Source organism: Pan troglodytes, chromosome 6, assembly GCF_028858775.2.
Source record: "Pan troglodytes isolate AG18354 chromosome 6, NHGRI_mPanTro3-v2.0_pri, whole genome shotgun sequence".
NCBI lineage: Eukaryota > Metazoa > Chordata > Mammalia > Primates > Hominidae > Pan > Pan troglodytes.
Window position 1 is genome coordinate 147,279,572 of NC_072404.2, and position 72,089 is coordinate 147,351,660.

The 72,089-nt window shown below is 44.4% G+C and overlaps 1 long non-coding RNA gene across 1 annotated transcript; it reads left to right on the forward strand.

The window, feature by feature from the left end:
• The first annotated feature begins 4,598 nt into the window (after positions 1 to 4,598).
• Positions 4,599 to 43,521, forward strand: LOC134810493 (uncharacterized). Its single transcript, XR_010158737.1, has 6 exons — positions 4,599 to 4,974; positions 20,846 to 21,002; positions 23,008 to 23,209; positions 23,993 to 24,100; positions 26,729 to 26,915; positions 43,299 to 43,521. It is a non-coding gene; the product is annotated as an uncharacterized LOC134810493 (long non-coding RNA).
• Positions 43,522 to 72,089: the final 28,568 nt, after the last annotated feature.

The following is a 72,089-nucleotide window of genomic DNA, read 5'->3' on the forward strand; positions in this document are numbered from 1 at the left end:
CTGCTGACAGCCTTCGGATGTTGAAGGCAAATTAAGCAGCCCTTGATGGGTAGTAATGCTGCTGAAATCTGGAGGCTGGTGGCGTGGGGGTGGGGTTTGCATTTCAGGAAAGTGTGCTGCAGCTGCCTCTCAGATCTTTGAGCTTGATCCATTCTGCTTTCTCTGACAGCAGCCCATCAATCACTCACCTTAGATACTTCCACAGGCTGACATAATTGAAAGCTTCAGCTGGATTCTGTAGTGGGCTTGGAGGATCCATGGTCCTAGAGGGTAATTTGGCAACAGGCAAGCCCACAGTTCTTAGAATTTCAGGGATAAAGACCACATCTTAGGCCAGGAAGACCAAAGGCTCAAAGGTCCCATGCTCCATCAGGGAACTCAAAGGCTTGCTTTGTTGGGACATCAAGCCAATCATGGGCTGCCCCTCTTTGAGCCTTAATTTACTTATCTGTAACATACAGGTGCAGACTTGAAACAAGTCTTAAAATGTGGGCACAAATGCTATTGGCAGGAAAGCAAGTTATATTACTGCTGGGGCAACTTGTTACCACCCCTTGGGAGTTATGTGACCCTGGGTGAGCTATGCACTGCTGGGAGCCCTGGCCTCAAAGAGAAGAGACTATATAAACAAGTATGTGTGACAATGTCTGTCACACAGCACACCCTCTCAGAACATCAGTTTTCTTCTTCACTGTTTGGTTGCCAAATGGAAGAGATGGGGGCCTGGACTGAATATGGGTGAGCTGCAGGATTACCACCCAAATGCTGGCTTCTGCATGCCTCTGTGGGCCTCTAGAGTGGTTTCTCTCTGGCTGGACCACTCTTCCCTGGCCTGGCCTGAAGTGGGGAAAGAGGTGGCTAAGAAGGAGACTGAAGGACGTAAAGAAAGGTCTATACCTCTGAAGGCAGAAACTGTGGGCAAGTCACTTACTTCTCAAGCTTTAGGTTTCCCACATATAAAGTGAATTGGTCCTAGCTCATGGGCTGGGTGTGGAGGATGAAATGAGATCGTGTCCATTAGACTCCTGGAGCAGAGTACGTGACTCCCAAATGTCAGGTGACCTCCCTATCTACCTCTCCAGCCTTCCCCTTGGAATAGACTGTTGGGACACCCTGAATTTTTTTTTTTTTAAGCGGTGATTCTCTGAATGTGGTTCTGGACACAGGGGCTCTGGGAAAATTCACCAAAACTCAATTCACAGAAAGTACATTCATCAATTTCATCTTGCCAAATGGTGATTTGGCTTCCAATCAATCAAACCTTGGCCAAGTTACTTTTGGCAAGTGAGCCTTCCTCCCAGAGGAATCCTCTAGGTGGACTGGGCTGATTGGAATGCAGGTTTAGTGAGATGCTCAGCTCAGGTGGCATGAAGGGCAGAAGCAGGGAGCAGCTTGCTTTCAGCATGATATTGCTGGATGCTGAGCCCTGCAGTTTGTGGCTGATGCCAGAGCTGTCTTGTCCTTTTCCCACTTCTCTTTCTGCTGCATTTGTGGCCATTAACACAAAGGAGTTCTTCACTGAGAGGAGGGAGGCTGCTGAAGTGGAAATGGAGCAAGGGTTGGGTGGAGCCGGGTGGAGGGCTGGCACACCAAGCCCAAGGAAAGAATCACTGCTTGATATTCCTGATGTTTCTTCCTCTTTGCCCAGACTTCCTGGGACTCTCTCTCTTCTTCTCCTTTAGCTTCTGTTTTCCTTGCAGAACATAAGGGGTCAGAAAGCAGGTAGAGTGAGAGGGCAAAGGGAAGGAGGCAGGAGACGGTAGGATAGAAGCCCTGGTTCATGAAGACACATGAACCCTGAACTTCCATATGGATGAAGATTCTTTGATTGCAAGCAAAGGAAACAAACTGGTTAATTCTCCTAAAGGAAGCTCCCAGTATGGAAGGGAGAAATGGGATGGGGGACAGGCAAGAACCAAGGCTGCATCCAGGGGCCCAGAAGCAGCTACCACATAGTGGTGGCCAATTAGGATGAGCCTGGTCAAGATGCAGCTGCAGCTGATTGTTTTCAGTCTCTGTGCCTATGCTCAAGATTCAAATTCCAGAAAGGGGCATCCTATGGCATCGCTTGCATTAGTCAACCTTTCATTGTCTGGAAAAGGGAGAGGTTCTAGTTACTTATCCCCCAGGCTGTACCCAATGGAGAAGACGTAGCTCCAATGGAGGAAACTGAATTGCTGAAGAGAAAATAGAGGGTAAGAAACCAGAAAATAATAAATCATGGCAAACAGGTATACAGTGTTGAGAATGTGCCAGTCTCTGAGCTAAGAGCATTACATCTATTAACTCCTTTAATCAGCCTATGTAGGCAATGAGGATATTGTTACCCCATTAGACAGATAAGGAAACTGAGATCCAGAAAAGTTAAATAATTATCCTAGGTCATCAAGCTAGTAAGTGGCGGTGCTGGGTTTTGAGTCAAAGTCTCATTCCTAATGCCTGTGCAATACTGTCCACTTCACTACTGCCCACTTGAAAAGCAAGCTTGGGAAAATCAAGGACCTTAGTGGTCCTAAAGAAGGCTAGTTTGCTCAGGGTTTCCGATAATAGAAGAAAACTAGAGAAAGCTGGTGGTTCCATTATTCAGGTCTCCCTATCTCCAAGGCCCCTCTACTGACTCCCATCTGAGTGAGGATGTCTGCGCCTGTGCTCCAGGGCAGGTGCCCCTGCTGAGGAGGCTGGGAGATGCTGGGGGAGGTAAACATGAGCTGCACTTAACAAGCAAAGGAAAGGAGAGGCGTTACACAGATTTAAGATTTAACAAAAGGGGAATTAAATTGACATTTTATTGACTTGCAGTGGGAGTTGTTAAAGACAGATTACTGCAGCAAGGGTTGAGTTTGATTGAAAGGACGGGAGAGAACTCAGCTTCCAAAAGCATCAAACTTGAAGGCCAGTAATACCCCAAGGGGCAAGGTGAGCACATAAATTTGAACTCATACAAGAATACTTTCCAGCACATGCACTCATACCACACATCACAAATAGCTCCCAGAAGCCAGGCCCAGAGACACCAGGTGAAATGAGGCGGTAAGAGCACAGCGCTCTAGATTTGACTCTTATCAACGTCCCGTCCCCACCCCAACCCGATGTCTGGCCCCACTGGGAGCTTCAGAGATGGAATTTCTCATACTTTAATGGAGAAATAGGGTCTTGAGGAAACACCCTTTTGCTTCCAGGAAGAAAATGATCCCATTTCAAAGCTGTCTCTTCAGGGACTCCCTGCATGCTTAGTGGCTCGCAGAGATGCAGCACTTGCTGGGAGGCCAGCAGCAGTCTGCAAAGGCCTTCTCGGGAGAGCCTAGCCCCGTGCGATTTGTCTTGGTGCAGGCGTGGGTGTGGGCGACACCCAGGGAACCTGGGAAAGGAAGAACAGAGACATGTGGAGAGGGGGCAAAGGGCAGGGATGAGACCAGATTACAAGGAGCAGCCTGGCTTAGATTGTCCTTGGAGATAGCACCACTCTGGTCTCTTGTTTCACACAGGTGTTCAAATGAGGGTCTGGATTCTAGGGTGGCTGATGATGATTCTTGTCTCAGGAAGCTTTTCCTCTGTGGGGGTGAGAGGTGACAAGCGTGCTAGCAGCCCTCGCTCTCGGCGCCTCCTCGGCCTCGGCGTCCACTCTGGCGGCGCTTGAGGAGCCCTTCAGCTCACCACTGCACCGTGGAAGCCTCTCGCTGGGCTGGCCAAGGCCGGAGCCGGCTCCCTCTGCTTGCGGGGAGGTGTGGAGGGAGAGGCGCGGGCGGCAACAGGGGCTGCGCGCAGCGCTCGCGGGCCAGCCTGAGTTCCGGGTAGGTGCGGGCTCGGTGGGCCCCGCACTCGGAGGGGCCGGCCGGCGCTGCCGGCCCCGGGCAGTGAGGGACTTAGCACCCAGGCCAGCAGCTGCGGAGGGTGCGCCGGGTCCCCCAGCAGTGCCGGCCGGCCGGCGCCTCGCTCGAATTCTCGCCGGGCCTCAGCTGCCTCCCGCGGGGCAGGGCTCGGGATCTGCAGCCCGCCATGTCCGAGTCTCCCCCCGCGCCTTGGGCTCCTGCGCGGCCAGAGCCTTCCCGACGAGCGCTGCCCCGTGCTCCGCGGCGCCCGGTCCCATCGACCGCCCAAGGGCTGAGGAGTGCAGGTGCACAGCTCGGGACTGGCAGGCAGCTCCGCCCCGGCCCTGGTGCGGGATCCACCAGGCGAAGCCAGCTGGGCTCCTGAGTTGGGTGGGGACTTGGAGAACTTTTATGTCTAGCTGGAGGATTGTATATGCACTAATCAGCACTATGTATCTAGCTAATCTGGTGGGGACTTGGAGAACCTTTATGTCTAGCTAAAGGATTGTAAATACACCAATCAGCACTCTGTGTCTAGCTCAAGGTTTGTAAATACACCAATCAGTGCTGTGTCTAGTTAATCTAGTGGGGACTTGGAGAACTTTTACCTCTAGCTAGAGGGTTGTAAATGCACCAATCAGCACTCTGTGTCTAGCTCAGGGATTGTAAATGCACCAATCAGCATCCTGTCAAAACAGACCAATCAGCTCTCTATAAAACGGACCAATCAGCTCTCTGTAAAATGGACCAATCAGCAGGATGTGGGTGGGGCCAGATAAGGGAATAAACGCACAATGGCAACCTGCTTGGGGCCTCTTGCACACGGTGGAAGCTTTGTTTTTTCGCTCTTTGTAGTAAATCTTGCTGCTGCTCATTGTTTGGGTCCACAGTGTCTTTATGAGCTGTAACACTCACTGCGAAGGTCTGCAGCTTCACTCCTGAGGCCAGCAAGACCACGAACCCACGGGGAGGAATGAACAACTCCCCACGGGAGGAACGAACAACTCCCCACACCTTAAAAGCTGTAACACTCACCGGGAAGATCTGCAGCTTCACTCTTGAAGCCAGTGAGACCACGAACCCACCAGAAGAAACTTCGAACACGTCCGAACGTCAGAAGGAACAAACTCCGTACACACCATCTTTAGGAACTGTAACACTCACGGTGAGGGTCTGCGGCTTCATTCTTGAAGTCAGTGAGACCAAGAGCCCACCAATTCTGGACACGGGCATCTCTGTGTATCCCTTGTGTGATACACTCCCTGCCCCTCTTGCTACACCTATGAAGGGCTGAGTCAGTGTTTGAATACCCCCTTCGCTTCTGCTCCTGCAGTGTTGAGAATGTGCTAGACTGTATGCTAAGTGAATTACATCTATCAACTCTTTTAATAGCTGTAGCTCCTGCCATTGGTGTCACATCTCTGAGAATCCTTCTGATGGCTCCCTTCCCCTCCTTAGCCCCGGCCCCCCAGGCAGCAGCTGCATCCTAATCACAGGCATCCATAGAAGAGCTATGACTCCAAATCTACAACCCTTCCCTCCCAGTTATCCTGTTGTCTTCCTGGGGGAGATCTGGTGCAGATAAGGGCATTAATTATGTCCTTATCTGCATTATTAACAGTGACTTCTCAGATTCCTCCCAGACATCTATTATAGTGTACTGCTGGGAGTGGCGGGGAGTGGCATTAAACATCCCTCTTACCTGTTCCTTTTCCTCCCTCTTTCCTACCAAGAGAACCGAGTTCTTCTCTTAGCTCTCGGGGCTTCTGCTGCACAGTGCCCCTTCCACCCGCTCTTCACTCCACTGTCCCAGGTTTTGCATCAGTTGAGCACAAGGGAAAAAGGAGCCTCTGGCTTAGCAAAAAAGATTTGAAGGTGACCTTCACTGAGCCCTGAAAGAGATAACAATCTCTCTGCAATCAACAAGGCTGACTCTTCTGGATACTAAAATAGCAACTGTGGAGTAAACCTTCCCCCCGTTTCCCTCTCTTTTTCTTCAGGACAACACAAAGAAATTCTAGGGGTGAACTGCGAAATCACAGTATCTTTTAACAGCCTGAAAGCCTGAAAAGAAAGTTCCTGTGTGTGCATTTGCAGCTCATCAGTACAGAAAAGCTAATTATCTCAGTACTGTTGCTGCCTCCTTGCATCCAGCAAACTCTGTCCTCACCATTATGATCTTATTGGTCCTATCAGCAACAGTGAGTCATGGAGGGCCCAGCAATGGTGCACCCCATTTTAGATAGGAGAGAAACAAGGTCCACGGAAGGAAGGTTATCCAGGGATAGAGTGGTCAGAGTCAGAGATGAATGTCTGTATCCTAACAATTTCACCCTAAGTGAAATCCTAAGGGTTTTTTCACTAAATTTCCACAGGGAATGGAATGACTTCTCTGGGCTTGATTGCTGGACCATGGACACATTGATATAGGGATTGCTATTTTACAGCAATCTTATCAGCTCTTGTTGGACCCTACTCTGTTCCTCTTCTCCTGATGCCGGGCCCAGAGATGTTGTGCAGTGACTATCATAGCATCCAGCAGGTAGTTGTAAAGGTAGGAACAGATGGAATGGGGAAGGAGTGATGCCTGTTGCATTTGGGGAGGGGAGGGAAGACTGCAGTTGTCACGATTGGAGTTACCAGGGATTTGGAACATGCATTTATATATGATGGCAAATGGGAAAGAAGAATCTGGCACATGAGATGACACATACATGTCCTTTTGAAGAAATAAAGTAAGAGGTGAGCCCAGGAAGATAATGGCCCAGCATTGAGGTCATATGGGGGCCCCCTCAACCCAGAAGACCCTCTGCAGCAATAATGAGAACTGATGGGTGGCACTGTTCAGGATCACGGAACAGAGAAGAATGCGTGCATAACTTACCTATGTGGAAAAGCTGATGGAAAGAGACCATGATCAGGTTCTAGGAGCATAAACTGTTAAAATTAGAAGGAGACTTCAAAGTCATCCAGATGAGAAAACTGAACTCAGTGACATGCCCAAAATGAACACTGCCACTAAGCAGCAGAATGGAACTAGAATTTAGTTCTAGTTCCCCCTCCCCAGATGCCACGGGCATCACTCCTTCCCCACTCCATCTGTTCCTACCTTGATAACTAGGTTCCTTCCAATACAGGGCTCTGTTCGGCATCCCCACTGATTAGGCTCAGGTCATTTGGCCAAATACACGTTTCTCTGTGATAAGAAATTAAGGCACCATTGTATTAAGAGCAGCTGAGTTTCCATTCTTCTGCTGCCTGGAGAGTGCATGCTTGAGGCTGGTAAAGCCCTAGCAGTATCCTGAAGACTATATTTGTGCCAAACCCCTTCCAGTAGATCTAAAATATGGCTGTTCAGAAGGGATAATAGTGAGGTTAAATGGGATAACAGGATAGATCAGTGTGGGAAATGTGGAAATCTATCCTTTAAAATTCCTTATAGATACTGACTTCCAGCAACAGCCACAATAGAGTAACTGGGATCGGATTTATGCTCTCACTTTAAACAACTAAACCATCAAAACAAAATGCATGAAACAATAGTTTACAGACAGCAGATAGCGCAGGAGTATGAGCTCTAAGAAAAAGAAAACAAAAGAGGTGAGTCCTAGGATTGTACCAGCTTAATCCTGGAGGCAGTTTCTAAGCCACAGTGTGAGGTGAGGGTGAGGGGAGAAAAATGTGGCTTGGTAATCTTGTTCACTTGAGAAGACAGTATCAGACTTTGGGGAGAACAAGGTAACTTGAATTTGCAGGGCAGAGTGTGGACTTGCCCAGAGAGCGATCTCTAGCGATCTGTAGCAATGTCTTCTTGAAGCTTGGGCTGAGTACTGATAAGCACATGCATGAAAGGAAACTCACCACGGCGGGTGAAAACCCAGTAGAAAGCAGTAGACTAAACAATTGCTAGAGCTCACAGAAGGGTGGGAATAATTCATATTCCCACCAGCTAGAGTGGAAAGGGCTCCTGATAAATAAGGTATGGAGTGGAATCCTCAGAAGAGCGTTCCTCAGTAGTAGAGCCAAAACAACCCTAGACTGATAGTTGTTCTGGACCTGCCCTAACAAAGTTTCAAAGCAAGCCTCAAAAATATTCAACGGACTTTGAGTAACTTAACTGTGTATGAGAGCACATGCAATACATATATAACTATAAGGCATTGGAAGAAGCAAGAAAATAAGATGAACAACTGAGGGAAAAATCAATTTGTAGAAATAGACTCCGACATTACAAAGATGATGGAATTAGCAGACAAATATATCAAAAGAATTATAAAAATGATCTGTATATCCAAGAAAGAACATAAGAATAGGAGAAGGAGAGATATAGAGGATATAAAAAAAGGTCAAGTGAAACTTTTAGAGATGAAAAACACAACAACTGAAATGAAAAAATACACTGGGTGGAATTGACAGTGGATAAGATGCTACAGAAGTGAATATCAGTGAACTTAAAGTAATAGCATAGGCTGGGCACGGTGGCTCAGGCCTGTAATCCCAACACTTTGGGAGGCCGAGGTGGGCGGATCACCTGAGGTCAGGAGTTTAAGACCTGCCTGACCAACATGGTGAAACCCTGTCTCTCCAAAAATACAAAAATTAGTCATGGTGGTGGCATGCGCCTGTAATCCCAGCTACCCAGGTGGGTGAAGCAGGAGAATCGCTGGAACCTGGGAAGCAGAGGTTGCAGTAAGCCGAGATCATGCCACTGAACTCCAGACTGGGCGACAGAGCAAAACTCCATCTCAAAAAACAAACAAACAAACAAACAAACAAACAAAAAAATAAAAATAATTCAAAATTAGGCACAGGAGAAAAAGACTTAAAAAAAGAAACAGAATTGTGCGTGACTAGTGGTATAATAGTAAGTGGCCTATTGCATGTAATTGTAATTACAGAAAGAGAGGAGAAAAGGTTAGGACAGAAAAATATTTCCAGAAATAACTGCCAAAAATTTTCTAAATTTGATGAAAAATCTGAACCTATAGATCCAACAATATCAACAATACTAAAGTTGAAAAAGCATAAGGAAAATTACATCAAGGCACATTATAATCAAATTGTTTTTATTTTATTTTATTTTGTTTTATTTTATTATTATTATGCTTTAAGTTTTAGGGTACATGTGCACAATGTGCAGGTTAGTTACATATGTATACATGTGCCATGCTGGTGTGCTGCACCCATTAACTCGTCATTTTTAGCATTAGGTATATCTCCAAAAGCTATCCCTCTCCCCTCCCCCCACCCCACAGCAGTCCCCAGAGTGTGATGTTCCCCTTCCTGTGTCCATGTGTTCTCGTTGTTCAATTCCCACCTATGAGTGAGAATATGTGGTGTTTGGTTTTTTGTTCTTGCGATAGTTTACTGAGAATGATGATTTCCAATTTCATCCATGTTCCTACAAAGGACATGAACTCATCATTTTTTATGGCTGCATAGTATTCCATGGTGTATATGTGCCACATTTTCTTAATCCAGTCTATCATTGTTGGACATTTGGGTTGGTTCCAAGTCTTTGCTATTGTGAATAGTGCCGCAATAAATATACGTGTGCATGTGTCTTTATAGCAGCATGATTTATAGTCCTTTGGGTATATATCCAGTAATGGGATGGCTGGGTCAAATGGTATTTCTAGTTCTAGATCCCTGAGGAATCGCCACACTGACTTCCACAATGGTTGAACTAGTTTACAGTCCCACCAACAGTGTAAAAGTGTTCCTATTTCTCCACATCCTCTCCAGCACCTGTTGTTTCCTGACTTTTTAATGATTGCCATTCTAACTGGCATGAGATGGTATCTCATTGTGGTTTTGATTTGCGTTTCTCTGATGGCCAGTGATGGTGAGCATTTTTTCATGTGTTTTTTGGCTGCATAAATGTCTTCTTCACAGAATTGGAAAAAACTACTTTGAAGTTAATTTGGGACCAAAAAAGAGCCCGCATCGCCAAGTCGATCCTAAGCCAAAAGAACAAAGCTGGAGGCATCACGCTACCTGACTTCAAACTATACTACAAGGCTACAGTAACCAAAACAGCATGGTACTGGTACCAAAACAGACATATAGATCAATGGAACAGAACAGAGCCCTCAGAAATAATGCTGCATATCTGTAACTATCTGATCTTTGACAAACCTGAGAAAAACAAGCAATGGGGAAAGTATTCCCTATTTAATAAATGGTGCTGGGAAAACTGGCTAGCCATATGTAGAAAGCTGAAACTGGATCGCTTCCTTACACCTTATATAAAAATTAATTCAAGATGGATTAAAGACTTAAATGTTAGACCTAAAACCATAAAAACCCTAGAAGAAAACCTAGGCATTATCATTCAGGACATAGGCATGGGCAAGGACTTCATGTCTAAAACACCAAAAGCAATGGCAACAAAAGCCAGAATTGACAAATGGGATCTAATTAAACTAAAGAGCTTCTGCACAGCAAAAGAAACTACCATCAGGGTGAACAGGCAACCTACAAAATGGGAGAAAATTTTCACAACCTACTCATCTGACAAAGGGCTAATATCCAGAATCTACAATGAACTCAAACAAATTTACAAGAAAAAAGCAAACAACCCCATCAAAAAGTGGGTGAAGGATATAATCAAATTGTTAAAAGCCAGAGATAATCAGGAAATTATGAAAGTAGCCAAAAACATGCTCTGCACAAAGTGGCAAAGATACAATTATAGCAGACTTCTTATCATAAACTAAGCAAACCAGAAGATAACAGAGCAACATTTTAAGGTATGATAGAAAAAAAAAAGCAATTCTCCATCTAGAATTCTATCCCTAGCAAAAATATATTTTATTTATTTATGTATTCATTTTCCCCACATACATCAGATAAGAGCAAAAGACTTCATATTGCTCATTAGTTCTTTTTTTTTTGAAACAGAGTCTCATTCTCATTAGTGTTAGAAATATCTTTTAAAATGAAGATGAAATGAAAACTTTTTGAGACAAACAAAAGGTGAGTGAATATATCACAGCAGACCAGAACTGGAAAAAAAAAGTAAGTTCTTTAGGTAGAAGAAATATGAGAACAGATGAAAGTTTAGATCTATGCAGAGGAATGAAGAGTTCTCCAAGTACTAAATATATGGATGGATATAAAACAAATTCTTTCTCATTTTTAAATGCATGACTTAATAATTAATTGTTTTACATAAAAATAATAGCAATGTAACTTATGGTTTATTGGGTGAAATAAATGTGTGACAACAGCAAAAAAGATACTAGGAAGAAATAGAAATAAACTACTGTAAGATTCTTACACTATATGTAAGAAGATATTATATTGTTGGAAGGCAGATTGGGATAACTTAACAGACCCCAAAGTAATCACTAAAAAAATGAAACAAAGAGAGTGTAGCTAATATTGGAGATAAAATGGTGTCCTAAAAATACAGTAAGAAAAAAATGGAAAAACAAGGAAAAAAGAACATATGAGATAAATAGAAAACAAATAAGGCTGGGTGTGGTGGCTCATGCCTGTAATCCCAGCACTTTGGGAGGCCAAGGTGGATGGATCACGAGGTCAGGAGATCGAGAACATCCTGGCTAACACGGTGAAACCGCGTCTCTTCTAAAAACACAAAAAATTAGCCGGGCATGGTGGCGGGAGCCTGTAGTCCCAGCTACTCGGGAGGCTGAGGCAGGTGAATGGCGTGAACCCAGGAGGCGGAGCTTGCAGTGAGCCGAGATCGCACCACTGCACTCTAGCCTGGGTGACAGTGCGAGATGCCATCTCAAAAAAAAAAAAAAAAAAAAAAGAAAGAAAGAAAACAAATAATAAGATGGTAGATTTAAATTTAATCATACAAATGATTACATTAAATGTAAATTGTCTAAACATTCAAAATAAAAGAATTGTCAGATTGGATATAAAAAGGCAAAACCCACTACATATTACCTGTAAGAAACCCACTTCAAATACAAAGACAAAGATAGGCTAAAAGTAAAAGTATGGAAAAAATATGCTATGCTAATGCTGAGACAAAGAAAGCTTATGTGGCTTTATTAATATGAGACAAATCAGACTTCAGGATAAGAAAAATTACCATAGATAAAGAAGGGCATTATATAATGATAAAAGGGGTCAATTCACCAAGAGGACATAAAATTTCTTAATGCATGTATACCTAAACATAAAGGTTCAGAATAAACAAAGCAAAACAGATAGAACTGAAAGAAGAAATAGAAAAACCCACAATTACAGTTGGAGACTTCAATAGTCCTCTCTCGAAAAATTTATAGAACAATTCTACAAAAAAAATCTGCAAGTATCTAGAGGTCATAAGCACTATTAGCAAACTTGATCTCATTAATATTTATAAAACATTTTATCCAACAAGAGCAGACTGCATATTCTTTTCAAGTGCAAGAAATAATGTGCAAGGCCTTCACACTGAAAAATATAAAACATTGCTGAAAGAGACTAAAAAAGACTTAAATAAATGGAGATATGTATTATGTTCATGGATCAGAATCCTTAAAACTGATTAATAAGACAAATACCATGATAAAAAATCACGAGGTCAGGAGATCGAGACCATCCTAGCTAACATGGTGAAACCCCATCTCTACTGAAAATAGAAAAAATTAGCCGGGCGTGGTGGCGGGCGCCTGTAGTCCCAGCTACTCGGGAGGCTGAGGCAGGAGAATGGCGTGAACCCAGGAGGCGGAGCTTGCAGTGAGCTGAGATCGGGCCACTGCACTCCAGCCTGGGCGAAAGAGCAAGACTCCGTCTCAAAAAAAAAAAAAAAAAAAAAAAAAGGGCAAAGATTTAAACAGTCATGTCACCAAAGAAGACATATAAATAGCAAATGAGCACCTGAAAAGATGATCAACATTATTATTCATTGGGGAGATGCAAATTAATGCTGCAGTGAGCTACCACTATCACTAACATTTAAAGAACTGATGATTTTAAGTTTTGATGAAGATGTGCAGCAGTGTGAACTGTCATACCTTGCTGCTGAGAATGCAGCAGCACTCAGCACAGTGCAGCAAAGCACTCAGCACAGCCACTTTGGGAAGCAGTTTGGCAGTCTCTTTCTTTCTTTTTATTTTTTGAGACGGAGTCTCGCTCTGTCACCCAGGCTGGAGTGCAGTGGCACGAACTCGGCTCACTGCAACCTCCGCCTCCGGGTTCAAGCAATTCTTCTGCTTCAGCCTCCCGAGTAGCTGGGATTACGGGTACATGCCTGGCTAACTTTTTTTATTTTTAGTAGAGACGGGGTTTCTCCATGTTGGCCAGGCTGGTCTCAAACTCCTGACTTCAAGTGGTCTGTTTGCCTCAGCCTCCCAAAGTGCTGGGATAACAGGTGTGAGTCATCGAGCCCAGCAGCAGTTTTTAAAAAGTTAAATACAGTTTTGCTATTCCACCCAGAAATCCCACTCCTAGGTATTCACTTGAGAGGAATGAAAACCTTAGGTCAGCCCAAAGACATACTCAAATGCTCATAGCAATTGTATTCTTATTGGACCCAAGTTGGAAATAACCCTCATGTCTAATGACAAATAAATGGATAAGCAAATTGTGGCAAATGAACATAATGGAATACTATTCAGCAGTGAAAAGAAATGAGCTACTGGCATAAGCAACATGAAGAATCTCAAAAACATGGTGCTAAGTGAAGGAAGCCAGGCACAAAAGTCTCCATAGCTAATCATTTCATTTATGTGACCTTCTGAAAAAGCCAAAACTACGGCAGCAGAAAGCATAACAGTGGTTGCCATGGAGGGAGGAGGAGAAGATAGTCTGAAAAGAAGCACAAGGAATAGAAATACTATGTGTCATGACTGTAGTGGTGTTTACACACCCATGTGTATCTGTCAAAATGCACTGAGTTATATGCTAAAATTTGATGAAATTTATTGTATGTAAATTACATCTCACTAAAGGTAATTTATCTGTAACAGCATCTGAAACAGGCGCCTCCTCTGCTTGGTTTAGATGCTGTTAAGTCTTACGTGGCCTTCTATATATGGTCGCTCCCAGCTCTCCACTTCTCGTGTTGTAGAAAACTATTGATATCTGCAGGGCGGTCCTTGCGGGTGGAGGGTTGAAGTGGAACATGCAGAAGTCTGGGAGGGTTGTGTCTGTCTGCATGAGAAGGATGGTCAAACACTCAAAACCCCTCTATGCAGCTTCTTCTGGGAGGACAGCTAGTGTGTTTAGGAAAAAGAGCAATTCTGTGTCTCTCCTGAAACTACATATCAAAGGGACCAAGAGGTGAGAAGTATGACAAGGATGCTGGAAGCAACTCTGACAGTGGCATCTGAGCTTTGGGAATACCAGCTATGGTGTCTTCCCTGCTGAAATGTTCACAGGAAGCAGGGTTGGGAGGCCTCTGACATGGCCTCTCGTTATCATTTTTAGACATCGGCGGTAGGGGGCTTTTGAAGGCCAAATTTTATATGGAGGGGCCTGTAATCGGAGGCTGCAGTCCTTTGACAGTTTGTTGTAAAGTCCAAATCCCGTAGCTTGTGTTACAGGATTGCATTGTGTCCCCATTGATAAGTGGAAGTCCTAACCCCCAGCACTTGAGACTGACACCTTATTTGGAAATAGAGTCCTTGCAGATGAGTTCGTTAAGATGAAGTCATGCTAGAGTCAGGTGAGAACACCATATGAAGATTGGAGCTTGGCTTCCACAAGCCAATAATCTGCCAGAAGCTAGGAGAGGGGCCTGGAATAGATAGTGTTTTGACCTCTAGTGTTGGTCAAAGTAGGCTTCAGGAGACTGCCACAGAATGGGTGGCTTCCCTGACCTCCCCATATTCCTAGATATCCTCGTATCTCTTCCTTGGAATCTGAGAAGCCGAGTTCACAAAAGAGCTCACCTTCCTATGAGAATCTAATGCTGCTGCTGATCTGACAGGAGGTGGAGCTTGGGAGGTAATGCTTGCTCACCTGCCCTCCACTCACCTCCTGCTGTACAGCCCGGTTCTTACCCGTCTGCGGCCTGGGGGTGGGGGAACTTTGCTCTAAAGCCTCCAGTTGGCAGTAGCCCCAGGCTCCCTTTGCAGGGTTGCTGCCCACCCTTCCCATGCTGGAGCTCTTTGTTTCAGCAGCACTGTTGCTCAGGAAATCATTTGTGGAACAGCCTTTTGGATGGTTGCTTACTGGTCAGGCTTCCCAGAAAGCCAGGAAGAGATACAAGGATATCTGGGAACACAGGGAGGTTGGGGAAGCCACCCATTCTGTGGCAGTCTCCTGGAGCCTACTTTGACCTACACTAGGAGGTACAGAGACTCTGCAAAAGACCCTAGATTTGGCCCCCTCGGGACATATCCTGAGCTTAAGGGACTTTTCTCCATGATATTAATAGTTGCCAAAAGTGGAAGTGTGATCCGCCAGTGGCTTTCACTCAGGGTGACACTCATCTTCTGATCTCAGTAAATAAATTAGTATTCATAAAACACTTAGAACTGCACTGGCACCCGGAAAGCACTATGTGAGTATTACCTCCCGACCTGGCTAAGGGATGTCTTCCTTTGGGTTCCAGCTTTTAGACAATTGCTTTTCATTCACACACTGGGCTCTGATCCAGTTCTCAAGTTTAGCATCTCCTCTTTAACAAGCATCCACTACAAATGTTAGTGAAAGAGAAAAAAAAAAAAAGCTCATTTGGATCTCTTTTCTTAATCAGAAACTGTGACTGTGGCCAGAAGTGAGGGCTTAATGGATTCGCCAATATACCCACTAAAAATGAATAAATATATGAAAGAAACTCTGGATGGATGAATGTGTAGGTGGGTGGATGGGTGGGTGGATGGATGGATAGAAGAATTTGGCTTGACTCAGGTAAGAAGGTAAAGTGAAGGGTGAATTGCCTACAAGGTATATGCATGTCTGGGGAGAGGAAATTTTGGAGGATTTAAGTGTATGCTTGTGTGTCCTTTGGCCCTCCTCAAATAAGGACTCCATGATAGATTGAGATTTTATAGGTTTAATATTCCCTCCCAACTTCATGTACATTACATCTGGATAAAAGGAGCTATAAATCTCTCCAGGCAGAACGTGCCTCAGCCCTGCCTTTCTACCTTCTCACTGAGATCTTACTTGGAAATACAACTGAACACTCAGTGATGAATCATAGCATCTGTGGAACAGTCCAGATAAGGAACAATTTGCATTTTCATGTGATAATTCACTATTCTTGCCATTTTCAAATTACTTTAGAGCCACATTAATTCTATTGCCATATACTGCCACTGTGCACCCAAGTCACCAGGAGATGGGGATTCAAGTGGCAGGTTTGTCTGGCTTTACAGGAGTGGGAAGTGCTCCCCCTCAACCGCCCAGTAACACAAAACATAGGGAAATGGAGCTGCCCCGCAGAGAGCCCATCTCCTAGCAGATCCCCCGAGAAAGGTTGCAGCTTCAAAACTATCTTGCATTTTCATTCTCCATGTCTGTATGTCACTTGCTTAAAAATAAGCTAAGCATACATCACTCCTCCTCCATTCCCCCACGTCACACTGCGGAGGAGACCTTTTCAGGTAGCTCTTCCTCCCTCTCTGTTTCAGGAAGTATATGTGTCGGAAGAGGTTGCAAGCGACAACACCCCATGGCTCCCGTAAAAGGGGTCTTTATGGGAGAAGGGTTTTCTTGGCTGGATGGAGCGCCCCAGCTCTGCAGAGGAATCTACTGTCTAATGCTCATCTTCATTCTTCCCAGTGGCCATAGCTACTTCAAAGAGGCCCAATGTGGCCATAGAGACTAGTCTACCATCCAGCCACAGGGGACTCTGGCAGAGAAGGACAATGTCGAATAAAGACAAAATTAATCCCGATCTCTCCAAGTGGGCTCCTCTACTATAATACCTCCAGACAAAGACATTTCATGGTGTGATGCTATCCCCCTCCTTCACAATCCAGGAAGTTTTTCGTACTCATCAGTAATACTTCTTGCTACAGTGCAAATCCGTTTCCTTGCCCAGAAGCAGAGAAGAGTCATTCTTGCACTCTCGAATCTACACATCCCTGCATTCCTTAAACAAATTCTCAGAATGCTATCAAATAAATTAATGAAGAGCCTTTTAAAAATGAGAAGAATTTCTGCTTCTCTCTCCTAATTTGCATTTGTCCGTTTTCTGAGTTTCCATTCTATTAAACTTTAATTTCCTCTCCTCTCATCCCCAGTCCTTTAGGAAGTCTTAGGTTGGAATTTTACTTTACACAGTCAGAATCTCTTGGGCTCCAGTAGATTACACTTATGGACAGGCAGGATGTATTTTGTCCCTGAAGCGAGTTTTAGATTGCCCAGCCGACTTCTTAGGGAAAACAGGTCTAAAGCAGAGGGTGCGAATGTGGACGATGGGGAAGCAGCTTTAAGTTCTGTTTATTCTGGATATATTACTCTTTTATGCCCAGTTTGCAGCAGTTGTATGTGTGCTTTTTAAAATTTTGTTTCACTGTGGTAAGAACACTTAACATGAGATCTACCTTCTTCACACATTTTTAAGTGTACAGTACAGTGTTGTTGACTATAGGTGCATTGTCGTACAGCAGATCTCTACAGCTTATTCATTTTGCTCAATTGAAATGTTATGCCTCTTATTAGTAACTCCCCATTTCTTCCTCCCCACCCCCACCAACTCCAGCCCCTGGCAACCATCACTGCATTCTTTGATTCTGTGAATTTGACTATTTTAGATACTTCATGTAAGTGGAGGGACACATCATTTGTGTACTTTCTGCAACTGGCTTATTTCATGTAGCATAATGTCCTTAAGGTTCACCCATATTGCATGCTGCAGTTGCATATTGCAGAGTTTCCTTCTTTTTAAAGGCTAAATAGTATTTTTTTTCTCGTTTCTTTATCCATTTATCTGTAGATGGACATTTAGGCTGTTTCCACAACTTGATTATTGAGAATAATGCTATAATGAGCATGAGAGTGCTAATATCTCTTTGAGATTTTTTTTTTTTTTGAGACAGAGTCTCGCTTTGCCACCCAGGCTGGAGTACGATGATGCAATCTTGCCTCATTGCAACCTCCACCTCCCGGGTTCAAGCAATTCTCCTGCCTCAGCCTCCCAAGTACCTGGGACTACAGGCATGTGCCACCATGTCCGGCTAATGTTTATATTTTTAGTAGAGACGGTGTTTCACCATGTTGGTCAGGCTGGTCTCGAACTCAAGACCTCGTGATCGGTGCACCTCGGCCTCCCAAAGTGCTGGGATTACAGGCATGAGCCACCCCGCTCGGCTGAGATTTTGATTTTAATTCTTTTCAATAGATAATCAGAAGTGGGATTGCTAAGCCATATAGTAGTTTATTTTTGATTTCGTGAGGAACCGCCATGCTGTTCTTCGTAGTGGTTGTACCATTTTGCATTCCCACCAATAGTGTGCAAGGGTTTCAAATTCTCTTACATTTTCACTACCACTGTGTATTTTTTAATCTTTATTTTCAGACAATAGCCATTCTGATAAATGTGAGGAGATAGATGTCTCATTGTAGTTTTGATTTGCATTTCACCGGTCATTGGTAAAGTTGAGTATTTTTCATGTATCTGTTGACAATTTGTAAGTTTTTTTTGGAGAAATGTCTATCCAAGTCCTTAGCCTTTTAAAAATTGTATTGTTAGTTTTTTTGAGTGATTGAGTTGTAGGAGTTCCTAATATATTTTGGAGATTAACCCTATATCAGAGATATGGTTTGCAAATATTTTCTCCCATTTCGTGGGTTGCCTTTTTACTGTGTTGATTGTTGCATTTCTATACATTAACAATGAACTATCTGAAAAGGAAATTAGGAAAACAATTCTACCTACAATAGCTCCAAAAGGAATAAAATGCTTAGGTATAATTTTTTTTTTTTTTTTTTGCTACAGAGTCTCACTCTGTCACGCAGGCTGGAGTGCAGTGGTGAGATCTTAGCTCACCACAACCTCTGCCTCCTGGGTTCTAGCAATTCTCCTGTCTCAGCCCCCCGCCCCCCTCCCCCAAGTAGCTGGGATTACAGGTGCACACTACCACTCTCAGCTACTTTTCTGTATTTTTAGTGGAGACGGGGTTTCACCATGTTAGCCAGGCTGGTCTCAAACACCTGACCTCAGGTGATCTGCCCGCCTTGGCCTCCCAAAATGCTGGGATTATAGGCATGAGCCACCACACCCGGCCTTAGGTATAAATTTCATTAAAGAGATGAAAGGCTTGTCTATTGAAAACTCTAAAATAGTGACAAAGAGGTTAAAGAAGACACAACCAAGAAAGACCTATGTTCATGGATTGAAAGATTTAATATTGTTAAAATGTTTCTACTGCACAAATCAATCTACATATTCAATGCAAATACCTATAAAAAATTCCAATAAATTTTTTTCAGAAATGGAGGCAAAATTCTACAATTCATGTAAAACCACAAAAGACCATGAATAGCCAAACTGATCTTGAGAAAGGAGAACAAAATTGAAGGCATCATACTTCCTGATTTCAAAATATATTACAAAGCTGCAGTAATAAAAACAGTATTGTACTTGCATAAAGACAGACATCTAGACCAATGGAACAGAACAGAGGGCCCAGAAATAAATCCACATATATATGGTCAAGTGATTTTCCACAAGGGTGCCAAGGTCACACAAGGGGGAAAGGATAGTCTCTTGAATAAATGGTATTGGGAAAACAGGATATCCATACACAAGGGAATGAAATTGGACCCTTATCTTACACCATACATAAATATCAACTCAAAATGGATTAAAGACTTAAACATGAAACCTGAAACCCTAAAACTCCTAGAACACATACAGGAAAGCTTTGTGACATAGTTCTTGGCAATGATAATATGGAAATGACACCAAAAGCTCAGGCAACAAAAACGAAAGTAAGCAGGTAGGACCACATCGAATGTAAAAGCTCTGTACAGCAAAGAAAGCAGAAGTTGTGTTTTGAATGATTTTCTTCTTTCTGTTAAATCTCCCAGTTTCTGTACTTGTGAACTGAGGGGCAGGTGGTTGGGGGCTGTGGCAGTCAATCCCACTCTTCTACTTTTATTTTTAAAATACCATAGGAGGAAAGCATGGGAATAAAGAATGCTTTTAGTTCCTTGGAAAGGGGCACCAGAAAAGAAATGTATTAGATTGAACCATATAAAATTGTCATTTTTTAGGTAAAAAATGGTTGCATAGCACCAATTTCATATGGGTCAACCTAGTACAGTCAAACTTCTTTAATTCAGACTAATTTGTGGAAGCTTGGTCTGAATTAGTGAAAAGTTTGAATTATGAAATCTTTTAAAAGAGATACAATGTCATTGCATTCAAGTATTGACAGTGACAGGAAACAGGTCAACAAAGAAAGGCTTTCTACAGTCCCATAAGGGAACGACTGGTTAATAGACAATTTGTAATGAGCCTACAAATATGTTGGGTAAAGATGCTTTAATATAGGGTGTATGTACTTGAGAATGCTTAATCAGTTTATTCTTTTGAGTAGCTTTAAATAGTTGCCTTTTGATTTGCATATATGATTAGTTTGCTTGACAAATCCTTTCAAAGAAAGCAACTGTATGGTTGAAGTTTACTTGTCTGAACTATTTCTTATTCCAAAATAGTGGATTCCAAATTAATGATGCTTGACTACTCTATTCCTGACCTTAAGGTTGGACATTAGGTTAATGAAAATCAGTGGAGAGCAACTCTCACAAGTATCCTGGAAGAGGAAAATATACTTGATGGAAATATATGTGACTTGAAAAATGAGGCTGGTTTTCTTGTATGTCTTGTATACTGATTCTGGAAGCAGTTTCAGAAGCAAAGTTCAAACAATGTTTTGGGTAATAGCAGCAAACTTGGAATAAGCCAACAACATCCCACAGAAATGTTTCAAAGAGCAACCCTGATGTGAATGTACAAATTCCATCCATTATGGTTTAAAACCATTCTTTCAGAAAGATATTTATTCATATAAAAACATTTTAAAAAGTTCCTAAATAATAGTAATTTGTCCATTATATTTAAGTTTATTTACAAGTGATTTGATCAATTTTCTGCTTACTTGAAACTCTAGGGAATGCATGGGTGGGAGGAGAGGAGGCAACATTTGGTGACCAGCAGAAACAGAGATTGATAGACTCTTTGATAGAATTGGAATTAGGCATAATTCTTCAGGAGTGCACCTGGGATGCATGGCAAAGTTTATCCTCACAGGCTTCCCTCCTTGGCTGGTATGTCCTTCTTATCAGAGATGGGGAATCTAGAGCAAAACACTGCTCTTCTCTCAATGTAACTTGGTGCCAAATCTCATTCTACTGCTTCCTGTCCCTTCTTCTCTTGCTTTGAAATGTCAAATAGGACTTAAAGGCTGGATAAATCTGATGAGGCTATTACAAGAAATGGACTCAGTTTTCAGTTGCATGTCTCCACTAACGTGGATATGAAATAAAAAAGGAACCAGATAAGATAAAAGCAATTATTTAAAACAACAAACAAACAACAAACTGACCAATGATGGAACTGTTTTCTATCTTCATTGCAGTTACACAAGTATATGCATTTGTCAAAATGCATAAACCTATGCATCAAAAAGAGTAGTTGGACTGTACGTAAATTAGAAACAACTAAATAAACATGAAATAAGGCCAGGCCTTTCCTTGGTAACCTATCAAGCAGGCACCCTGGTGGTGGGTCTTCTGGGTTCCTCTCACAGCTCTGTCATTGCCTGGTACTCATCACCCATCTCTGGCTGCTATGTTCGTGCCCACCAGGTCTGCAGTTTCTGTACTTGTGAACTGAGGGGCAGGTGGTTGGGGGCTGTGGCAGTCAATCCCACTCTTCTACTTTTATCTTTAAAATACCATAGGAGGAAAGCATGGAAATAAAGAATGCTTTTAGTTGCTTGGAAAGGGGCACCAGAAAAGAAAAGTGTTAGATTGAACCATATAAAACTGTCATTTTTCTAGGTCAAAAATGGTCGAATAGCACCAATTTCATATGGGTCAACCTAGTACAATCAAACTTCTTTAATTCAGACTAATTTGTGGAAGCTTGGTCTGAATTAGTGAAAATTTTGAATTATGAAATCTTTTAAAAGAGATACATTGTCATTACATTCAAGTATTGACAGTGACAGGAAACAGGTCAACAAAGAAAGGCTTTCTACAGTCCTATGAAGGAATGACTGGTTAATAAAGACAATTTGTAATAAGCCTACAAATATGTTGGGTAATTGGGTATTTGTGCCTACAAATATGATGGCCCTCTGCCTTGTCCCTGTCACTGAGTGTGATGTCCCTGAAGATGAGGCCGTATGCCCAGCACAGTATCCTATACATGGCAGGAGCTGCACGAAGCTGTTGTGAGATTTGAACCTCAATCTTGCGTGCTGCCATTTTAAGTCAGAACACTCTGATTCTGTCCTTAGCAGAGATTCATTTGTTTATTCAGGCAACCCTTAATGAACACCTACTATATGTCAAGAATGGTCCTAGGAATCAGGGATATAAAAACAAGATGCAGCCCCTGCACTGGAGCTGCTCTGGTGAGAGAGCCAGATGTGTAAACAGAGAATTAGAGCACAGTGTAGTTAGTGCTAATGGAGGCGTGGGCAGAGCGCTCTGGGGGCACGGAGGAGGAATGACTCCCTCAGCCTCACTCATATCCCCCCAGCTGCTCCAAGATGCTTCACGTCACAGTGGCGCCTGAAGAAAGAGGCTTTGCCCAAGGAGAAAACAATGCTGTGTCAGTTCAATGTGTCAACACACATATACACACACACAGGCACAGGTGCACACACATGCACACACAAGCACACACACATGCAGACAAACATGCACACACACACGCACAGATGCACATACACACACACACGCCCTTGAAGGCCTCCTTCCCTCCTGTGGAATGGATTACGCCAGCCCTGCCCCATCATCCTCTCTGGACCACAACTGAAACAGCCCAGGCACTGCTTGATTCAGTAAATGCCCTTGGAGGGTTGGTAGTGGTTGTGGGTGAATTCCTGCATCTCACTACGATCCTTCCCAGAGCCTTTTCCTCACAGGCTTCAGGCAGGGTAGGCTGCCTGACAGTCACCATGGCAACAGGTCTCTCTTTATGCCTTCTACACGTGTAGGGGGCTTCCTTACTGGAGTGGGGGCCCATGACCAGCGCCCCAGCCAAGCCTCAGACTCTGGGTCCACCTTCCTGGGTCATTCCAAGGTCGTTGTCTTCTGCTAGGTATCAACCATGTACGAGGAACAGGTGGAGTTCTCCTTGTCCAGGCCTGACACCCAGGCTTACTGTGGAATTAAAGAGCTGTGGACAGTAGCTGCTCAAAAGGAAGGTGACAGATGAGTTCCTGAACATCCAGGTTGTCAACAGCTAAAGACAAGATGGCCACCTGGAAGAGGAGCTGGGGGACAGTTCTGGACAAATTCAAGTATGTTGATTGCAGGGTAACCAGGATGACACAGACTGAAGTGAGGCGGGAACCAAGAAAGTAGGGATGCACAGGCTGGAGAAGAAAAGTGTCATAGGGAACACATGTGGACTCAATGCATGTTGCATAGGAAAGGGGGTAGGTGCAGTCTGTGGGGCTGTTTTAGCATCAGTGACACGAATGATTGGAATAGAAAAGGCCACCATAATTTCTTCCTCTTCCTCATGTTTTGGTAAAGTCTCCTAAGCACCTAAGCCTTTCAAAGGTGAAAGGGGCTGCTTTTGAGGAGGTGAGCTCCTCGTCTGCAAAGATAATCAAGTGGCAGCTACATGGCCACTGGGTGGGCATCTGAGTATGTGTTGGGGCTTCTAGTGTCCCATCCAAACCTGACTGGCCCCGCTGCTGTCCTGTGAGTAGGTGTGACATGTATCCCATGGTGCTCTCACCTGTAAAATGAGGATTTGAGCTAGGCGTGTCTCAGAACCTGTCTGCTTTACAGCCCTGTGTTCAGACCTCGTTTTCTAAACCTGATCCTGATGACAGAGGCTTAACTTTACAGGTTGAAGGCACTTCCTATTTTTCTGAGCACTTTCACATCCATTATCTTGATATTTCTTCCCCATTACTCTGGAAAGTAAATAGAACAGATCGGATTTCCGGGACAGAGGGGTTGAAGTGGATTTTCCCAAGGTTCCTAGTGAGTTAGCAGCAGAGCCAACTTGGATGCCAGGTCTTGGGACGGCCAGTCCAGCACACTGTCTGCTTGTGCCTGCTTTTACCCAGGTCAGGTTTGCTGGCTTTTCCACCATGGGCAGATGATGCCACAGAGAGGGGTTATCAGTGAGCAGTACCATGCAACATGCAGTGCAGCAGAAACAACAGCTAAGAAAAGTAAGCAGAGTTTCCAGAAATAAAAAAAAATATATATTTCTACATCTGGTTGTCAGTTGTTCTCAACTTTGGAGTTTTCTACTAGGTAAACTTTGAGACACTAAAATGAAGTTGCTAACAATATGTGATGTGAATACATGAGTTCTGTAAAAGTGACTTGTGCAAATGGATCTGAGTGGCATATATGTTGAATAATAAAAATGTGTAATAAATCTTAACTGATCTTCCTTAAAACTCTTAGTGGGAGTGTGGAGATGGGAGGGGTTGGCCAATGGGTCTGCTTAACATTGCATCCAAGCTGCAAATTCAACAGGCAGAATGTTCCTTGGGAAATTGAAACATCAAAGGCTGAATAAGATTTCACTGCTCTGATTCTTTATTCAGGCCCCTGGGAAATAATGTATCCCATATGATGACTCAATAAGCTCTAACATCTTCTCCATGTGCTACAGGAAAGCCCCCTTCTCTGTCTTAAAATCACCATGTCTCCTTCTTTTATTAAGTTCAGTGGGAACAATGAATGCAAATTTGAAACCATACCGTATATATGTATATGACAGACCCTTCAGTGGATTACAACTTTCCATAGGGAAAAATCTAAAGCATTCGGTGTTGGCTTTATCCTTGCCTCCAAGTGAATCGTGATGATAACTAGACTCAGAGCACCTTACTGTTTCTCTCCAGGGGCTGAGATGACATTTTGTCTGCATCACCAACTCTTGGTGAAGTGGGAAGGAGAGAAGGAGAGAACGGCTTTTCTGTTCCACTTAGGCCTGCTCCTTGCTCACCTGTATGATGTGGAAGGGATGGAGGGTCAAGGGTAGAAGTAAGGGAAACTGATGATGGAAGGGTGAGGCTAAGGGTTCATCATGCAGATGTCCCATCTCACCTTTTCAAGAGGCCAGAAGATTTTGGACTGGGTCCTTTTGCTATAAACAGGTCGATCTGTGGTCAAGCTGGACTTAGGAGCAACCTCTGTGGTGCTGATGGTGAGGCACAGGAATCTGGGACCACTGAGTCCCATATGTAAGGTATTCAAGGTACCATGAAGTTCTGGGCATTTCTTAGACACCCCGACCATGGCATTTGACACTTATTCACATTGGATGTTGGAAATGTTGGGCTGGGTGGCAGACGGTGTGTTGCTGGGGTGACAGAGGCTGTGCTGGTTTGTTGGGCCATCCTGTTGGCATAAGCAAAGCCATTCTCCATTTTTGCTCTTCTCACTGAATTTCTGGCTCCTTTTCCTAGATGCTGAAGTTGATCTACATCAGGATAGTCTGGTCTGAACATTGTTGCAGCAGCCCTTGCGGTTGGTCTTTCAGAGTCTGCTTGCTCACTTCTAGGGTCTCAGGCTGTGTGGGCTACCTGGGATGTTTTGGACAGAGCCAGTGTTGGAAAGTTCCATCCTTATGTGGGGCTGAACTACACTTCCTTCCATTGCCCACTGTTGGTTTTAGTTTGTAATCTGGAGCTATATAAGATAGGTCTAGTGTCTCCCATGAGCCACCCCCTCACATACGTGAAGACAGATGCTCCATCTCACCTGATTTCACTTGTCATGACATGGTTTTCAGATCCTTCACTACCCTTGCCATGCTTTCCTGGGTGCACATGAGTCTTTCTTTGCTGTGTTTGCACTATGGTGACAGATGTAGACTCAGAACTACACGGGAAGAGGCTTCTTGTCCTTGGAAGGGCTTCTTGTCCTAGGCAGGAGCTCCAAGCCCTGAGAGGAACATGCCCTTTCTTTCAACCCATGCTCCAGGATAGACAGCCCTGCTCTACCAGCCTTCCTCACATGGAAGAGGAGGAGGCAGAAGCTTCCCAGGGTATACCCCTGAGAGCAGAGCCCCTGCGAGGGCCAGACATGAGACCAGAAGTCGGGACATTGCTCTTGTGACCACAGACCCAATGCCCACGTGATGGAGACATCTATCTTCCCAATTCTTGTGGCCTGAATCCTTCCTGAAATCAATGCAGGGCTCCAGAAGGGCATGGAGTCCACCTGTCTCCCCCTCAATTCCCTCTTCCATGCAGGATATTTTAGATGGCGGGCACGATTGTGATGACCTCAGCACCGAGGTGTGAGGCTGACTCACTCAGCATCTCTAAGCAGACTGAGCTCATTGCAAGCATGGCCAGATAATGTGGGCTGAAGGAGACTGAAGCCTTTTGCTGGGCATCACAGTGATAGCTTCTTAAATGGTGTTGTTGAAACAATCTCATTCATAAAGACGAGCTGTAAGTACAGCAAAACATCGTTCTTTTTCCAGAACTATTTCAGAGTATGTTGCTGAAGTGATGTCGATCACCCATGAATACTTTAGTTTATGTATCCTATCAACAAAGACATGCTTTTAGGTGACCGGAGGACAACCATCAAAGGCAGGAAAGGAACTGATTGAATCCCCAGCCCCCATTTAAGTTGTGCCAGTTGCCCCAGGAATAATCTTTATAGCAAAAGGATCCAGTCCAAGATCCCACACTGTATTTACTTGTTTTGTCTCTATGGTGTCCTTCCATCTGGAATAGTTCCCTAGTCTTTCCCTAATGCTTGGGATCTGGATGCTTTTGAAGACTACAGGCCAACTGTTTTGATGCATGCCCCTCACTTTGGCTTTGTAGGACATTTCCTCATGATTAATTTCAGACCATACATCTTTGGCAAGAGTTTCACAGAAACTTCTCATCGCATCTTATCAGGCGGCACACGATTCTGTTTTGTCTTGGAATGAGGGATGCTGACTTTGATCACTTGCTTGCTGTAGTGTCTGCCAGCCGTCTCCACCATCAAGCTACTCTTTTCCTCTTTGTAAGTAATCATGTGTGGAGATATTTGGAGACCAGCCTTGTTCACTTATCTATTTTTATCGGTATGAGCTCAGGGTTTTATATCTTGTTCAATGGATTGCAACCTATGATCTTCATTATTTATTTATTTTTGCTCTGTTTGCCTCTGAGTTGGCCAGTAGGAGTCCCTCCAGGCTGGCTTCTGTGTGCTTTTCTCATCTTCCCTTCACACTTTGAGCACGTCCTTACTTCTGGCACAACGAGACTTTCCAGGCTCATCTCATAACTTCCTGCACCAGCCTGGAGAGTCCTCGTTCCTTGCAGAGAAGAATGCTATTTAGAAACCCAGATCCAGGAGGTTAGGTGTGCTCACTGGTGTTGGAGTGTCCCTCAGGCCCTCTTGGGGGACAGAGTGAAGAAATATATACATGTATGTTTACATATAGCTATGTGTACACATAAAGTTGCATTCATATTTACATATTTATTTATCTATTTATTAAAAATCCCAAGTTCACATATATACTATAAATTCTAACACCTCAGGATTCACTTTAGGTTTTTTTTTTTTCCCTTTTTATATTTGTGGCTCCCCTCTCTGCCAGCCGGAATCCTGGCTCTAGTCATCTTGAACATATTTCCTTAATTGATAAATCTCCCTATGTGTAACCAGTCTTCCATTGCTGCCATCACTCCTTCCTGGCATGGATGCCCTCCTCATGCAATTTTATCTCTAGCCTGTGCTGGGCTGTCCTCTGCCCTAAGGCAGAAGCCCTCCTCACTCCTCAGGTCTCCACACTCCATGCTCATTGTCTTATGCTGCCCAAGCTCCTCATCTCCGTGGAGCCCCACACACCATGCCGGGTTTAGCCCTGGCCACCCTCTCATGCCTCTGTCACAGCCTCAGCCTCGATATACTGTTGGTCTCCAATACCTCCGTGGGCCACTGCATGTCCCCTCTGCTCTGGCACAGGTGCCTGCTCTTCTAGGTCTCCCTAATGGTTTGCGGATTGAATAGTTTAAGCAGGGAAGGAATAGGAACGAAGGAAGGAAGGAAAGAAGGAAGGAAGAAGGAAGGGGAAGAGGAAGAGAAAGGAGAAGAAAGAGGAGGAGGAGGAAAAAGAGGAAGAAGAAGGAGGAGGAGGAGAAGGAGGAGGAGGGGGAAGAGGAGGAGGAAAAGAATCAGAGGAAGAAGAAGCAGAGGAAGAAGAAGAAGAAGGAGAAGAAGAAGAAAAGAAGACGAAAAGAAGAAGAAGAAAAGAAGAAGAAGAAAGAAGAAGAAGAAAGAAGAAGAAATATGAATAGAGGGTGCTTCTTGGATCCTGAACGGCAGAGGGTGGGTCCTTCCTCCTCTGCTCCACTGAAGAGGTAAGGACTGTCGCCTGGCAAATGGTGGGATGTGCAAAGGCCCCGTTAGCCAGGCAACCTGTATGTTGGCACATTAGGGTAAAATGCAGTGGGGATGGAGGCCGCCTTTGGGTAAAATGTAGATTATCCCATTCTGAGGCACATTAACGAAGTGCTAATTGTGCTTTCTGAATGCAATTTGGTGCCAGTTGCAGGAATAACTCTGGCACCTGCTTGGACTTTAGACTTGCAGATTAACTCACATGGAAAGAGTAGAAAAACAGGGAATAATTTGTTCTCTAATAAGCCACTTGGAAGCCAACTCATTTCTACAGTTGGTGTCAGAAAAGTGCAGCTCAGTGATTGGAACAGGAAACTGTGTATCTGGTACGTAGAGTTCTGTGCTGTATCTGCCAGGACTTGCTGAGCAACTCACCTCACTTTGCATCTACTGGCCTCAAGTTACCTTCCCACTATTTGGGATAAGAATACTTTTATTCAGTTTGGACAAACTGGATCTGAAGAACCCGGTTTTGCATCTGTCACTTATAGTCACATGAACAGCTCTGATAAATACGCCCAGAAGGCAGGAAAGCAGGAAGTGAGTGTCTGCATTTATGAGCAGTTCTCAGGGATGTGATTCTCAAAGTGGGGCCCCCGAACCAGAAACATTGTCATCACCTTGGATGTTGTTGGAGATGTAAATCCACAGGCCCCACCCAGACCTACTGCACCAGAAACTGGGGGTGGGGTCTAGTAATCTGTGGCTTAACACACCCTCTAGGTGATCTGATGCACGATGAAGTTTGAGAAGCACTGACTGTTCTAGGAAGTGTGGATCCATCAAGCAGTGTTTACTGAGTATTAAGTTACTTAACAAATGGTTACTTGGGTCAAACTATGTGCCCTACAATGTGCTAGGCACTATGGGTTGAATAATTAACAAGACAGCCCTCACAGAGCTTATTGTTTAATAAGTGATGCATTAAACAAGCAAATGGGTGTAATGCTGGGAATGAAAAAGCAGGTGCTTGGAGGGCCAACAGTGCAAGGTGCTTGTTTAGGTAGGGCAGTCAGGGAAGGCCACTCAGAGGAAGTGGCATTTATGCCTCAGCCATGCTGTCAGGAAAGCCAGGGAACATTGGCTGGAGGGAGGTGCAATGTAGGGGCGTTTGTGCCAGATGAAGATGGGACTTGAAGCTCAAAACTGCAGGAGCCTCTCCCCATCCTTCCTTGCCTTTTCTGAGACAACCCTGGAGGAGGGGCGGTGGCTCCCTGGCACAGGAACTCTGTTTATCATCTAGCCGAGTGGAGATAGCATCATCATCATTTTCCAGAGGCCAGATATTTGCAATATTAAAAAAGAAATCATGTGATTTGCTGACAGCACGTAATGGGTAATTCGAGGGGCCTTATTATTCCTATACATCATATCTGGCTTGTGACAGGCAGCGAGCTGTCTGGCATAGACGGAGAGCACACATACCTTCAGTTTGGAATTTTTCCTTCCTGAGTGACAACTGACAGCTAAGATCCTGTTTGGATGGGTGGCCTCGAGTCTTCATTAGGGGCCACTTGGTGTTAAGAGATGCAGTTGAGGGGCCCTCTGAAGGTAGGGACTGACTCATGGCTGATTGACCCAAGGTCTCCTACAGAGAGAGCAGCCAGAGATAGCACTCCCACACCTGCTGACTGTTGAGTCGGCGTGGGCAGGGCATGAGGTGTGCTTCTCCTCCTACTGGAGTTGGTCAGAGGCTCTATTTTATAGTTTTGAGATGAGGGCACATCTTCATCACTGAGCAATATTTCTCATTCTGTGTGTGTGTGTGCACGTGTGTGCATGTGTGCATTTTTTTTATCCACTAGGGCAGCATTCTTCACCATTCTTGGGCAGGCATTTGCTTCCTCAGAACAGCATCTGGCAGATAAGAAGACAACTGTGGAATGAATGGATGGATGCATGGATGGATGGGGAACTGCACTGAAAGTCAAGGAGTGCAGGTCTTCAGAGCAGGAGCAGAGTTCACATCCCAGAGAGGACAGCACCCTTGGGCACTTGTCTTGTGCTTGGTTGGGACTGCCCCATTACATTTGGAGACCTACACTGGGGGTTTCTCAGCTCTTGGAAGGGTGATCTCGATGACTAGGTGGCATATGCCTAGCACTGAGCCTGGCACACGTTAGGCATCCAAAAAGCTGCTCTTGCATGACTGCATTCAATCATTATTTTTCAGGTCAGGGATTATTATTTGTAACATATCAACCTTCCTGGGCTCTCCCTGCCTAGTGTAGAGTGGGATGCAGGACAAGGCAAAGCCCAGAGCGGGATGCTCTCCTTCTGTTTACCCCTCCAAGGAATATCACAGATAGTGTTGTGGGGAAAGAGACCCCAGAAAGGATGCAAGAGCATGAGTCTTTCCTGGATTGGCCCAGGGCTTTTCTGTCATTCGCCTGTGCATATTGTGCACATTTTTTTTCTCCTTGGAAAGCAAATATTGCCTTGTCTGTTTGCCTACATCTGGTCTTAGGACACTGCCCAGCTAATCACTTTGAGGCAGTGAGGGGCTGGAACAATTGCCCCTCTTGATCACATGATTGGGAAACTCTGAATATGCCTGCCTTTCCTCTTACCTCTTGGTTATCCTGAAGGAGGCTAGGAAGGCCCATCTGTATAAGGGGGTAGATAATTGGCGTGAGATGAAATAAGTCTGCACAGCATTATTTACAATAGCTGAAAAGCAGAAGCAACCCAAGTGTCCAGTGATACACTGACGGGGGAATGAATAAACAAGATGTGGTAAGTACACATGTGGAATTGTTATCCAGACTTTACAAAGAAGGAAACAGTGACACATGCTACAACATGGATGAACCTTGAAGACATGCTAGAAAAAATAAACTAGTCACAAAAGGGCAAACACTGTTATGATTCCACTTATGTGAGATATCTAGAATGGGAAAAATAATGAAGACAGAAAATAGAAAAGAAGTTACCAGGGACCAGGGGAGGGGAGAATGGGGAGTTGTTGTTTACTGAGTGTGTCATTTCCATTTGGGAAGATGAAAAAGTTCTGGAGTTGGTGGTGGTGATGGTTGCAGAACAATGGGAATGCACTTAATGAATTGTATACTTAAAAATGGTTACAATGGTACATTTTATGCTATATCTATTTAATCACAACTTTTGAAAAAGTCTGCAGAGGAGAGACTTGGTGATATAGTTTGGCTGTGTCCCCACCCAAATGTCATCTTGAATTGTAGCTCCCTTAGTCCCCACACATTGTGGGAAAGACCTGGAGGGAGGTATTTGAATCATGGGGGTGGGTTTTCCCTTTCCCATGCTGTTCTTGTGATAGTGAATAAGTCTTACGAGATCCAAAGGTTTTATAAAGGGCGGTTCCCCTGTACATGCTCTCTTGCCTGCCTCCATGTAAGACGTGCCTTTCCTTCTCCTTTGCCTTCCACCATGATTGTGAGGCCTCCCCAGCCATGTGGAACTGTGGGTCCATTAAACCTCTTTCATTTATAAATTACCAGTCTCAGGTATGTCTTTATTAGCAGTGTGAGAACAGACTAATACACTTGGTGTCGCAAGTTGTGCCTTCTGGATGAAGATGCTAAGATGGAGTTTGGTCTGTGAGATGTTGTTAGGGATCAATACCTCTGAAAGGAAGGGGAGGAAGTAGGACTGAGAAGAGGCAGAAGCTGAATTGAGTCTGTCACGCAGGCCCTCAAAAACCTTGGAAGCTTTGGAGTGTGAATTGCCCATCAGGACAAAATGACCAGGCCTCTGATGCCTGTGCCTCTCAGACCCCTGATGTGGCTCAGTTGAAGCTGACCCTGAAGGAGCTGTCAGTTGTCGGGTGGGGAGGGGAGGGTCTCTACTGACCACAGAAATGGGGAATCTCAGTGGCACTTTGCTGTCTACCACAGTGGGGAGACAGCAGGTCAAAGAGTCCTATGCAGAATGGTTAAGCTGTTGATGCCTTCGTTTAACAGGTTGGTGCCTCTGATACCCTGTCGTGGGGTGAAGTCACTTGCACATCCAGTGAGCAAGTCTAGAACCATCTTTTTCCAACTCTCAGCCCACGCCCCTTGCAGCTTTCCTTGCCAGTCAGTGCTCAGATCCCACACTTGGCTCAGTCGCTCAGCAGTGGGGTAATCAAACCCACCACACTACCTCGTGGAATTTCCAGGAAGATAAAGTCAGGTAGTTTAGCTTTATGCAAATACAATACTCTGAATGACTCAAAAGGAAAAACAGGATTATTCCCAGGTCAAATGGGGAATTGGTAATACAGCAGTAATAATAAATCAGAAATGAATGGATTTGAGTGCTAATTCAACAGGAGCTTCACTAGGAGTGTTTGAGCAGATCATGATTTTTATACTTTATGCCCCATGCATCTGATTTGCCACACATTTGCTGAGCACCTATTAAGTGCATAGGACTCTATGGGATACAGAGAGGGAGATAGGTGGGTCCCAGCCCTGGAGTATGTTCCTTCCCCTGCAGAGGCAGGACAAGCTAACAGCTGCACCAGGCAGCATCTGAGCGAGATGAGGGCAAAGGTGCTGGGCCCTGCATCAGCCTGAGCCCTCCGAAAAGCACTGCTTCCCCACGTTCCACTCAAGGGCCATGAACTGTCTATCGAGCAAACTTTTAATGAAAAATAACAGTTTAACCAAAAAGTCAATATCAATTTCTCTGCCCCAAGTCACAAAGATTTTCAATCCTTCAAACTCCATCTGAGCATCTGTGTCCAGAAGCTCGACCTGCAAGGCCAGCTCTCTCCTCTGCAGACTCATTTCTATCCCACAGCAAGTTGTCACCGTCTGTAAACAGGACTTTCCCGGACACTCCCACAGAATAACAAAAAGGGACTGTGTTTCCTAGGGTGAAACTGGGTGGCCTAAAACAGCAGAATTGTGTTGTCTCACAATTCTGGAGGCCAGAAGTCTGAAGTCATGGTGTTGGCAGGGCCAGGCTCTGGGTTGCTGCTAATCCTTGGTGTATCAGCAGCTGCATGACTCCAATATTGCCTTCATCTTCACATGGAGTTCTCCTTGTGTCCCTGTATCTTCACATGACAGTTGATATGGTTTGGCTGTGTCCCCACCCAAATCTCATTTTGAATTGTAGCTTCCATAATCCCCAAGTGTTGTGGGAGGGACCTGGTGAGAAGTAATTGAATCATGGGGGCAGGGTTTTCCCATGCTGTTCTCGTGATAGTGAATAAGTCTCATGAGATCTGGTGGTTTTATCAAGGGGAGTTCTCCTGCATATGCCCTCTTGCCTGCTGCCATGTAAGACATCGTTTTGCTCCTCCTTGCCTTCCAACATTATTGTGAGGTCTCCCCAGCCATGCGGAACTGTGAGTCAATTGCATCTCTTCCCTTTATAAATTACCCAGTCTTGGGTATGTCTTTATCAGCAGCATGAGAATGGACTAATAGAACTGTATTAGCACACTCCAGTATGACCTATCTTAATTAGTTACATCTGCAATGACCCTATTTCCAAATAAATTCACATTTTGTTGTACTGGGGATTGGGACTTCAATATATCTTTTTTAGGTAAAACATGATTCAAACCAAAACAGGAACCCAGAAAATATATTAGCTTTCTTGCAGACACAGGCCAGGAGTAGTTGGGTGTGTCTGACATGGGGGTGTTTTTCTGTGACAGTGTGTGTAAGGTACGTCATAGTTCTAAGTTGATGGAACACCAGAATCTGCAGACTTTGCCAAACATTCACATTGAACTACTATTTATGTTTTTATTTTCAAGCCAATTATTTAAGTACAATTGGCCCTTGAACAATATGGGGTTTAGGGGTGCTGAACACCCCCACATAGTTGAATATCCAAGAATAACTTTCAATTCCCTAAAACCTTAACTATTAAAAGTCTACCGTGGACTGGAAACCTTACAAATGACATAAACAGTTGATTAACACATTTTGTATGTTATAGGTACTTTATACTGTATTTTTACAATAAAGTAAGCTAGAGGAAAGATATTGTGATTAAGAAAACCTTGAGGAAGAGAAAATGTATTTACTATTCATCATCATAACATTTTTATCCTTGTTATCTTTACATAGAGGAATGGGAGGGGTTGGTCTTGCTGTCTTGGGGTGGCAGAGTTGAAAGAAAATTCATGTCTAAGCGGTCTTGTGCAGTTCAAACCCATGTTGTTCAAGCTCCACTGTAAAAGCCTATGCCTTGATGATGGCCTCAAGCATAGTTGGGACATTCTTGCCTTTCAGACTAGGATGCTAAATGTAGCAAACACTTTATTGAGGGAAGGCCATAATTAAAGAAACACTGTCCCAAGAACTGAGCTGGGAAAAGGAGCAGATTTAATGGGTTTGTTCCTTTTGACCTGCTGTGGGTATTTGCTGGCATTTTGTTTTTAGTAGCATAAATGCTTACCTATCTCAGCTTGTGATTATGTCTGTGTATTAGTCCGTTTTCACGCTGCTGATAAGGACATACCCGAGACTGGGAAATTAACAAAAGAAAGAAGTTTAATGGACTCACAGTTCCACATGGCTGGGGAGGCCTCGCAATCATGGCAGAAGGCGAAAGGCACCTCTCACGTGGTGGCAGACAAGAGAAGAGAAACTGTGCAGAGGAACTCCCCTTTATAAAACCATCAGATAGTGTGAGACTCATTCGCTGTCACAAGAACAGCACGGGAAAGACCCAGCCCCATGATTCAATTACCTCCTACTGGGTGCCTCTCATGACACATGGGAATTGTGGGAGTTATAATTCAAGATGAGATTTGGGTGGGGACACAGCCAAACCATATAAGTGTGTGTGTGCATGTTGTGTGTATGTTAGGATGTTGGTATTATTCATTTCCATTTCTACTTCTTGTTGGTGTGTGAGGTGTGAGGGGGTACATAGGGAAGATACCATGCATTTGAAAGCTCTCTATTAAACAATGAATGTCAAAAACTACATGGAGGCTGGCAGACATTTTGTCCCTCAGTGAAGGACACACTCAATGGTGACTGAGCAGAGTGGTGCTGACTGTACCCCCTGGCCATACCCCTGACCCTGGATTGAGCAGATCTCTAACCTGGCTGCTGCTTCTTTCCAGGACACTCCTTCCCTGTTCCCAGGAGATGCCCTGGCTCAAGGGCACTTTCCAGAGCGGAACTTTCTGCTGCTTCCTAAAGTTCTTCCCGACCTAGTTGCTAAGCAATGCTGGTGCTCACCAGAGGGGCTGCTCCTGCTCTGGGCATGGGTTCACCATCCCATCTGCAATTTAAATTCCCTGACAGGCAGAGGCAGCCGAGCTGTTCACTGGAGATTGCAAAAACTTAGATTGAAATACAGGGAATATCCAATGCCTCGAGCCCTTCATAAATTTTCCTTTGATAGTAACTGGGAGAGAGATGAGAAAAGAGGGAGTGAGAAGGTGCCAGAGAGGGGAAAGCATTGCAATTTAGACCTACACACTGGTTTTACCTTTGATCAGTGTTCTCCATTCCCTCTTTGCCCCAGTGTGTGCTTACTCTCAATCTTCTCTCCGGACTTTCTGGCTGTCTCCATTCATCTCCCTTGTCCCACCTTGTTAGTGAGCTTCTGGGCATCTCTTTTGCTTTTCCCATGGCTGTCTGGACATGAAGAAGCAGGGACAAAGCCACTGACTGGTTAACAGGACCACACAGGTTCCATTGTGGCCAAGTCCCCAAGGGCCCCTCTCCTGGGGCAGCCTGCAGCCCTCCAGGGCCTGGCAATGAGAAGCTCCCTTGGCAATGCCCAGAGCTACAGCTGTCTTGACAATGGCTGGACAGCCTGCTGGGGCCCCAGCTGAAATTCTTGGGGGCACCCAGGCTCCTCGGAGCCCAGCAGAGCCCCAGGGGAAGCTGTGCCCCTCAGCCCCCTGCAGCTGATTTGTAGTGAAGGAGGTGTGGAGTTGGGCTACACCATCTCTTCAATTTCCCAGATCAGATCCATGAGGCATCAGAATCAGGCACTGCCAAGGAGCTTGCAGAATCTGCCTCACTGGAGATTGGATTCTGGGATTAGTTCTCTCCTTCAATCTTTCTCCTCTCCCATTTCACTCTTTGGGTCCTGTCCTTTTAGTCTCAGTGTCCTCCAACTTAAAAAAAATCGTCTTACATTTAATTTTCTCCCTATTCCTCAAACACCACTCTTAAGTTATTGGGCATTCCAGGTTCTGCCAAGGAGATGGACTGACAGCTGGGCTCAGGACCTTGCAGTCTAAGGTAGATAACGGTGACCAAAACTGGCTCATGGAGACACTGGCTATTCCCACTGACACACCACCCTTGGGCCCTGCCTGGTGGCCTGTGGACAATAGAAACTGGCCTTAAGGAGCCTTCAGCCTTCAACTGGGTTATTTGTGCCTAGTGTGCTGTAAGATTAGGGCTGACAGACAAAAGTACAAAGATCTTGAGTGTTGAGGGAAGTTAAGAAGAAATGAAGCCATTTTACACTTACTAGGGGGGCTATAATCAAGAAACAGAAGATAACAAGTGTTAGTGAAGATGTGGAGAATTTGGAACCGCCATACAATGCTGGTGGGAATACAAAATGGTGCAACCTCTGCGAATAGTTTGGCAGCTCTTCAAATATATAAACACAAAATTACCGTAGGATCTGGCAATCCTACTGCTAGGTAGATCCTGAAAAAAAATTGAAGGCAGGGATGTTTGCACATCAATGTTCACAGCAGCATTATTCACAATAGCAAAAAGGTAGAAGCAACCCATGTATCCATTGAGGGATGAATGGATAAGTAAACTGTGGTATATCCATACAATGAAATATTACTTAGTCATCAAAAGAAAGGGAATTTTTATATATGCTACAGCATGGACAGACTTTTTGAAAACATTGTACTAGGCAAAATACGCCAGACACAGAAGGACAAATACCGCATATTCAATTTATATGAGAAACCTAAAATAGTGAAATTCATAGAGACAAAGTAGATTAGAGGTTATCTGGGGATGGGTACAGAGTTTGCACTGGGGATGATGAGACAGTGGTGATGGTTACGCAATATGGTGAATGCACTTAATGTCACCAAATTGTATGCTGACAAATGGTTAAAATGATAAAAAATAAGTTATGCATATTTTGCCATAATAATAAAAAAGAGTGGCATGAGGCAGCCAATGCGGTGAAGGGGAGCTGGGAGGAACGCCTCCTATGATAAGAGGGAGGGTGGGGAGGGCGGAAGCAGCCATCAGAATGTCTGTGCTGAAAGGCACCGGCCTTGCTAGTGGGGAGGGCAAAGGGACACCACGTGTGGAGATGAGGCTGAGAAATAGGAGTGAACGCTGAGCGTGAGTGTGAGTCCGTGCCACATGTGATGTCAGGAGAGGGCGTGAGTTATGCAGGTTGCCAGGTAGAAGTGAGTAGGGTCCTTAGAGAGCCTGAACTCCTACTCTTAATCTGCAGATAACAAAACCAAGACCCAGAGATTTTCCCAGGGTTTGGAAGGAAAAGAAAAAGGAGGATGAGTGTTTGGTCATCCCATGGGGGGTTTGATTTCAGCCAAATGACATTCCTCCCAGGCCCTTTCCAATATTAGTTTCAAATGAAGTTCTGGGGAGGAGCTGATGGGGGGCAATGGAGATGACTTAAAAGGCAGCGCTGGCCTGGAGGGTGTATTGATCAGGGTCTGCAAGTGTTTTTGTCCAGCCTTCTCCTGCCACCTCCCTAGTTTCCATCTCCTGCCACCTCCCTAGTCCTTCCAGGGCATCAATCGCGCCCCCACCTCTGTTCCAAATGGAGCCTTGGAGACCTGCGGCTGTAGCATGCTCTGTCCCTGTGGACAGGAGAACAGGGGGAGAAATAGGCTGGAGCTGCTCACCTGAACAGCTTGACACCAAAGAATGAGGAGCTCAGTCCAGATATGAGGGTTTGGAGAAAGCTTGCTGGTTGGTAGGTGGTATTCTCAGAGCTGCAGGTGGAGGACGGGACTCTCAGCATCCATAATGCCCCTGGAGCTGGAATTGTGACTGGATTCTCTCTCACGGTGTCCAGTGGTTTGTCTATGTCTCTCTCCTCCTCATATTTGCCTTCTTTCTCCACCTGCTCCTGTCTTTCCAGTCCTCCCTACAGCAAGCCCCAGGCAGCGGTTTCTGAGGCAGGCGGCCATGGATGGATTCCAGCCATATTCAAAGCCACTAGCCCTGTTTTCTCAGGTGAGCCAGACATGCTGTCTTCCACCATTTGATCTTTATGCTGCTCATGCATCTTGTTACAAATAGCTCAACCTTCCCCGTGTTGACTGCAGCGCTGGGACATTACAGTAATGTGCCCATTCAAATCAAGTGGATGCAAAGATCGCTACAGCAGCTTTTAGCCACGGAACATTTAGCCTTCAATAATAGCATTTCGGGTCCTTCAGGGACATTCCTCTGCTGATGCACCTGGGATGCCTTTTTCCTCCTCCCCACCACAACCCCCAGAACTAAGGAGGGGCAAACATGACTTTTGTTGATGAGGAAACAGAAATTCAAGTAAGGGAACATCATGCAGAAAATGAGAGGGTTAGGCCTGATAGGACCACGATGATCATGATAATAATAACAACAATAATTTTGTGCACTACTATGCTGCTTACTGGGTGAAGGAATTTACTTGCATTGGGGTAGGTTTTACATCTGCAGTTTCTGGATGAGGTCAGTGAGGCTGAGGGGGTCAGTAGCTGTCCTAGGCACAAGGAGAATGCCACCTTATAGTTTGTTCACCAGTTCTTCCCAAAGCCTATGCTTGTGATCTGACAAGGAAAGCAACTCAAGGCTGTCTCCACGGACATTCTAAAATCAGAGAGAAGCTTCCTTTCCCTGCTGCCTCCACGGCCCCATGCTAGGACCCTCCGGCTGGTGCTGTCCAAGGACCTCTTCCCTGGTCCCTCCTGCCTTCCTCGAGCAGTATTCCCCTCACCCCCATCCTGCTCCAGCCTCAGCCAGTAACCTTGGTGGATTTTCACTGAATATGTTGCCTCCACCACCAACAGCATTTTTATTTGCACATCCTTGGGGATGCCTTGCCTGGAGGAAGGAGTCTGTGGGATTATCCAGAGGTAAGAGGGAAACACTGCGCAGTGGGAGTCCCAGCAGGGGCGAGGAGCAGGGGAGATGGCCGGAGGCTCTGTCTCCACCCTCCTCTTACCACTGCCCATTTCCAGGGAAAGACAACACAGCCAGAGCAGGGCAGTGGCACCACGGCTTGCTAATGCTGTAGCATACCTGGTACCTCAGTGAATTTTCCAGGACATGAGAGGCCCATGTAATAAATAGGTCAGGAAACTGAGCCACAGAGAGGACACGGGACTTAGCACAGGGGAAAAGAGTGGTTGAAATGGAACCAGATTCCAGGAGGCCTCATTCCCAGTCCTGTACTCTTCCTGCAGAGACACCATGCTTTGAACCAGGCTCGAAGTTGCCAAAGTGAACATTTTAAAACTTTTCCCAGGGCTCAAGAGATGGCCGAGTAAAATCTCCAGACACTGTGGCTCCCACAGGCTCCTTATTGGGCCATTCACTTCATGGGCACAGTTTGGTGGTTGGGGTGAGAGGAGCTTCGTGGAGAGGACAAAGGATGGGGAAGGAGCCTAAATCCCAAATGCAAGGATTTTGTCCTAAATCCCAAATGCAAGGATCCCCTCCCTTTCCTCACAGAGTTCAGGTAGCTCCTCTTCCTTCTCCTCCCAGGTTCTATTCCCTCCTGTCTGAGTCCTCAGAGCACCCCGGAAGGGGGAGGGCCTCTGGTTGCTTTCGCGGCGGCAGGCTTTTCTATGCCGGTTTCTCTGGAGGGTGCGGGTGGTTGCGGGTTCCAAGCTCGGGCTCTGAGCCGGGCCAGGCGCGCGCTTCCTAGTTCTAGCAGCAGAGGGCGCGCCTGTCATTGGAGAAGGAACGGCGCGGCCGCAGCCCCTTCCTCGTCGACCGCGTCGACTCCTGGCTGCCTGGGGACCGGCGCGGGAACCCCGGAGCAGTAGCTTTGTGGAGGGCGACCCAGGTGGACGAAAGAGCTCGGCACACCGTGTGTCCCCAGGCCCGCTTCCTCCGTGCGCCTCTGTCATCCGCTCCATCTCCGGGAAGCAAAGGGACTTGGGGTGTGGCACAAAGAGCAGGGATGCAGTGGCCGGGTCACTTGGATGGTGTCCTCATCTGGGGCCAGGCCACACCTAGGCCTCCCCACACGCTGTTCCTATAGGAGTGCCACCAGGACTCACTCCAAAAAGGAATGGACGGCGAGGGTTTGTAAATGGGACAGCACCCTGGGAGTGCAAAGCCTGGGACCGGTCCCGGTGGCCTTGGCCAGTCCTGGAGCCTCTATGTGCCCAGTTTCTGTGTAATGCAAAGACACTGAATGAGGAGATGGTCCCTAAAACCCCTCCCAGGGCCAGCATCTGGGATCTCATGCTTACATCATCTTGTCCTTCCTTTCCATGGACTCTGCCTGTTGGACAGAGTCCACTGACATGCACCTGCCAGAGCTGGGTGGGGAGGGGCCAAAGTTGTCCTCTGTGAAGTCATATGAGAGGCCTGAGAGCAGCAGGATCGGTCCTCCTGTGTCTCATCTCGCGTTCTTCCTGCTCACAGGAAACAGAATCCCTACCAAGTTTCCATCCTAGAGACAGTCGATGTGACTCATTTCATCCCCTGGTGGTCTTGGTTGGCCGCACTCATTGGGTGCAGCACCTCTGATGTGGGAGGCAGGGGTCGGTGGAGGGGAACCGCTTCCTCCACCGGGGGCCAGGTTGTGGGAAAGGCTGGGAAAACACACGCTCTGGAGCAGGCTCTTCTGTGACCTACCTTGGGCACATGGGAGAAATCCTTCAGCATTCCTGAACCTTAGCCAGTCCATGAAACGAGAGGCTGGAGATGGTGTCCACATCCCTTTGCTGTTTTGATGTCTGCACTTGGTGAATCCTGGTCAAGCACACCTAACCTCTGCCTCTCTGGAGAAGGGAAACGAAGGAGGAGGAGGCAGGGGGGAAAGAGACCATTTAGGAGGAGAGCGGAAGTCAGAGGGGAGAAAGGTGGATGGGAGGATGCAGTGGGTGGATTTGCACCTGCTCAGAGGTGGGCAGCTGAGCTTTGAGGAATGTGCTTCCCTGCACTGCATGGCGTGAGATGCTCTGTGTAGGGGATGGGCGGGAAGCGGGGGGTTCTGGTGAATTAGGAGAATATATCTTGGTAGAAATCCAAGTGTGCTCTCAGTCCATCCATCTAGACAGGATATAACCTCTTAGGACACTCAGAAACTGAAAATAGAGCATGTATGGCTCTGGAAGCAAGCCTCTGTGTGTGTGTGTGTGTGTGTGTGTGTGTGTGTTTATAATGTGCAAATGCACAAGCAATAGAAATACAAGCACCATGCAGATTGCATAGGTAGGCATCATCAATAAACATTTATTCGGCACCTACACTCAGAAACTCACACACATTTACAAGCCCAACATATCCTGCTATACACATGTACAAAAAAGACCACATTGACCCCTAAGGCAAAGAACCGTTTGCTTGAAGAAGCTTCTCTTACAAGATATTAATAAAATACGCAGGCACATTTTAACTTTAAAAACTCTGGAGAAGGAAAGAAGGAGGGTGAAGAGATGGGGCTGGAGGGAGGAATGGGTAAGGCAGGCCTAATCACAAAGTACTTAGCCCATGCGTCTGGGCCTCTCTGTAAGCACCATATTTCACGATACCTTCAACCTGATTTTCCAACTCATTGAAAACACTTGCCAGCTGCTGCTGAGTGACTCCATTTACTGTTTACATGAGCTCACTCTAACAGGGCCCCTGGAAGGTAGTCCCTAAGGAGAGCTATGGGTGGAAATGGAGTTGGAGGCCCTAGATCTTGGAATTTTGACTGGGGAATGGGAGAAGGGAGAGTGGGGTAATCACCCAGGAGGGAGAGGGTGGGGCAGGCCAGGAGGGATGGTGAGAGTCTCTGGTAACTTCCATGGGCACATCTTGGATAGGAATTCTTTGTGGTGGGTAGTGTAAACTTTTTTCCACCTCCATCACCCCACATGCAGACTCAAATATACAGACATGTGAAATGACATTCAGGGATTTCATAGTACCTCACAGGATGGCTCCCAGGAGCTGGTCCTCTTGCAGATATGTTAGCTATCTGCCTCTGCATTGATGAGCAGAGTGTTCCCTTGCAAGACCCCATCTGTCGTAAACACCACCCCCATGGGTCTGCCATGATTCCCTCTGTTCTCTCCTCTCAATCACTGTAATGTGGGTCCCTAATGCTGCAGGCTGCTCCTCTCCCATTTTCCCCTCCTGTCCTTTTTTTCTGTCCTCCTCTGCCCATGACAGAAGCTTCTGGAAGAAAGAGAAGGCTCTCCTATTAGCACATTTGTATGAATAGATGGGTTTGACAGGGTGCTGGCATGCTGAAATGACAGATAATACTCCCGGGAGGAACCGAGACACTGAGCAGCTAAGTTGTGATTAGAAAGCATGGGAGAATTTCCAGGAAGGTGAAGGCTGGCTGTTCCTGGTGAGGCATCTGGGGACCTTGTCAGCCACAGGTCAGATACTGACCCCTTCGGCTGGTTAATTCGGTCCATTCCCATTGTAGCCCATAATCAGTCCACAGTCTGGGATCAAAGTTTAGCAAGTCCTCCATGTTTTTCCCACAGAGACAGGGGACCTCAGGACCCCACTATTAGAGACCCCTCAATCTTTGCCTTCAACTCTGAAGCCAGACCCAGATCTGTACGGGCTGAGAGAAAATCTTCAGGGAAACCTTTTGCCTTTGTAGCCATGCAAGTTGCAACCCCAGGCTGTGGGGCTGGGCTTCTCCATCTGGTTATGTGGGGATCTCATCATCAGAACTCATCTATATTACCCAGATTGGGTGACTCTGGATTAGCCAGGTGGTGTGGAGGAGGCCTGCTCTTTCCCCGCTCCCTCCCTGGGGCATCTGCCTTCAAGGTTTGATCTGCTGTCGGCCCCTCCTCCTTGCTCCTAAGCTCCCAAGCTCCCTAACTTCACTTAATCAGCTTCCTCTGCTGCCTCTCATTTCCAGCAGGGTGTGGCTGTGCTGGGAAAGAGACTTGGCCTACAGCCTCACAGTGATTCAGAAGATGCTGGGTGAGGACCTCTGTGTCCCTGCTCCAAGGACCCTGAGATGACCCATCCCAGGACACTCAATCCTGCCTGCAGATGCTAGGCTCTGAGGAGATGCCTGCTATAGCACCAGCATATTCTGCAGACATGTTTTGAAATGTGTTAATAAATAACTGGAGAACAGTATCTATACAATTACCTAGATTTGCCTGAACTTTACAGGGCAACTAAACAAACAGACATACGTTCGCAGAAAGGCCACAGTAAAGAAGACAAACCGAGGCTTGGTCACCCTGAGGATCAGCAGCCGGATCTTTTTCTGAAACAAATTTCCTGCTAGAGAGTCCCTGATCTCTGTGATGCAGTATTTCCCTAGTTTTTATTTCTACTTCAACGAGGCACCTCAATGTCAGTTTCCTTTGGGAAAAGAAAATCAAATGTCCCCACAGCTTTTGCCCAATTGTGACGGAAAATTTCAGCATTGATTGTCTGTCTGGACTCTTGTGGGGAGGAGGCCAGTGGGTCTAGTAAGACCCTTAGCACACCTGGGCTGTCTAGCCTTAAGGAAACCAGACCTGCCAGGAAAGCAGAAAAGCTATGAAGAGATTTTTCTCTGCCTTCCTCGGGGGACAATCTTCCAGAGCAACAATGCACCACGTATTTACAGAAAACTTATTATGTTCAAGGTGCTGGGAGAAGCTAGTTGCAGATACTTAGAGCAGTAAGGCTTTAAGTTAGACATAAGGAAGGACTTCCAGCTATTGGTATTGATATAGTAGGACCCAAGCTTACTTCACAGCTTGCATCATCAGGGAAGGATGAGATCATTCTTGAGAACATTTTGAATAAAGGCTTAGAGGGACTGAATATTCAACGATCCTGTTAACATTTCTCCCGGTCCTCCTCCTGCTTTCCAGGATGATACTGATGTATGATTTTTACTTAAAGCCCTCCCCCATCCCCACAGACACACCTGGAGCCTGGCAGGCCTTGGCATCAGTGGCTGTTGTCATGGCGGGCAGAGCTGAGGTGACCTCTGTGACTGCCCTGGGCACAAGGACTGTCATTCTGTGAATCCTCCCTAAGCCCGCTGGCGGGGCCCCTTTGCTGCCACTGCAAGTCAGGTTTCCCAGCTCAAGTAAATTCTGGAGGGGATTGACCTAATTTCCAGAGTCTAAGGGGTGACAAAAAGCCCCAGTCAAAACTCCTGTAAGTGGGTGATAAACAGTCTCTATTAGAAAAAATAAATAACATCTCCAAAGGAGAGCAGGCTTCCTAAGACCCCCTTGCCTTTCAGAGAGACAGCTGTCTCCTGGGAGGAGGACTCCCTGAGCCTCCCGCTTCTGCCGCTCCAGAGGAAAGGTTTGCCTTGCTGTCTCCCTGCAGCGCTAGCTGCTCACCATTTTCACGGACAACCGCAGCCTCCTGATGGACCCCACAGCAGGAAGAGGCTGTGGGAGAGGTCTCCACCCTTCAAGGTGGGGCTGACAGTGGTGCTTGGCCTTTAGAGTTGAAATGTATTGGTTCTCTGCCTTGGGAGGAACAATCACTCTCTCTCTCTCTGTCTCTCTCTATTTCTGTCTGTCTCTCTCTCAAACACACATACACATACACTGAGACAGCTATCATCATACCTAATTTACATGTTATGGAAACCGAGGCCCAGAGAGGTTAAATAACTTGCGTGGTTTTGTCCAGCTATTAAGTGGGCAAAGCTAGAATTAGAATTGAAGCCCAGTGACAGCTTTCAAATCAAGTTCTTTCCCCTATTCTGGAGCTGCAGCAACTTTAATAAGCATAAGAAGTACTTTGGGATCTTGTTCAAATGCAAGTTCTGCAGGTCTAGGGTGGGGTGGAGATTCTGCATTTGCAGTAAGTTCCCAAGTAGCAGGGTGTGCTACAAACACCTCAAAGCTGCAGACCCTGGGGAACAGTCCCCACAGAATAGGAGGCGGGAATCATTCTGGAAAATAGGGAGACATAAATACCCAGACAAGCTTAGGTCTCCAAGGAGGCAGGGAGATCAGGAGTGGGAGGAAAGGGCAGTCTGTCTCTCTTTCCTTAGAAGACTTCGTGGTTTGAACTTTGCCTTGGTGAGATTTCCTGATATGGGTACAACTTGTGCTGATCTCAGTGGGAATCTGGAGCCAGAGATGACCAGGAATAGGGGGGGACAACATCTGCCAAGTTCCATTCCTGGTTCAAAATTCTAACTTGCCAGCTTGTTCATTCATCTAATGACTCAGATCTGATGGCAGATTGAATTTTCCAAAAATGACTGCAACAATATCTTCCATCCCACATGTTATTCTTACAGTGGGACTTTCCATCTAGAGGTAGGACCTGTATTTCTTCCCCATGAATCTGAGTGGATGTGCAGTTATAGTTGAAGTGATGCTATGGGACTTCAGAGGCTAGGTCATAAAAGGCAATACATTAGGCCGATGATGGCTCACACCTGTAATCCCAACGCTTTGGGAGGCCGAGGCGGGTGGATCACCTGAGGTTGGGAGTTCAAGACCAGCCTGACCAACATGGAGAAACCCCGTCTCTACTAAAAATACAGAATTAGCTGGGCATGGTGACACATGCCTGTAATCCCAGCCACTCAGGAGACTGAGACAGGAGAATCACCTGAACCTGGGAGGCGGAAGTTGCTGTGAGCTGAGATCACGCCATTGCACTCTGGCCTGGGCAACAAGAGCAAAACTCCGTCTCAATAAATAAATAAATAAATAAATAAATAGCAATACATTTTCCACTTGGCTCTGTTGGGACACTTGTTCTTGGAATCCAGCCACCATGTTGTAAGGAAGCCCAAGCAGTCACATGGAGAGGCCATGTGGAGGTGTTGTGGCCAACAGCCCCAGGTGATGCCCCAGCCAACAGCCAGGTGTGTCAGTGAACAGGTTTTTAGATGATTCCAGTACGTAGTCACTGAGTCATCTCAGCCTTTGACTCTTTCCAGCTGAGCCCTCAGACATTGTGGAGCAGAGAGAAGAAATTCTTGCCTTGTCCTGTGATATGGTTTGGCTCTGTGTCCCCACTCAAATCGCATCTCTAATTGTAATCCCCACATGTTAAACGAGGGACCTGGTGGGAGGTGATTGGATCATGGGGGTGGTTTCCCCCATGCTGTTCTCATGATAGTGAGTGAGTTCTCACGAGATCTGATGGTTTTATAAGTGTTAGGCAGTTCCTCCACTCTCTCCTTTTCTTGCTGCCTTGTGAAGAAAGTACTTGCTTTTCCTTCACCTTCTGCCGTGATTGTAAGTTTACTGAGGCCTTCCCAGCCACACAGAACTGTGAGTTGATTAAACTTCTTTCCTTCATAGATTACCCAGTCTTGGATATTTTTTATAGCAGTGTGAAAACAGACTAATACACCTTGTTTGAATTCTTGACCAGCAGAATCCTTGAGCATAAAAAAGTGTTGTTTAAAACGCTGATGCGTGGCCAGGCAAAGTGGCTCATGCCTGTAATCCCAGCACTTTGGGAGGTCGAGGAGGGCAAACCACCTGAGGTCAGGACTTCGAGACCACCTGGCCAACATAGAGAAACCCCATCTCTACTAAAAACACAAAAATCAACCAGGTGGCAGGCACCTGCAATCGCAGCTACTTGGGAGGCCAAGGCAGGAGAATCGCTTGAACACAGGAGGTGGAGGTTGCAGTGAGCCAAGATCATGACACTTCACTCCAGCCTGGGCGACAGAGCCGAGACTCCGCCTCCAAAAGAAAAAAAAAAGCTGATGCATTTGTGGTGGTGTATGACACAGCAACAGCAACCCACGCTAGCCCCAAAGCAGGGACTGCCTGAGGCGGTGTGGGTGACAGGGCTCAGGAGGGATTTATAAACAGGCTGGAAAGTGGGTTAACTCCTGTGTTCATGTGCACTTTACACGTTCAAAGATGCTTTTCCATACTATGGATGCCTCAACAATTCTCATTTTACAGATGGGAAAACCCTGTTTTCAGATGATTTTCATGCTGAGGCTTATGAAGGTTAAGTCGTTGTCAAAGGTCACGCAGGGGCTGAGGTTGCACCAGGATGACTCCCAGGTCTGACTCCAGAATCAAACCTCTTTCCATTAAAGCTGTGCTGCCTCAGTTCCTGGCCTCGCTCAGTCCTTGGCAAATAAAACGTCACTCACTGCCTGGTGCAAAACCACGGATGGCTGGAGCCCTCCCCTCGACATAATGAGTTTGAATTTTGTGCCTTTAGTACCTATCATGCAAGAAGAAAAATCTTGAGCGTTGTTTAATAAACAGAGTCAGAGGGAAGCGATAGAATAGGGCAGGTGTTATTTATCAAATGTAGGAAACAGTTTAATCAGGAAAAATCAATCCTGGGGTGACTATTTTCAGGAGGGTGAGGATTAGTGTGAGGACTGAGCTCATCGGTGCTTCAGGATTTGAGAGGGGCTGCAGATGGGGAGCAGGTGTTGGGGTATTTGAGCCTAGCTGGTATCAGGTATTTTTCCCACTTTCTTTGTATCTGCAGAATCTCTCCATGGACTCTGTGACTCAGCACTTGTGGCTCCCAGGCTGTGGCCTTCATTACCTCCGAGTAAGGTGGCAGACTGGTGACCCCCACCTCTCTCAGGCACATTGTTCCTGCTGTGATTTCAAAGATGACTGTCAGGTGCTTGTGGACAAAGTGTCCCTGTCCAGTTTGCCTCTGGCCACAGCTCCCAGCCCTTCACGTATCCCATCCCTGGCTCCTGATAGTGTTTGAATCTTGATGCCATGATATGACCCCACCTTCTTCCTAGCACAGGAGTCTTTGAGCAGAGCTGGTTGGAACCCACGCCACAGAAGCAGCCGTGGGAGGGTGCAGGGCCTGTGCTCTGGGGAGAGGAGTTTTATTCAGACTCCCTCTCTGGCGGGAATGCACCTCTCAAATTCCTGGCAGGATGGGATCGAAGTAGTCCCCCTTCCCCAGAGTCTCATGTGGGGAATGCTCCCTTTCCTGGCATCCTATCTCTGGGTTTCTGGTTAGAAGGGATACTTCTGTCTCCCCCAAACTTTTCTGCGTCATGCCTTCTAGACAGCAACTGGACACGATGGGATGGTCATTTGTATGTATCAGCTTGGTAAGGCTGCAATGTTAGACACTAACCATGGTGTTTCATAGATGGGGTTAGCATCTACTGTCAGCTCACTTCAACTGATGGAGATTGCCCTCTATCATGTGGCGGGGCCTGATCCAATTGGTTGAAGGCTTTAAGAGCAAAAACTAAAGTTTTTCCAGGAAAGAAGAAATTCTCCCTCAAGACTGCAGCATGAATTCCTGCCTGAGTTTCCAGCCTGCCCTGCAGATTTCATAGTTGCCAAATCTAAAATCACATAGACCAATTTCTCAAAACAAATAAAAAGTAAATATTTTTACACACACACACACACACACACACACACACACACACACACACACACAACTCCTGCTGGTTCTGTTTCTCTGGGGAGCCCTGGCTGATACAGACAAACCCCTGAGCATAACATTTTTATTCTCCTTAGCAACTCTGACCCAGGAATGGCAGGTGTGATGACATTGGTGGTGGAGGTGGGTGGAAGGTTGAGGCTGACATGCAAACACACATGCACACACATACATTTTTTGAGCCTGTGTCATGTGGACATTATCTGCTGCACGTAGTAAAGAGGGAGGGTCTGCTGGGAAGAGCACTGGACTGGGGAGCCAAAGGCCAGAGCTCAGGTCTTGATTCATGACATTTACTATTCTTCTGTAAAATTGGGGGGAATTCCAAGAATGATCAGGGAAACCAAATAAAATATAAAAGTTACAGCATTTTGTAAAGCACTATGCAAATGTCATTTGGTATCTCTTAATTTTTTAAAATGCAGATTCATTCCACAAATGATCTAAGTTAATTATTTTTGAGAGAGAATCTGACCAATGGGTGGAAATGGACTTGGCTGTCTTCCCTCTGAGTGACAGTTCAGCACTGTCAAATGAGAAGAGAAAAAACTGGGGGCCATTTGTCTGAACCAAAGGAAACTGTCAACAGACTTTAAAAGAGTTTTATCAAGGATGTAAATATGAGGTTATTGAACGTGCTAGAAGGGGAAGGAAAGATTCCCACTGGAAGGGGCTTTGACAGGTATTTGGGCTGTGGGATGTTTGAGAGAGAAGGGGCAGATCTAGCCCCTGTGGTCCTCCTGTTCCCCATCATTTCTTTGCCTTCCTTATCTTGATGTTTCAGAGCCAACCCGACAGCGACATCTTTGCATCCTCAGCAGAGGGTGGGAGCTGTAGGCATTTGGTAGGGCTGAGGCTTGTCCTGGGAAGGAGAAAGAGGGTCCACATGGCCAGCTAGAATGCTTAGAGGATTCTCTGCAAAGTGCCCTGTGCCCCTACTCCATATACATGCCCTAGGACCCTAGGGTCTGATTTTTAACTCCTCAGTTGCCTGTCTCTTAGACTAGCCTATGAATGTTATGTGGTCAGAGACCATCATGACCTGTATCCTGGCACATAATGTTTAATGAATAAATAAATGAAGTCCCAAGGATGCCCAAGCTGCAGGTCATCATTCATTACAGTCATACTCCTGTGTGCACTGCATCAGGAGCCCTGTGGGAAAGTGATAGAGGAAGGGAGGGGAAAGGAAGGGGAGGGAAAAAGTAGGGGAGATAATTAACTAAAGAAAGAAGGAAAATAATTTCTATCCTCCAGGGATTTACAACTTCACTTGAGGAGGTCAGATATACTCACACAATGCTAACAGTTTGCTCCTATAAAACATAATGAGTTTCATCCTACGGCATCTCACTGTAAGAGAATTAGCAGCCAGCCCGTGTGCAAGCAAAGGCAGTCTCTTGAGAAACAAACCTGGAGGTGCCAGGGCAGAGGAGACCAAGTCCATCCTGGATGGGGTAAGGCTGGGTTAATGAGGACTAAACCTAGAGGGAGTGCAACTGGAAACGGCATCTGAGTGGAGTGTTGGCCATTCTCTGAGCTCAGAGTACACAGGCAAGCTGGGAAAAAGCCCTCTGAATCCAGCCAAGACTGATGTCTCAGATGCTGCCCATCTCAAGCTGTCAGGGACCTTCTCCCTTACAGCACATTCAGACGGCACAGTCTTGCATTAATTTAGAGCTAATTGTCAGGTAATGAATTCGATTTGGCTCACCATATTGAAATCCCTTCTGCTCCCAGCTGAACACCAGTAAATCATTTGCATCACAAATCTTCTCTTTGCTGGATGCTCAGCTTGCCCAAACTGTTGTTCAGACCCTTCCTGCCTCCCCACATTCACTGATCTTTGAAAGCAGCTGAAAATCATATCTCCTTGTTAGAGCCACAAAGCTGAGACTCACACAAGAAAACTGAGTTGGGGTAAGTGTCTTTGAAGAGCCTAGAACAATGGTTCTCCAAGTTTGGTCCCCTGAACCAGCAGCATCAGCATCCTACTAACTCATTACGAATGCACATTTTCAGGGCCTACCCCAAGCTAATGGAATCAGTAACTCTGGGGTTGGGGCCCAGCAGTCTGTGTTTGAAAAGACTCTCCAGGTGATGCTGATGCACACTCAAATTTGAGAACCACTAGTGATACGGTTTGGCTTTGTCTCTCCACCCAAATCTCATCTTGTAGCTCTTATAACTCCCACGTGTTGTGGGAGGGACCTGGTGGGAGACGATTGAATCATGGGGGCAGTTCTTTTCAGTGCTGTTCTCGTGATAGTAAATGGGTCTCACGAGATCTGATGGGTTTAAAAACGGGAGCGTCTCTACGCAAGCTCTTTTTGCCTGCTGCTATCCACGTAAGAGGTGGCTTGTTCTTCCTTGCCTTCTGCCATAACTGTGAGGCGTCCCCAGCCATGTAGAACTGTAAGTCCAATACACCGTTTTCTTTTGTAAATTGACCAGTCATGGGTATATCTTTATCAGCAGTGTGAAAACAGACTAATGCAACTAAGTCTCTTAAAACATCCACTAGATCCACCAGAATGTCAGTGATTCTTCTCCATTCACTTCAACTCCCTGCAAGACCAGCTTCTCTTTCAGGTTTCTGGATTTTCTTAGGGGTTCTGAATTTATTTTCTACCTCTGAATTAGCTAGAATTAGGTTCAGTTTGGGGGAAAAAGACAGCTATAAGTGACTTAAGCAAGTCAGAAGTTCATATCTCTAATGTAAAGAAGTTGGTAGTAGGCCATCCAAAACTAGTGTTGTTTTGACGAGAGCATGCTATGTTGCAGCTCTGCCAGCCTTAACATGCTGCCTCATGGCCCAGGATGTCTGCTCAGGGTCCAGCCATCACATCTGCATTCCAGCAGAAAAAAAGAAAGGAAGGGAGAAGGGCATGCTTATTTCTTTACAGAAACTTCCTGGGAGTTGCACACAGCACTTTCATCTTAAATCTCATTGGCCAAAACTTAGTCATTTAGCCATATTTGGCTGCAAAGGAGGCTGGGAAATATAGTTCTTACTCTGGGTATTCATGTACCCAGTGGGGAAAAATCAGGAAGTCTATTTTTGAGGAAAAAAGGGAGATCATATATTGGCATAGACAACTAGCCACAATTATCTGTGCCACAATTTCTGAGACGTATTTCTGCTTCAGAGTCTTCAAAGTTCTCCATGTTCTTTACATTCTTCAATGCGGGCTTCACAACACATTTATTTCAGGAAGCCTTTTTCGATCACTCTGAGCACTGCTTTTCCTGACAGCCCCCACGCCTGTAGCCCACTACATTCAATTGCCACTGCCTGCTGATCCATCTAATTTCCATGGAGTCGTGATCCACCGTCAGACAGTAAGAGCCTAGGAGCACGTGTGTGGGCGGCTTCGCAGCTGGTATTTGTGGAGCTGTGGGGAGTCTGTTAGCTCTTCCAAGGCCTGTCTCCTCACCTGTGAAAGGAGGGGACCGTAAGTGGTCCCTGAGTGCCTCCCAGCTCTAACATGCCACACTGCTCTTTTTTTCAATTCCTTCCCAATGTTGTTGATGGTCCTTGAGGCGGGGAGGCAGTGGGGCCTGACCAGTTAATGAGCAGAAGAATTCAGGGAGCACTGATGATTCATGAAGGCATGGATTGCAAAGGCAGGAAGTATGGCTCAGGGCTTGATTTGGATGACGGCTTTAGGGAAACTGGTTCTGGAAGTGAGAAATGTGATTTGTATTCAAATTAGGGGAATCCATGGAGAATCCTGTAAGTTTGGTGCTGATAGGGAGATCATTTATCTGAAATTGCCGCTTCTTGCCTCAAACTCCTTCCCATCTAGGTCTATCTTAGCCATAAAAACTTAAGACTTTAAAAAACAGACCAGCCTGAGGTCCACAGAGAAGAAAGGTAATTTACCTAAAGTCTTACAAGCAAAGAGTGAAATGACAGAATTGATGCCTCCCTGAATATGACCTAAGAGTCACTAAAAGGTCATCATCAGTCCACGGCCCTCCCCTTACTCCTAAATGATCCTGGCTGGAAGAGTGACTCCACTGGAGTTTTCCTGCAGTCGGAGAAAAATTGAAACCCCAGCTCTTCCACTGACTTGTTGTGAGGTCTTGAATGAGACACTTGACCTCTAGAAACTGCAGTTTTCTTATCTGTTAAATAGGGGCAATAACCACTTTGATTCTTAGGAGGATTAGATATATTTACATCAAGTCCCTGACACTTCTGCAGGTGTACCTTAAACTTTATTTCCTTTCTGGAGATTCTTAGGCGTTATAGTCCGCTGAAGAGTTTTCTCATCAGGTAAATTAGAGGTAGACCTCCATATATTTAAGTATCTGCTTAGCTGAGAAACTGCTAACTGCTCTCAGGACAAATTCAACTAACAATAACACTGAGCTCCAAGATAAGCCTGGGTCCCCAAACTTAAGGTCTGTGGTCAGAGCAGGGAAGGGCAAAGGAACCAATAATGATGGACACTTCTTATGTCCAGGATGTAGGACATGCTTTATCCAGCTTAATCATCCCATAGTCCTGCTAGCAGTTCATCATCCCATTAAGGTTAGGGTTAGAGACTGGATTAGGATCAGGGTTAGGTTTGTTAAAATTATTTTACAAATGAGGTTATAGAGGCCCAGAGATGTAAGTAAACTGGCCAAATATATCGGGAGATGAGAATCATGAACCCGGTGGGATGGAGAAAGGTGAGTTTTGATTTGATTTGGGTCAGAGAGAAAGGGAGAGAGGGGTCCCTCGGCCGTCACCTCCTTGGGAAGACCAGGCTTTGCAAGCTTTGTGGAGTGAGCTGGGTGTCTCCCTGGCATCCACCTCTACCTGAGCACTGACCACTCTGCATCACTATTGGCTGATGGGGTCCCTGTCTCCCTCCTCAGGACAGGGCACACCCATCATCCCGCTCAATCATCACATCATTCAGATATCTGTTTGTTACCCAGCCTTCTCCATCCCTGTGCCTGAAGCCCAGAAGGACTTTTAAATTGACTTTAATAAATTATTTTACAATAATAATTATTGTAATAATTGTATTACAATAATAATTATTGTAATAATTGTATTACAATAATAATTATTGTAATAATTGTATTACAATAATAATTATTGTAATAATTGTATTACAATAATAATTATTGTAATAATTGTATTACAATAATAATTATTGTAATAATTGTATTACAATAATAATTATTGTAATAATTGTATTACAATAATTATTGTAATAATTGTATTACAATAATTATTGTAATAATTGTATTACAATAATTATTGTAATAATTGTATTACAATAATTATTGTAATAATTGTATTACAATAATTATTGTAATAATTGTATTACAATAATTATTGTAATAATTGTATTACAATAATTATTGTAATAATTGTATTACAATAATTATTGTAATAATTGTATTACAATAATTATTGTAATAATTGTATTACAATAATTATTGTAATAATTGTATTACAATAATGTAATAATTGTATTACAATAATGTAATAATTACAATAATTGTAATTATATTACAATAATTACAATTATAATCATTTATTACAATTATACAATTTATTACAATTACAATTATATATACAATTATACAATTAATGTACTATAAATACAATGTACAATTATACAATTAATATACAATTATAATTACAATAATTTATTGTAATAATTGATTTATCAGCCAGTTGCAAGCTGGGTAGTGGGGTCAGAGTAGACATGCTTCCCTCTCCTCTTGGAATTAATAGTCTCATTGGTGAGACAGGATTAACCCACGGAATAAGGACCTGCAATCTGAGGCTGCTAAATGGCATGGCCCCAACTGGAAGCCCAGAGGTTTCAAAACAGATCCTTAACAGCTGCAGCTGTTAGATGGATCTTGATCCCTGGAGACTGTTTGGGTTCGGTCAGGAAACAAGGAGGGAGGAGCAGGAATGATGGTGGCCAGTGGGAGTAGCTGGCTGGAATGAGTGGCCGGTGAACAGCAAGGAGAGGCTTGTTGGGGGAGAATGCAAAGGCTTAAAAGACATGAGAGGATTCTGATGCTGAGAGCAACAGGGAGCCATAGAAGGTGCTCAGGCAGGGAGATTCAGGATCAAGCAGTGTTGCAGACATATGAGTCCTGGAAAGTGGTGGGCAGAAAAGACCAGGAGGAGAAAGCCTGGAGTCAGGCAGAATAACCAGAAGGCCAAAGGAGTGGCCTCCCTGTTGCTTTTCTCCACATTTGCTCTGTCCCAGACTTTTTTCAAGGGGCTAGTCATTTGGACACAGCCCATACGTGGATTCTAGGAACTTCTTTCATTTGTTCATTCACTTATTCTTTCAAAATATTGATTTTGATACTTACTATGTTCCAGTCCCTGTGGGACTGCAGACAGGAACGAGGCAAGACTCCTGCCCGCAAAGACCTCTGCAACTGAGGACAGACACAATATACATACACACAGCTACCTAATGACTTCTTTCATCGATGCTATGCCATTTAAATGAATTATTTCATTATGTGCATAAGCTCTAGTCCTCTGCCCCCACCTGCACCCCCATCTCCTCACTCCCACTGATTTACCCTTTTTTCCATGGGGCTCACTCGTAAACATCAAGCACTGTGCCATGGTAGGCAAAGGAACTATGAGACACAGGGAGTGGTCTATGATGGGCTGTGAGATGGAGTTCCTTCTATTGATCTCCCCTGGCCTGCCAGAGCTTGTCCACTGCCACCACTTGGCACTTTCTGCACACTGTGGGCCCTGGGGGCAGAGAGACTGCTGAAGATTCTCTTGAGACCTCTGTCCCCTAATGTTTAACACCAATCTCTAGTGTTTCCAGGCCTAAGGAGCTGGAGCCCACTGACTCCTTAACCTCCTGGTCCTCCTCTATTTCTCCTTCAGGCTTTGTTCCTCAGATCAAGGGAAAGAGTCGAAGGCACAGAGTAAGATGCTCAGGACCACCTGGGCTCGGTCACTGGCTACCAGCACACCCACTTAGCAGCTCTTTCCTGTGGTTGAAGCTCTCCAGAGTAGCCAGCATTAAAGCCTCCCAGTCTTTACCTTGTTAAAAATCAGACCATCAGTTGTCAGAAATCACTTCTAATATAATTCAGTGGTCTGAGTGGGGACAGGCAAAGGCACCAGGAATGACTGAACATGTCCTGTAGACTAGGCTGCGTACACCCATCATCTGCTCGATCATCACATCATTCAGATATCTGTCCGTTATCCAGCCCAGAGGAAAGTGGGAATCAGGGTTAGGAGTAGGCTTATTTCACTCACTTCGCGTAAGTGAGGCAACAGTGGCTCAAGTTCACTGTCCCAAGTTTACACAAATCCTGGCACTGTGGGATTTGAACCAGGTCTGCCTGAACTCATGCACTTTGCAGTGTTGCTGCTCTGCTGGCTGAGGGTCCTCACGAGGCTGCAGAAATCCAGTCTCTAGCCTGGAAATGCTTCCCCAAGTCTCCCAGTGTTACCAGCTTCGGCTGTGTTACCACTGCCTCTGAGCACTGCTTTCTATGTGTTGCCCACCCCTGTCGGGCACTTACTATGAAAGGCTGCACTGATGTTGTGCTGGGACACTCTCTTCTTTACATAGCAACGGAAAATATTGCAGTGCAAACATGGACTTCTGCAGGGCCACAGAGGAGGCTCATTTACGTTGGCATCAATTTTGCTAACCTCCTGCTGAAATATTTGCCAATCGAGCCAAGGTTTTGAACTGCCTGGGGCCCAGGAACACCTCTTCTATTGAACACCGTCCTTGAATGAGATCAAATTTCCAGAGTTTGCAGAGGCTTCATTACATGGTTTTGGCTCCCTCGACTTTGAGATCAAACAAGGCGATTTTGCATGCACATCGTGCTTTGCTTGCTTGGTTGCCCCTCTATTCTGGTTTCAAGTTGAAAAGTTGTGAGTATAGTTGAGGTTTGGCAAGCCAGAAATGCGATGCCCCAGAGTCCAGGCACCTGGAGCTGTGTCTTCACTGGCTCTCCCAGATGCTATTTACAAAGTACATTGTCTCGGTTGTTTCTCGCGACTACCATGTGAGATGAGCCAGCCTGGGATTATTTTCTCTAGTTTATAGATGGGTCAATGGTAGTTCAGTGAGGCACCTGATTTGCCAAGGTCATTTATAGACCCTGGCCCTGCCTGTGCTCTGTCCTTGTCCCCTCCTCAGCCTCCCACAATGCCTACTATGCACAGGAGCCAGTCTCTGCACAATCTAACAACTTTTGTTAATGGAATTATGAACATCGTGCTTATTGGATGTGGCAGAGACAAGATCTTGCAGTGGACAATGGCTATCTTGAGTTCCCTTGCTCTGCCCACCACCACCTCTGAGCTCATCTCACATAGGCCTTCAGACCAGAGCTCTCATGCTGCCCACTGACCAGTAAACCTGCCCTCAGGGTACCCCTGCCTGGGCCACAGAGCATCCGTCCCTCCACTCAGACCTCCCTCTCTCCCTACTTCCCCTTAGGAAATCTCACCAACCCTATTTCTCCATCCTCTCAGGTTCTGCTGGTGACCAGATAAAATAATCTAAGAATTAGAAGTTAATTACCCTGAGTGATATCCCCACCTTGGGGGGCATGGGTTGATGGTCGATTGATGGGCAATGATTCACTAGCCTAGTTCTAACCATTTCTACCCACACCCCAATGAGTTTTTCATACCCAGACCTCTCTGCCTTTTCTCTCCATCTTGAGTACCCTCTCGTTAAAATTAGCCATGTTTCTAACCGTCTCTGCATTAGGACATCTTTAGGATGCTTTAAAGGGATACCTGACACCATGGCTGGAAAGCAAAGGGCCAGAGAAGTGAGCAGATGTGTTCAGACCTTCGGGCTGGTTGTCATTCCCACTAGCCTCAGGCAGGTGATGGTATGTGGCTGTTAGAGCATGGACTCTAGATCCAAAACATCTGGGTTTGAAACTGGGCTCTGCCACCTGCTAATTCTGTGATCTTGGTCAAGTTATTTAACCTTCCTGTAGCTGATGGGTAAATTAGAGAAACTCTAATCCTTACCTCAAAGGGTTATTGTGAGGGTTGAATAAATTAATGTACGTAAAGCCCTTAGGTCAGTGCCAAGCATATTATAAATCCTCAAAATGTCCTAAAAATGGGAGCCATTATAATTCTTATGTAGCTAGCTATTTGTTGCCATTTTTGGCCATCTTAACAATACATAATAAGTGTGTCCAGTACTTCTTAGTTTCAAAGGTGCTAACATATACTTACCTCACTTCTTCAGCACAGGTGAAGGTTATGGGATACCTATGATGGTTAATTTTAGGTGTCAACTTGATTGGGCTATACAGTGCCCAGATATTTGGTTAAACATTACTTGGGGTGTGTCTGTAAGGATGTTTCTAGATGAGAGTAACATTTAAGTTTATAGACTGAGTAAAGCTGATTGTCCTTCCCAATGTGGGTGGCCCTCATACACATATTTGAAGGCTACAGTAGAACAAAATGCTAAGAGAAAATTCACTCTCTACCTGACTTATTTGAGCTGGGACATCGGTCCTTCCCTGTCTTTGGACTAGGACTTGGACTGGAACTTAAGACCATTGACTTTCTTGGTTCTTGGGCCTTTGAATTCAGACTGGAACTATACCATTAGCTCTTCTGGGTCTCAGCTTACAAACTGTAGATCTTGGGACTTTTCAGCCTCCATAACTGCAGAGTCCATTCCTTATACTACATATATATTCTGGGTTCTCCAAAGAAGTAGAATATATTTATATCCTATTCTTTGGAGAACCCAGATTAATATCCAAGGTCACAAAGCCAGTGAGTTGGCATAACCTGGTCTTAGACTTGGTTCCAAGTTGTTGTTGTTATTATTTTTTGACAGGGGCTTGCTCTGTTGCCCAGGCTAGGGTTCAGTGGTATGATCACAGCTCACTGCAGCCTCGACCTCCTGAGGCTCAAGTGATCCTCCTGTAGGTGTGTACCTCCATGCCAGGCTTATTTATTTCTATTTTTACTTTTGTAGAGACAAGTTCTCACTGTGTTGCTCAGGCTGGTCTTGAACTCCTGACTTCAAGTGATCCTTCTGCCTCAGCCTCCCAAAGTTCTGAGATTGCAGGCATGAGTCACTGTGCCTAGCCCCAAGTTCTTTTTTTTTTTTTTTTAATCTTTATATTACTCAATACCACCTTTTGTAAAATGAGGGGGGAAAACTGCGAATGACTTAGTATAACAAATCCTAATTACTGGGGGAAGAAAAACACTGCTGAAGAGATCTCATTTTGAGGATAGCCTGGTTGAAAGAAATAATTACAAATGAAATCCAAAGCCCATCCCAAAGCCAGCTGCAATTCTTTGCCAGCCGCTGGAGTTCAAAGAGGAAGACTTAAGGAAAGTTTTGAGGAGAATTACTTAATTTAGAGCATTGGAAACCCAATAATTATTTGCTTAAAAATAGAATTTGCTGAAACAACTTTCAGCTTCTTATTCTTCTCACTGCATAATAAAGTCATTAGTAATTTGTGTCACTCTGGTAATTTTTCTTCCGATAATCACCAGCAGTGACACTATTGCCATGCTGAGATTCCAATATACATCCATGCATGCGTGCACACACACATTCACACGCACACACACATACACTTACTACCTCACTCATATCCGATCCCTGGAGGAAGGTGGATACCATAGTGTTTATTGTTTTGTTGTGGCTGCTTGAATGAAAAGTTCTGTGACCCCTTCTAATTTATCCATACCCATATGTATAACACTGCGGGTGTGGTTGTGGTAAGAGGTAAAAATAAGGGCAAATAACTCTCAGAACATCTCCAAATATCATACAGAAGCTATTATAAGAATGCCGAATACCTATATATTTCCAACTAAAAATCAAGCTTTATCTGACAAAAGGATTTGTGCTGAAGTGTGGGTTGCGTTGTTTAATAGGATGTGGATCTTACAAAGACATAAAAAGTAAATCACATTTATTTATACGTTTGTTAGATTGAAGTGAATGAAGCTGTGTAAAAATGTGGACAGTGCAAGAAAATCCAGAGTGTAATTACATGGTTTTAATACCTATTAATTGCTAGATTTATAAACAGCTATTCTATACTAAGCAAATACTCCATTTGAAACAAACGATAATAGTAGAAATTTCATTCCTAAGTTTATCTGAGTGAATTTATACCGGGCTTCAGGTAACTATGTGAAACTAGAGAAAGGAAGTTAAAAAGATTGTTTCTTTTTCCTGTTTGTCATAGAATAGTCTATTACAGTCAAATTACTATATAGCAATAAATATTGTTATTGCTAACATTGATCAAATGTCCACTCTGGCACTGTGCTAAGACATTTACCTGCATTATATCCTTTAATACTCGCATCAATTCCATAAGTTAGGTATTAATATTATTTCCATTTTATGGACGAGGAATGTGGCAGATACTCTGCTGCTTACTCAATAGCTGCTCTTCTCTTTTCTTCTTGGTAATAAAATCCAGATTTTATTTAGGGTGGCAATATGTTGTGCTAAAAGTCTTTAGCCTTCCTCGAAGCCAGGAGTGGCCCTGGGACTAATTCTGGCCAATGAGGTACAAGCAGGAGTGTTGTGTGGACCATCCAAGAAGGTTCAGCAAATGTGTGCGACTCAGCTGGGAGGTACATCCCCCTCCCATCATCTCTCGCTTCGTGCTTCCTGCAGATGTGATGGCTGACATGGCGCTCTTTCCGGTAGTCACTGGCTTGGCAGTTCAAACCCATTCTCCAGCTGAGGATGACCAGAAAAGCGAGACAAAATAATATATTTTAAAAGCATATTTGAAAGTATTAGAGAAAATAGAAGTCAATCAAGAATTACTGGGCCAAGCTCCGTGAGAAGAGGGAAACCCATCGGGGAAAGCTTGGATCTTTTGGCCAGTTTTCTCCTAAGAGCGCCTTCCAATGCCAGAAGATGCAGCAGAGGTACTAAGATGCTGAGCAGGACTTTCAGCAGACTAGGGGGACCAGGAGCCTCTCAGGGATGGGGCCCCTGATAAAACTCCATGATTTGGGTAAAGGCTGTGAATGGACACATCACTGGAGTAAAGGTGAACCAGGTAGCCTGTCCCTTGAAAGGATTGAAGGTTGGCTTTAAATCACCTCACCACTATTGGATTATAGTGATCTGGGATTGACAGTTTCTCTCCCTCCTGACTGAAGCAAATGCAAATTACTCTCTGAAAAGACAGCGCTATGAGAAGCCTCAAATTATCTCTTCAGCTTTTTAAGATAAAGATACAGGTCTCAATCAAACAAATTGGGGGTAAAGATGAAGAAACTTCTTCTGAAATGGTGGGGTAAGAACCTCCAAAAATTCTGTGACAGACTTTGAGGAAGAAGACGTAAAATAGAAAATTACAAACCATTCTCACTATGTATAAAAACACAAAATTTCTAAATAAAATGCTAAAAATTTTAACAGTGTATGAGAAGGTCAATTCATGATGATTTTATTGGGTTATTTCAGGGATGTAAGAATCATTTAATATTATGAAATATATCTGTAAATCTAAAGTGAAAATCCACATGATCTTGGTGGATGGCTAAAAGTCATTTCAGAAAAAATTATGTACCAATTCTAAATAAATGTATGAAACTGAAACTAGAGGATTTCTTTAAATGGTAAAGAATATTTTAAACAATAATATATCATTATTTAATGGGGAAACACCTTTAACTATATTTTCATTAAAATCAGGAATAAGATAAAATGCCTATTCTCACTATTAACATTGTCTTGAATATTCTAGCCAATGCAAAAAGATAGGGAACAGAAATAAGAAGGGCTACTGGAAAGGAGATCAGAAGTCTCACTATTTGCTGTTAATATGATTGTCTACCCAGAAAGCCTAACAGAATCAATTCAAAACTATTAGAATTAATAAGAATTTAGAAAGCTGGCCGAACATGTATAGATATATAAAACAATTGCTTACCCAATTACACATTGTTAATCAGTTCAAGCGTATAGCAGGGGAACGAGCTCCTCCTTAAGCAATTACAAAGTATAAAATGCTAAAAATAATTCAATCATGAATATTATAAATTTCTCCCAATGAGTATAAAAGAAGATCAGGGTAGAAGACATCTGGACCACAAGACCAAATAGTTTAGACAGGCCACTTCATCCCAGGCTCATTTATGGGTTTAATTAAACTCCAATACAAATTTCAGTGGAAATTTCATTCAAATTTAAAAACTATCTGTAAAAATAATGGATGACAATTGTCAACAGTATTTTTAAAGAGTATTGATGGGAATATTTTTCTTTCAAAGAGTAAAACACTTTTAAGTGAACTGGATCTAAATAAGGGTTTCTCTGGAAATTAATTTGGCCATTTATATGAGGCAGTTTTAACTGTATCACCTAGTAATTCTGCTTTTAATAATTAACCTAATAAAAAATTTTCAGAGGTACAGATAAAGGTTTTTGTAGAGGAATATTCATCATAAAGGTGTTTGTAATATTGTTTCTAAAGTTTCCACAAACTGAAATTCATTAAATCAATGATGACACATTTTTAATTAGAATACTATTCAGCCACTGCAGTTATGAAGACTCTTTAATAACTTAAGTAGCATACTGTATTCTCCAAAGAAGGCTGTGAAATCTCTTCCATTCCACATGCTCTTCTGTAGCGTGACCCTGCTGCTTGCCTTCAAGGGCTGGAATCCATTTCTCCATCTCATTGAATGTGGCTGGGCTCCAATCCACAGAATCATAAACAAAATAAATTATTGTCTTAAACCATGAAGTTTTGATGTAGTTTGTTACACAGCACTAGACAAGTGGGAAAAATATATAAAGATGTTTTAGAAACATTAAATGAAAAACATGTTACAAAACAATATGTGCTATGTAATTCAGTTGGGACAAATGTGTACATATACATAGAACAAACATTAGAAGGATTGATGCCAAAATGTAGCACTGGTTATTTTTGGATGGCAGGATTACTATGCTTCTCATTTTCTTGTAGCTTGCCTTCTTTCTCAAATTTCTACAAAGACTGTGTATTGTTTTAAGAAAAGTACAAAGTCATGTTTTAAGGATATTTTGATGACTGATAGATGCTACGATACAGCATTACTTAAAAAGAACAAGATGCAAACAGCATCTATGAGGGACTTTCCTATTCCTTAGGTCTTGTGTTTCTAAGAGGAGAACTTTGGCACACAAACCCATTCAGCTTTTCTTTTCATTTTGTCTCACCCACTTCTCTGCAAAAGAGAGGGAATAATGTTCTTGGCTGGTGAGATATTGGGATTGGACTCTTGCTGCTCCTCATCCCTCTTTTTGGGGGAGTTTAAGTGTGTACTGGCTGGTCCCCAGTGAACAGGTCTGTCTGCTGGAGAGAGGTCTATGACACAGGTGGGAAGTGCTGTGCTCCTGCCTCCATGCCCGAACTCACAGGTGGATCCAGGCCTGCCTTCTGCTCTGCCTCTCCTCTGGGGAATCAAAGGATACATCAATCATCTCACTTGCAGCTGGCTGGTAAAGTGTCTGCTTTCAGAACCCCATTCTCAGGACTGAAGTAGGAATGGGATGACAATGAGAAAGCTTATTTGGCTGCAGATCCCAGCCATGTTCACAAAGCTTTTCCTGCAAGCATTAAGGCTGATATTTCTGTCAGTATCTGAAGTCTATATTAATCAGTGGATTGAAATAGTTCAAACGGGGAATTCAAACTGGGAGAAAAACAGTGATTGATAAATATCTTCAAAACGTAGCAGTATCTGTCAATCCATTTTCATCTGACGTATTTAAAAGAATACACGTATAGACAAATATAAATTATATCACAAGACTTATGGGAAAAATACATCAATATCAACAGAAATATCTCTCTGGATGCTGGGATTATGTGTCCATTTATTTATACTCTTTGTAATATATGAGCATGGATTGCCTTTATAATCAGAGAAATCATTTTTAAAAAGTGGGCCAAGCACAGTGGCTCATGCCTATAATCCCAGCACTTTGGGAGGCTGAGGCATGAGAATCGCTTGAACCTAGGAGACAGAGGTTACAGTGAGCTGAGACTGCACCACCGCACTCCAGCCTGGGCCACAGAGTAAGAGACTGTCTCAAATAAATAAATAAATAAATAAACATTGGTGGCTCACTCCTGTAATCCCAGAACTTTGGGAGGCTGAGGGTGGATCGTTTGAGCCCAGGAGTTCAAGACCAGCCTAGGCAACAGAGGGAGACCTCATCTCTTTAAAAAAAAAAAAAAAAAAAAAAAAGAAAAAAAAATTTAAAATAGCTGGATGTGGTAGTATGCCCCTATAGTCCAGCTACAAGGGAAGCTGAGGTGAGAGGATCACTTGGGCCCAGGAGGCCAAGACTGCAGTGAGCTCTGATCACACCACTGACTCCAGCCTAGGTAATAATGAGACCCTGTCTCAAAAAAACAAAACAAAACAAAAGTTGCTGAGATTGCTTTATAATCACAATCACAGATCTGGGCTCTATAGCTGGCTATTGCCTGTACTACTTCAGGGCCAACAGAAGCTTTGCTTCCTGACATCCCTTCTTGGGGGAATATCAATTTTCCAGAATAAAATCCTATGATAATCAGAGGAGGCATGGAGGTCTGGGCCTTTTCTAGTTGTAAGAAACATTTAAAAATATGTAAGCCATGTGGATGATTTGGAGAACATTTGTATTGACTTATTAGTCAGGGATGGTCAGGAAAACAAACATAGTTCACAAATAATTTAATATAAGGATTTATTTAAGTTGGTATAGGAGAACTGAAGAAGCAAAGAGGAAACACTGAGGTGGCATGGAGATATAACTGCAGGAAACAGCTGCCATTCCCAAGGCTGAGGAACAGAGAAAAGAGGTAGAAGCTCAGAAGAGGAGACCTGCACAGCCGGGTTGACAGGAGCACATTTGATAGTAAAATGTAAAATATGAAGTAATGAGTTTTGGGTATTTACTATCTTTGTTGGTTTTTAAAAATATTTTGTATTTGGAAATAATCATAAGCTTAGAAGGAGTCACAAAAACAGTACCCCTGTACCCATCATCCAGCTTCCCCCAATAGTGACATCTGTACAAGACCAAAACTAGAAAATAGGTTGGCACAATCCAAATACTTTGATTACAGACTTGGAATTGACCAGTTTTTGGATGTACTCATGTCTTTCTGTCTTCGTGTATAATTCTATGACATCACATTTGTAGAACCGCAACAACAATATAGATGGAAACCTGTCCCATCACCACAAAGGAACTTCCTCATGCTTATATAGATGGAAACCTGTCCCATCACCACAAAGGACCTTCCTCATGCTTCTTTACAGCCACACCCTCCCACTCCTTCTCTAGTCACTAGCAAACGTTGTCTGTTCCCCCTCTCTATAATTTTTTTTAAATAGAATTTGTTTAATTGTAAGTGTTACAGGTTAAATTGTGTTCCCCCAAAAGGTATGTTGGAGTCCTCACCCCCAGTACCTCAGAATATGAGCTGATTTGGAGACAGCGTCTTCACTATAAAGGTGATCAAGTTACAATGTGGTCATTAGGAGCCTACTGCAATACAACTGGTGTCTTTATGAAAAGGAGAAATTTGGAGACAGACACACTAAAGCACACAGAGAAAATGTCACTGGGACACAAGGCATAGCTCAGGGTGGTGCTTCTACAGCCAAGGAATGCCAAAGATTTCCAAGAAGCCACCAGAAGCAAGGGGAGAGTCATGGAACAGATTCTGTCTCACAGCCTCAGGAGTAACCAACCCTGCCGAGGAGTTGATCTTAGACTTCTAGCCTTTAGAACTGTGAGACAATACATTTCTGTTGTTTAAATCACCCAATCTGTGGTACTTTGTTGCAGCAACCCTAACAGAACAATAAGTATATATAATTAATTGTAAATTATAACTGTGCTTAAAATTAGCTCATAAAATTCCTGAAATTCTGTTGAGCTGGTACATGCTTGCTGTAATCTACCATTGCAAGGGTCATGATGAGGCGAGTTCTATGAGCATGGAAACAAGTGGAAACTAGAACGAACTGCCCCTTGCAGAATGGAGAACCCTGGCTGGGGGTGACACTGACAGGAACAGGAAGTGCACAGGAAGGATCAAGTCATACTTTCTCCTCTAGCCGCCCAGCCTCTCTCCAGCACTTCCTATTCCTGGGCTAACAGGGATCCAGTTGGCAAAGTACAAAGTTGGTTTCCAGAGATCTGAGAAGAGAATAAAAGCGTAGGTGTGAAGCTGAGAGACAATATCTTAATATCCAAACACACTGGGTTTTTAGACAACTCTTCTAGGGACGTTTCAGTCTCTTTTTTCAGGTATCATTGGGTTTCCTTTGGACCACAAAGCTGTTTAGCCAAGGAAGCAGATATTTCTGGCTACTTATATTTTGTGACTTATTTTGAGAGTTTTATCTTTTTTTTTTAATAAAGCATAATGTTATAATAAAAGTGTGCTGCATGTCACTTGTGCTCTATTCCCAAGAGTGGATTGACTGTATTCTCTGAAGATGATTTCTTGATTTGATAATAAAAAAGTCTGGAAAAGTAGGATTTGGTATATGAAAATTTAATTTACAAAAACAACTTTTCAGGAACATATATGTTCTTTAAATACAGCAAGTTTCCCTTGTGATGTCTGGAAATCCACCACTCTTCTTCAAAGGAAAAGCAACTTCTTAAAGAGGCTTTGAGTGCCAGGGAAGGATTAATTCACTCAATCATATGCTGACTCCCTGTGTGGGTTAATTCTCTCCTTGCTAAGTAGCTTGAGATTAGTGAAATTGCTCTTCCCAGCTCCCAGAACCAGCCCAATATCTTTCCTGGAACCTCTGAGCATAGCACAGTCCCCCAGCACATTCACACTAATGATCCAAACTGCTACTTCAGCATCTGCTCTTATGACTTCTGGACTCACCAGTGAGTGGAATTCCAACCTGGGGGAGGCATTTCTGCAGGAGGTTGTCTTTCTTACTACCTACAGACCATTTCATTACCTTCTTGGCCATCTTACTTCTAGCTTGTCCCTTAAAAACAAGTGAAAATGGAATTCTCCCCCCACCCCACATTGTAAATGGAATATGCACATTGTAGAAATTTTCGAAGATAAAAACTGTTGTGGAAAACAAAATGTAATTTGAGGTCATGTGCTTTAAGTTTAAAGGAAAAGGAATCAAATTCATGTGTTTGCTTAAAAGATGGTGCAAGTTTGTTTGTTTTTCTTTTCATAGATATGTATATTGGGGAAAGTAAGCAAAATTTGATTTTAATAGTCCTTTTCTTCCCTGCCTGGGTCCCTGAGAGAGCCTAAAATTACCTGGATGGTACCCCACTGGGGTTCTTCACAGTCCTGCCAAGCAAACTTCCCTCTCCTTCATCTATTCTATGGGTGTCCTGCTCTTTGTCAGTTCAATTTTAAATGGTAGCCTAGTCTGAGAAGAATGATCCAGGTAGCCATTAGGCATAGCAAGAACACTTAGAGGAAGTGGAATGCCTCGTTGGAATGGTTGTGAGCTAGGGCCTAGCGGGGCCGGTAGGCAGTAGATAAATTACTGCACTGGGTAGCAAATACTATGCAGCCTATTTGGAGAAAGAAAGTGGATGGGAGCTCATTAGAAGAAGAGACTGGGAGTGTCCCTTCCCTTTCAGGGATTCCAACTCCTGTTTTCTGCCTTCCTCATGGTGGTCCTGGACCACAGTACCTGGTTCCTGCTTTCCCTGCCCCCACCTGTCTTCTCCACTCCCACCTGTGTGGAAGGCACATTAACATTTCAATTGCTTATCCCCCGCCCCTGTGACCTGCCCTTCCTATGTTGATCTTTTCCCCTGTCAAATTTGGGTTCAGATGTGGCTTTAGAGGAAACTGGACAACTGCCGTAATTTTACTGAGGGCAGGAAATGCTCATTGAAATCTGAGTGTTTTGATCTAGAAGTCACTTCTGTTGTGTTCTTCAGCAAGGATTGAGAGATGGTATAATAGCAGTTAAAGCACAGACTTTGTCTTCAGACCTGGGTCCCAGTCTCAGCCCCGTCAGTTACTTGCTCAGTAACCTTGAGCAAGTTCTAACCTCCCCAGGCATCAATTTCCTCCTGTGTAAAATATGGGTAAAAATACTGTTTTTGGAGTGTTTTCACTGTAAAAGAATAAAAGCAATAATATGTGTGGTGCCTACAGTGGTGTCCCCACATCTTAGTGATCACTCTGAAAATGGTAAGAAATATTTAGGATCTGATCTCAGGGAAGGAATGGATGTTGGTAAATATCCACACACTGGGATAAGAGGCGAGAGTTGGGGCCAGGTGCCCCAGGGCGTGCACTCTGAGAAGCTTGGCTTCTTTTAAAGAATTTTGAGTCATGACTGGCTGAATTTTGAGCTGCTGACTTGTTACATGTACACATCAACTCTGTTCCTGAGATCTGGAGTGAGATAGGGACATTTTTTAAACCTTATACCCAGGCCTGAGATGTATCACTGGAAGGAAGCTGGAAAGGAGTAAAAAAGGGATTGTAGGGGGTCAATACCAGAGAGAGAGAGGGAGAGAGAGAGAGAGAGAGCAGACATTTAAAAAGCCAATGAGGTCATAAGAAGCAGCAAAATCATGTGACCTTCCAAGGTCAACGGCCTGTGCAGCCGGGGTGTGGGTCAGGCATTACTGTTTGAATTCCTAACTGGCCCCATGACCCAGGAACATCATGGATTCAGTTTCCTCGTCTGTGAGATAGGGATGATACTGTCTCTCAGGATGATTCTCAAGATGAGAGGAGAGAATCATTGTGAACATGCTTTGATAAATAAAAGACCTATAGAAAAGAGTTTTGTATTATTTTCAAAGATGGGACCAGAATGAATAGCCCCTTTCCTAACTTTACACATAATATAGGTCTTTGGGTTTCTTTGCTGAGAAACTACTGTTATCATCCATAAATGCAGATGCATTTTCAGTGTGAAGTTGAACTCACAAGTAACCTTAAGGGTTGGGGAGACGATCAATGACAGGAAGATGTGAGAAGTGGGAGAGGGCTTAATGTCATGTATTAAATACTCTGTAATTTATGAAATATTTGTACTTTAGCAAATGCTTATTTAGCACCTACTTTGTGGCAGGCTCTGTACTCAATGGTAAAAGAGAGTCATGGTCCCTGCTGTGGAGATTAACCAGTAAGGAGTCATAGTGTCAAATGTTGTCCTCATTCCACTTCAACCACTCATTCCCAGAAACATAGGCTGGACATCAGCATCGCTTAAATCTGCCCCACCTTCAAAACTCCTATTGTTCAAAGTCATTTTAAAGATTTGATCGCCAAGCTTATGTGGAGCCCTAATACTGCCCAGCAATTCCCTGCACATCCCTGGCCTACTTGCTCCCCTCCTCTCACATGACCATTCTGTGCTTCCTCCCCTCTTCTCAATCTTCCAACATCCCACCCCTACTCTCTGCTGCTGAGTTTTCTTCTTGTTTTATTGAGAAAATTAGCACAATCTGCAAAGAATGTTCAAAAGCTCCAACCAGCACCCTGACCTAATCTACCCACAGCCCTGTCTTCTTCCTGGCCACTACAGATGAGCAGGTCCTGGTTCAGCCTTAGACCAACCCTTCCACGGAGGCCTTGACCCCATCCCTTCTCTCCTACTCAAGGGTTCTGTTACAGCGGTTTTCACCATAGTATCCTGGATTAATGATTTTTATTTCCTCTATTAATTTTATTTCTGCATTATGCTTACCATGCTGACAGCATTCATACATGTTGCTATTTCTTCCATTTGAACAAAAACCCTAATCTACTCTTGGCCCCATTCTCCTCTCCAGCTACCACTCTGTTTATTTCCTTCTCCTTATAGCAAAACTCCTAGAAAACTTGTCTATACTCACTGGTCCCAGTATTTCTCCTCCCATTCTCTCCCTAGCCCTCTCTTGAGCCTTTTCCAGTCTGTGGAAACTAATATTTCCAAGGTCACTGATGATGTCCAGGTTGCCCTTCCAATGGTCATCCTCAGTTGTCCTCTAACCAGACCTACCAGATGTATTTAATTTGGTTCTTAACTACCCCCTCCCTGAAGTATTTTGTTTTATCTTGGCTTCTAGGACACGTGTTTCTTCTGGTTCTCTTTCTTCCTCACTGGTCTGTCAGTCTCTTTTACTGGCTTCTCCCATCTTCCTGTCCTCTAAACCTTGGAATGTCCCAGGGCCTCATGCTCAGGGCTTTTCTCTTTACAACCTTACTCACTCTCAGGGTAATCTCATTTAATCCTATTGGCTTTAAACACCATCTGCTATGGTTGGAATGTATGTGTCCCTCCAAAATTCGTATGTTGGGAGCTAAGACCCAATGTGATAGTATTAAGAGGCAGAGCCCTCATGAATGGGATTACCACTCTTATAAAAGACCTCAAGGGAACTAGCTAGGCCCCTCTACTGCCCTTCCACCTTCTGCTGTGTGAAGACACACTATTCAAGGCACCATCTTGGGAGCAGAGACTGGGCCCTCATCAGACACCAAACCTGTCAGCACCTTGATTTTGGACCTTCCATCCTCCAGAACTGTGAGAAGTATTTTTATGTTCTTTATAGATTACCAAGTCTGTGATATTTTCTTATGCCAGCAGGAAAGGACTAAGGCATCATACATATGCTGATGGCCCAACATTTTTTATCTTCAGCCCTGACTGTCTTTAGAAATCCTTACCTTACAGCCTTTTAAGGGTTCTAAAAGGTACCCCCAACCTACCAAGTCAGAACAGAGCTAGGGATTTTCCCCCAAACATACTCCTCCCATAGATTTTCCATCTCAGCTAAAGGTAAACTCCTTTCTTTCAGTTCCCCAGACTCAACACCATAGAGTTAACCTTAATTCCTTTTAAAATGCATATCCAAGCATTCAAGTTGTCAAAAAAGTTCTAGTGATTCTACCTTCAAAGTTGAGCTAGGATCCAGCTACTTCTCACCACTACTGCTGCTCCCATCCTAGAGCGAATCACTGTTCTGCTTCACTTGAGTTCTCGCAGTAGCTTCCTGACTAGTCTCTCTGCTTCTACATTTGTCCCCCACCAGAATATTCTTAACACAGCGCCAAGAGTGATCCTGCTAAAATGTAAGGTCAGCCTTTTCTCTGCTCCAAAACTTCTGAAGTTTTTTACCTCCAAAAAAGTCAGATTTACTTCAATGGCTCTCTTTTACCTCTTTGACTTCACCTGCTCTCATTCTCTCCCTTGTTCACTCTGCTCCATCCACTTTGGCCATGAATTCTACTGTCTTACAGGCTTTGCATTTCGGTTCCCTCTGGCTGGAACACTCTTTCCTCAGATAACCACATGGTCCACCTCCCCCATCTTGTATTGGTCAGGGTCCAATCAGGAGACAGGTCATATAATAATGTAAACACAGACAATTAAGTGTAAATATTAATGGAATTAGAGTGATCAGGGATTGCTACAGTAAGGAAGAGATGGGTAAAGTAAGTAAATAATTAAGTGGTAAAGAGAACTCTAAAAGAATAGCCGACATAGGGAGCAGCCACCACTTCTAGGACTGAGATCAGACCTCAGTGAGAGTATCTATGGCTCGCTGCATGTCAGATAAACTCATTGAAGTAAAAGGCTGACAGGAATCACTAAAATCACCATCTGGAGCTCTAGGGAAAACCATCCACATAGAGGTACTTCCCCTCAGAACTCAGTGCAAATCTGTCCACAGGGGTACTGTGAAGCCAGGCAAGAATTACCAAGCCTTTGGCACTCTGCTGCAAAGCCAACTGGGGGAGGCTGGCCTGAGAAAGCCATTCACAGGAGATGTCCCACCATCATATTTCCATGGTGAAGTTACCTGAATGGATGTTAAAGGAAGCTACCTCTGGGAAGGTGCACATGCTGGTGGCACAAGGGAGCTACAGAAAAACAAAACACCCCTGCTACACGTTGACTAAATGAACACACCAGAACTAGGAACAGAGGTGCCTTCCTTCTACTGTGTCCACCCCCACCATTCCAGTGACAAAGCTTAATATTGTGCTAACTGCAAAGGAGCAGTGCTAAAAGGGCTCATCCCCACTGTTGCAGAGCTGGTAATAAGGAGTGGATTGGCAGGTAAGAGGCCATCAAATCATAACTGGCACACTTCCTTTAGATCTTTACTCAAAGATCTCAGTGATGCATTCCCTGGCTACCCAATCAAAAAATTTGAACCACTGAAAGTTTCTAGCTCACTTGCCTTTTGAATTTTTCCTCTTTAGCACTAATCACAGATGCAGTGTATATTTTATTTTGTCCATCTTGCTCCAACAAGAATTTAGGCTCCGTGAAGACAGATTTCTAACCTCT